Source organism: Helianthus annuus, chromosome 4, assembly GCF_002127325.2.
Source record: "Helianthus annuus cultivar XRQ/B chromosome 4, HanXRQr2.0-SUNRISE, whole genome shotgun sequence".
Classification (NCBI taxonomy): Eukaryota; Viridiplantae; Streptophyta; class Magnoliopsida; order Asterales; family Asteraceae; genus Helianthus; species Helianthus annuus.
The window spans coordinates 200,025,498-200,097,586 of record NC_035436.2 but is presented as its reverse complement, the minus strand read 5'-3'; the positions used below and the strand labels follow the sequence as shown (position 1 = coordinate 200,097,586).

At 38.0% G+C, this 72,089-nt stretch overlaps 2 protein-coding genes and 3 long non-coding RNA genes across 9 annotated transcripts; all 5 read right to left on the bottom strand.

The window, feature by feature from the left end:
- Positions 1–7,685: 7,685 nt before the first annotated feature.
- On the bottom strand, positions 7,686–12,437 carry LOC110937891 (beta-amylase 2, chloroplastic). Of its 2 annotated transcripts, XM_022180350.2 has the most exons (11): positions 12,277–12,437; positions 12,127–12,172; positions 11,368–11,430; positions 10,453–10,503; positions 10,157–10,360; positions 9,895–10,080; positions 9,639–9,803; positions 9,307–9,567; positions 9,008–9,226; positions 8,249–8,468; positions 7,686–7,971 (listed from the first exon to the last, which is right to left on the bottom strand). In XM_022180350.2, the coding sequence occupies exons 1-11, from the start codon at positions 12,297–12,299 to the stop codon at positions 7,949–7,951; spliced, it is 1,461 nt and encodes a 486-aa protein (XP_022036042.1). In that variant the 5' UTR covers positions 12,300–12,437; the 3' UTR covers positions 7,686–7,948. The 2 variants fall into 2 exon arrangements, with proteins under 2 accessions (XP_022036042.1, XP_022036043.1); XM_022180351.2 differs by lacking the exon at positions 7,686–7,971 and having other exon boundaries at positions 8,254–8,434.
- Positions 12,438–18,992: 6,555 nt separating this feature from the next.
- Positions 18,993–23,098, bottom strand: LOC110935270. Of its 2 annotated transcripts, XR_002588999.2 has the most exons (5): positions 22,367–23,098; positions 22,166–22,252; positions 19,907–20,532; positions 19,616–19,709; positions 18,993–19,264 (listed from the first exon to the last, which is right to left on the bottom strand). It is a non-coding gene; the product is annotated as an uncharacterized LOC110935270 (long non-coding RNA). The 2 variants fall into 2 exon arrangements; XR_002591100.2 differs by lacking the exons at positions 18,993–19,264; positions 19,616–19,709; positions 19,907–20,532 and having other exon boundaries at positions 22,011–22,252; positions 22,367–22,475; positions 22,884–23,082.
- Positions 23,099–30,703: 7,605 nt separating this feature from the next.
- LOC118491209 lies at positions 30,704–32,609 on the bottom strand. Of its 2 annotated transcripts, none has more exons than XR_004890831.1 (3): positions 32,534–32,609; positions 31,127–31,479; positions 30,704–31,015 (listed from the first exon to the last, which is right to left on the bottom strand). It is a non-coding gene; the product is annotated as an uncharacterized LOC118491209 (long non-coding RNA). The 2 variants fall into 2 exon arrangements; XR_004890830.1 differs by having other exon boundaries at positions 31,127–31,513; positions 32,534–32,596.
- Positions 32,610–32,750: 141 nt separating this feature from the next.
- LOC110935268 lies at positions 32,751–34,344 on the bottom strand. Of its 2 annotated transcripts, none has more exons than XR_002588998.2 (6): positions 34,079–34,344; positions 33,676–33,999; positions 33,536–33,577; positions 33,395–33,413; positions 33,293–33,317; positions 32,751–32,817 (listed from the first exon to the last, which is right to left on the bottom strand). It is a non-coding gene; the product is annotated as an uncharacterized LOC110935268 (long non-coding RNA). The 2 variants fall into 2 exon arrangements; XR_004890829.1 differs by having other exon boundaries at positions 32,771–32,825.
- A 5,319-nt stretch (positions 34,345–39,663) lies between these two features.
- LOC110937889 (CASP-like protein 1C2) lies at positions 39,664–41,114 on the bottom strand. The gene is made up of 3 exons (XM_022180349.2): positions 40,855–41,114; positions 40,065–40,164; positions 39,664–39,967 (listed from the first exon to the last, which is right to left on the bottom strand). Exons 1-3 carry the CDS (start codon positions 41,007–41,009, stop codon positions 39,737–39,739), a joined length of 486 nt encoding a protein of 161 aa, XP_022036041.1. The 5' UTR covers positions 41,010–41,114; the 3' UTR covers positions 39,664–39,736.
- Positions 41,115–72,089: the final 30,975 nt, after the last annotated feature.

The window sequence follows — 72,089 nt, the reverse complement described above, 5'->3', positions numbered from 1 at the left end:
ACACTTTATTTACAAGAAGAGTTCAAAAGATTAATTTTTGTAGAAAATGTTTACAAGTTGTAAACACTTAGTTCTTTTAAGAATGGGATTTTTAAAGAAGTACATACACTTTGGAAGGTAACTAAACCCACTAAACACTTTACCAAGTTACTACGCGTTTTTATGAAAACACAAGTTCATGTTACTATGTAAATTGCATAGTTTTTACACTTGGGAAGTGTAGTATGATTATTGATTGTTGGGTTGATTTTTAAAAAGAAAATGATATGCTTTAATAGCATGAACACCTCCGTTTTTAGGGGAAACTATGGTGAAATTTTCTAAAAATATAAACACTTGAAAATTATTTTCTAACAAGTGTTTACAAGTATGTTTTAAACTTTGTTTCTCCAAATAAACTTCGCCATAGGCTTTGTTACAAAATTTCGAAGTGTCGGAGGTTAGAAGTAAAAGAAGTGAAAATATATTATTTTTGGGAAAAATATATGTATTTTGGAATATGTTATTTTTGACAAATAAGTTGTCTATATTTTAAGTGAGACTTAAAAATATGACCTTTCGGAACTACCAAATACATGTATAAATACCCCCATCCTTGGGAAGGAAATACGGAAATTAAAATACTTGTGAAGTATTAATGCAAGAATATTGTTTACACAGTTATTCCAAAATTTAAAGTTAAAATAATTATTATTTTAACGAATAATTATAACTCGGGATAATATAAGAAACGTAACTCAAAACGCAAACACTAAGCAAAGACACGGCCCGTTCGCCTAATAGACATTAGTACGTTGTAGGTTGTCGTGTAGCTGACAGAGCTTGAGTTACGAGCAGGAGACGCACTACAGTGAGTTCATATCCCCATTTTCTTTAAACTGTTTTGTTTACTTACTTCGGGGGTGAAATACATGTTACAAAGGGATACTTACAATACTATTGGTATGATTAGCCTAGGAAAGAACCATAGATCATGTGATAGGGTAGGCGGATACTTGGGACCATCAATCCTCGTTATAGGACCGAGGGGCATGAGTGATAGATCTATTTGGGTGTAGCGAGCCCACACCCCCGAGGCCAGGGTGGCCCGTTGTGGTGACTATGTCTTCCAGCCGGGAGCCCGATACAACTTTGCTAGGTTTGAGTCTTCCTACACCGTCACACGTATCAGTGGCCTTGCAAACCATTGGTGATCTTTTCCTTGTTTGCAATCATACCGGGACATACATACATACATACATTGTAACAAAGGTTTATACATACTCACTTACACATGAACTCGCTCAACTTTTGTTGATTTTTCAAACTACATGTATTTCAGGGAATTGATCGGATCTGGCAAGTGATGCATGTTAAGTTACGTACCAAATAAAGATGTCATCCAGGGTTGTAGGGTTTGGGAGGTGTAACCCTTTCCTAGAAGGGTCACATGTCTCCAAACCTCAATTTATTGAAGGTCTTTTGTTAAGTCTTATGAACTCGTTTTAAACAAATTATGTTTTGTAACTTATTTTGGGTTGATGTTTCAAGACAAGCATGTTATGGTATTTTCTAAACTATTTTAATGGATGAACATCTCGTATTTTTATCATATAGCATTGTTATGATTATTGCTATGGTATTAAGAAGTCACACCAAAATAACCACGCTTCCGCAAAAGCCAGGGTGTGACACCCTTAATGAGGTGCGTCCACGTAATAAAATTGATGTTATTTACGAAAACGCCACCGCGCCAATCTAGTCCATAGATTGTTTTAATCGGACGATCCATAAGCGTTCTCACTGTTCTCACACTTCCTACCGTTTTCTCTAAATCCCGACCCTATATATATATATATATACATACATATATATATAACTAGGTTATTACCCGGGATTGCTTCCCGAGTAGGAAAAATTTAATTTTAAAACATAGAAGTGTATAATTAAAATAAACTTAAATAATGTGACGTATTAGATAAGTTAATGACAAAGTGCATACTTTGTTTTGGAGCATTCTATAAGCATAGAAGTGTTGCGGACTCGTGCCATGGATTCAAAAGTAGATAAACGTTAAACAATAATGTCAATATTGTATTAAGTAAATCAGTTAATTTAGATTTAAGATTCTCCAACGGATCTGCAACAATCTTTTTAGTGACAACTTCTGAATCATTTGAACATGCCAACTTCACCATCTCCAAGAAATCATCCATAAGCTCCAAACGGTTCGCACTATTAGATCTTTGAGGGCTCTTGATGTTATGAGATAATTTAGAGATTAGTGAAGTAGGCCGTGATCCAGCAACACTGACATCATCATCATTAGCTTCTTCTTCTTCTGAAAGTAATGTGACACTTGGACTACTTTTTAGTTAAGAGTTTAACTGTATTTGAGCTTCAAAACTCTGAAGTTTGTTGAACAAACGCTCTATCAGTGTAAAAAATACCGTCCTTCGTTGCAAATTATCTCATCAATACATGTCAATTAGTGTAAAAAATACCATAAATCAATAAAACATTTGTAAAACATTTTTTTATGTCATTTTACGACATAACTCTACTAATTAAAATTCATGCCTACGAAGTTCGCAGATGATAGCCTAGTATAATATTAAATAATTATTTGTGTTTTAAATTTACATTCAGATAAAATTCTAATATAATATTTAAACCATTTCTTAGTGATGAATTGATTTAAAATTTGTCTATCTAATCTTCTATTTCTTAGTTATGAATTAATTTGAAATTTAAAATTTATCAATGTAATCTTCTATATTTAATAAAAAGAATAATCTTCTATATAGGTATAAGATTACATCCATTTAACGCGTGTAATACATGAGTTCTAACCTAGTATACATTATATATTTGTTTTTCAAAACACTTATAATGTCATATATCATTCACTTTTTTAATTCAAATTCTTTCAACATATTTAGCAACCAAAAACACATTATAAATGTCAGAAATTTTCAATTAAATTCCAATTATTAAAAAAAAACACAATTCATGAAGGCCCGTATTACAAAAACTGGATAATTTTTGTTAGGAATAATGGATTTTAATAATCCAAACTATTAGCTGTTGGCAAGCAACGGTCCCAACTTCAAAAATAACTAGTGGTGGTCCCACATTTTCACATATTGTAAACTAATAGACCTTTATTAAGGCTACAGGGTGTGGTATAAAGCCCCAAGCCCCTAGGGGCTTTATCACGTCACCTTAGCGCCACGTCACACAGGGGGCTTTAAAGCCTTTTCCTTTAATTTGCAGGGTGTGGTTTAAAGCCCTCCTTTAAACTATAGCGAAATTCCAATTATTAAAAAAAAACACAATTCATGAAGGCCCGTATTACAAAAACCGGATAATTTTGTTAGGAATAATGGATTTTTATAATCCAAACTATTAGCTGTTGGCAAGCAACGGTCCCAACTTCAAAAATAACCAGTGGTGGTCACACCTTTTCACATATTGTAAACTAATAGACCTTTATTAAGGCTACAGGGTGTGGTATAAAGCCCCTAGGGGCTTTATCACGTCACCTTAGCGCCACGTCACACAGGGGGCTTTAAAGCCCCTTCCTTTAACTTGCAGGGTGTGGTTTAAAGCCCTCCTTTAAACTATAGCGCCCCCCTTTAAACCAAACTCACCTCGATTCCATCAAATTCTGCTCGTTAACGTGATGGCCGAAAGGCCATCCCCCCCCCCCCCCCCCAACCACCACGGTGTGGTCCATGGCGCCCCGGGGCGCTAAAATCGCTGAGGTGGCGGGGTGGCGTTAAGCCACACCCCTGGCCTAACAGAACATTAATTTCTTTTTGCCCTCTTATCCGTTTCGGCTTAGCAAAGGTTCATTAGTTTACAATATATAAAAAGGTGGGACCACTACTAATTATTTTTTAAGTTGAGACCGTTGTCGGCCAATGGCTAATAGTTAGGATTATTAAAATCCATTATTCCTTTTTGTTAACATTTACCCTTTCTAAAGATTCAAATAAATATTGATTATATGCAGGCCCGGTTATTGGGCTGGGCAGCCCGGACGAATGTCGAGGCCCAAAATTAAAAGGGGCCCAAGATTTGAAATTCTGTTTACATGTATTTTATTAGTGATTGGGGCCTGCGTTATTGGGTTAAGACTGCTGTAGTGGGGCGGCTACAAGAGGTAGTGATATCATTATCTGGGGATGAGAGCCTCTTCACGTGCTTTAATTATATATATGTTTTTAAATGAAAAAAAATGGTGGAATATATGCGGTCAAACCTTTTCTTAAAATCAAAGGACAAAACAAAATAAGAAGGTGAAGAAACACTGGATAAATGACCGGAATCAGATAATCTAGGGGGTTAGGTTCTGCATGAAAAGGGTTGGTTCTCTCTCGTTTGGTTCAAAGGGACAGATCTTCTCTTTTTCTCGATAGCTGCAAAACAAACACCATCAGCTTCGCCACGGGGAGAATGGGGGTTCTCTCCGTGACCACTCTCCGACGTGAGAATAAGTATCGGTATATGAAGAAGAAAAGTATAAGTGAAGTGAACGTGACTTGAAGTTTGTACCTAAATTACTCTTCTATTTATAGCCGGGAGTTTGGGCGGGAAAACCTGTTATTGAAATATTGACGGAATGTGCTAACTCCGTAAGCGGTTATCTTTCCCTCCATTAATTCTCTTAATCCGACGTGAGAGCACACGGATCGCTATTTAGATCAACGGCTGGGGTATTGCCACGTGAAAAGTGGGCAAGGGGAGATTTCTCTTTAATTCCATGCCATCATCGTGACTTTAAGGGAGCCCGGGATGATGACACGTGGCGTAGACGGTTATAACCGTCTGGTGGTGCACGATTGAGTCTTCTAGAAGATTACAGCCGTAATCCAGTGTGACTCCTTATCGTGTGGTAGCAATGAAGTAAATAATATCCAAGTCTGGGTATTATTTAAGCGGAAGTGCCAACTGGGATTTTTATCCCTGTTTGTTATGGAGAGAAGCGCAAGGATTTGTTACTTTCCCTTTGGCGCGCAGGTGTCGCTTGTTGTCTTTCTTCTGTGTCCTCTTTGTTGGACCAGTGCGCGGCCGCGCAAGGTCTAAAGAGGTTTAAAAGACAAGGTTGTGGTATGGTCTCAAGTACTTAAAGCGAGGTTTTTGGGACCTTACTTATGAAAAATACTTAATATATAGAAAATTCAAAAGAACAACCTATTTTAATATTTTTTAAGATAAAATAAATTATCCCTCAATGTATTCAATAATTTGTTAATTTAAAAGTTTAATAAATTTTGATTATTAAATAATCAAAATAAATAATTTTATCCTATCAATATTCTTTAGTGTATATTTGAAAACAAATAATTATTAATGGAGCTAGACTTTATATGATGAAAATGTAACATCGCACTAACTTATAAAAATATATATTTTTTTTAATTCTGGATTATTGGCACAAGAAAGAAACCCGAAAAAAAAAACAAATCAAAATCTTCTTTTATTTCACACAAACCAATGAACCGTACAAGATTAATATATAAATTGATTGTTGAATATTATCAACTTAGCTTCTAAAAACGCTAAAAGAGTCACATGATTCGCTCAAGTAAGTTTGATTATTTTGTTACACTACTTTTGTTTTGTTCATTTTACAACAATTATTGTTGTATTGTGGTTTCATATTATATAATTGATGAGTTTATATTATAAGTAGTGGGTCTAATTTTGTTGTCTCGTCCGAGGCCTAGTTTTTTTTTTTAATCTTTTTCGGAGACGGCCCTGATTATATGGTTCAAACTTATAAGACTCATATAACTTAATCATAAAATCCAAAAATGTGCTATTTTGTATTTATTTTGAGAATCACAATATTCTGGTTTTGAGGCAAAATAACCGGCATGAGATAAAACTTATCTGTTTACATGTAATCTCAATCCAATAATGAGATTTTGCTATATAAGTTGTGTTTTGTGATATGACAAATACTATTTTTTTAATGATGCACTTTTATTAAAAGCTAAAGTCGGGCCAGCAAGAAGCTGAAAATCCTAAACAAACATACAAATGTTACAATCACACCACCTATCCCTGTTTAGGGCATAAAATTTAGATTTACTTTTGATCCCTTCCTTTGTCAACTCCGTATATGAATGCATTTTTGGTTAAACTCTTAAACTTATGTGGTTAACCTAGCTTTACTTTGATATTAGTTTATCAGCATCACTTTGAAATTAACCTGATTAAAACTATGTGGTCAAAAGACAACATATGTAGGTCACTTTCATATTTAGTACTTTATTTTATTTCTTTACTAGATTAGTTCCCCGTGTGTTACACGGGTTGATTAACTTAAACTATATAGTATAGATATTTCCTGTAAATGCAAAACAAAGACAGAGACATTTACATACCATATTGACATAAATGAGTTAATACAAATGTAACCCATCAACTCGTACATATTAATTAATGTCGTAGAGTTCGATAAGACGGCTCTAATGTCGTTTGAATGAGGTCAATCAAAGTCTATTTGATACCCTTTGTACGCCTTCTTATTTTTTGAATCTTTGTATTTGATTCTAAACCTATTATTAATATTATTGATAATAATTTTAGTTATATATATCAATATTTAGTCTAACATATTAATATTATTATGAATTTCAAAACTTGTTTAGCTAGGATTTAAGATTCTATTGAAGTTTTAGTTTAACAATAGGTAATTGAATTAATAATAGGAATTTGTATTGAATTAGATTAAATATTATTATTATTTGTATTAGATTAAATTAAATATTACTATTAGTATTATTAATAATTTTAATCAATTAAATGAGAGAATGACAAGTGTCCCAAAACAGATTTCTTTTATTATATAGTATAGATGTTACTTTACTTTTGTAACGTTGTTCATATTTAGTACTTTATTTTATTTCTTTATGTTACTTTACTTTTGTAACGTTGTGGGCTGCTGTGTTCATGGGCCAAATAGAAGCCCGGGAATGCTACGAGTTAAAGTATGAAGATTAAAGCAGTCATATAAATGCTCATAAAAGAAAAGGGTAACAAAAAAAACTCATAGTCACAAAAAAAAAATTAAAAAAAAAAAAAAAAACCCTTATGAAGATCTTAACTAAGGGGAGGGGGGTGGTTCACTAGTGATAGAATTCTATCACTCACAAGCACCAATCAAGTTCCGCCATGTCATCGACCATTTTTCCATCACTCACAACCTTTTTGTAGTGGGGGTGGTCATCACTCACCACCACACCCAACAATTTCCCCCCAACCAACAATTACACTCACAAAACAAAAACAATAACGCGTTGAAAATATCACGAAAATGGAATTGCGTTATAGCATCACGCGTTATATGCAGGAGGCGGGGTGGGGGAGATGAAAGTTCCACGCGTTGTTCCGTTCCGTGATACTATCACGGACGAGCCCGCCACCTCTAAGATCGTGTCATATTTTAGCAAGGGTGGTTATACTAAATACTAATCAATATTACCTAAAATGATCAAAATGCGCCCACTTCACAACCTTATGGTATGTGAATTTAAATTTAATTTAATACAGTTCTCTCAGCCTTCTTTGCCCGAGAGGTATGCGAATATGATATACGACAATCAGTATCACTGCAAAGCACCCGATGCTACATATACAGTACACACCGAAAAAAGGGGAATTTAACAGAAAACATAACGCAAGGGCAAATAGATCGTTAAAAGCAAGATTTTCAAAAGATTTCAACTTAAATATGGCATATCACTGTATCATAACTTAAGTTCTGGTGCGTTCGTCGCATAGACACGACTAGGCATGTCCACCTTATCCGTTGAGACCGTCCCGGATAAAGTCCCGGACTAGCCAGTAACCCAAGTGTTCAAGCACAACCCATAACATTCCGACCTTCAAATATTTAGCCCGTGACACAAAGGTAAGTTGCAAAACAGCTTAAACGGTAAATATGGATTCAGTTTTAAAGATCCTCCTCATCCTCACCTGTTTATGGGAACAAAATAATTATTAGACAAGGCTCATCACCATATCAGGGATTTAAGTGAAACTTTAATGCATAGACACTGATACAAAAAAGATGTATTGTGGAACATCTGGCCTTAACATACATACATGTATTTACTACTTTGTAAATCAAAAGATTATACACAACACATGGTTTTATAAAACATTTAATTTGAACTTAAAAGCGTATTAGATCAATTAAATATGCACATTCAACAAAGTAACATAATATATCAGATGGACGGAGAGAAATTACCGTGCATTCTCTTGACAAACAGTTGAAATTCCTTTAAGTTGTCTTCTTCAAGGAGATCTTGATTGAGCCTATCGTAGGTAAAAGCAGACAAACGCATAAAACCTGGAACATTTCTTGGTTTTACATGTTCTAATATCTTGTCGTACTCTTCACTATCATAGCATGGAAGTGCATTTTCACCTGCAACTGGTATACCAGCATCCCATGCAGCATTCAGCACCTAAAATTTGTTTCAAAAATTGTTAAAAAAAGAGAAAATTACCAATCTAGCCAAGACTTTAATCAAATTACCAATCTAGCCACCTCATGCGTCCTTGGAAGGCCACTCACATGTATGGGATGAGTCTTTCAAGCATGGGATGAGTCCTTGGGGAGAAACCCAATAAAAAATAGACACGTGGCCACAGACGCATGGGATGAGCCTGCGGACGCATGGGATGAGTCTTTCAAACATGGGATGAGTCTTTCAAGCATGGGATGAGTCCGCGGACGCATGGGATGAGCCGCGGACGCATGGGATGAGTCTTTCATGTGAGTGGGATGGGATGAGTCTTTCCACGTGTCAGTTGGGGATTGGCGGACGCAATACTTGGCCATGCAGACGCATCAGAAGACTTGGGATCTGTGAGTGGCCTTCCAAGGACGCATGAGGTGGCTAGATTGGTAATTTGACTTTTTTCTTGGCTAATTTTGTAATTTTCTCTAAAAAAAATAACCCCAAAATTTCACCAGTTTAAAATTAACACCTATCTACACTACCTGGCAAACTAACCCTTCAGGATCAACCTTTGCTTCCGGAAAGTCTTTTTGTTCGTCTACTGTAGACAGATCAACACATGTGAAGTTTAAAGCAGCTTCATGCTTCTTTAACATTGAAGCAATTGGAGCATATCCATCACGGGTGACCGAGTTGTAATATCCAGCTGTCATTTCAGCTGCATGGCTGTTAGTTTCGTACCACCAATAAATGCCTGGTAACTGATCATCCATGAAAACTTTCAAATAAATAAATAGGAGATGTAAGAAAACAATTGACCAGTGTGGAACAACCGACTTACTTTCACAGAAACGGGAGTATCTCCAAAGGCCAATTTGGCCTTGGTTAGTACCCTGTCGCCATGATCAATGAGATACTGGGAGTACCAATTCAGAAAAAATCTGCCATACGGTCTATTGTAATCACCACATTTACAAAAGAAATCGGTATCCTCAGGTTCGTCATTATAAGAGCCCGCACCATCAGGTGGGCTACCCCACTTTGGAATTCCTATTGCTTCTGCGGCTTTCTTAAGACACTTACGTAGGTATTCATCATAGCACTGCAAGGTAAAACATGTATTGTAAAATAAAAGAAGATGATGATGATTCTTTATTATTTTTACGCAAGTACCTGGAATTCACCGATACCAGGATATTTCCAACCATTTTTTACATGGTTGGACGGGTAACGCAATTCTCCACGAGCCCCTAATCCAATTTGAATCCTGGAAATGCTTCTAGTGTTGAAGAATTCACTAAATTCATCCTGAAAGCTTTGCATATACTCAAAGTATACCTGCAAATACCATGCACAAAACGCAACATTTATCATTTTTATTTTGAATGTACGCATGCATACACCGTTTGTGATTAGCAAAACTTAATACCTCAACAGCAGTACGGCCTCGCAAAACAGGCTCCTCGTCAATTCCCCAAGTAAGGCATTCAGTGTTTACGCTTCCATCTCCGTCTGTGAAATAGATATTGTCGTTCTCTAGACCAATCTTTTTAATCCATTTAGGTAATGGAATACGAACGTCATCATCACGAGCTTCATGAAATGACATCACAACCTGAACTCAAATCATATTCGTCGTTCGTTGGGTTTACAAAACAGTTAAAAAATTAGATGCACTACGGAAAACAAACCTGTAACTTAAGACCCAACTCACGCACAATCGAAAAGAGTTGCTTGTAACCTTTCCAGTTGTACTGTTGGGGATTGTTGGCCTCAACAATTCCCCACCATGTATCAACCATTACCCCATCAACATCAACCGACTTGAGTGTTTCTAGTTGTTTCCTAAGGCCATCAGGATCAACCAGCTCACACTCCATGTTAATGATCCCCAACTGGAATTCAAATATAAAAAACAAAACAAGATCAAATACTGAGATTGTAAGCAAGTGTTTTAAGAGTAAAAGGAATACATTGACAGACTCACCGGTAGCTTAACATAAACAGGAACATACGGTGTGCCAGTGAAATCCCAAGCCTTTGAGACAATGTCAGCATAAACTCGTGATGATCAAAACCATGAAGATAATAATAATAATAATAATAATAATAATAATAATAATAATAATAATAATAATAATAATAATAATAATAATAATAATAATAATAATAATAATAACAACAACATTAATCTCATTCATCTTGCAAAAATCGAATCAATAATCTTGTAAAGATAGAGAATAAAACATTAATTATACTTTACTTCCTGTGTTATATATGAAAAGGTCTTTACCATAGTTGTCGATAGCGAATAGTGATGAATAGCGGACACTATTTCATGTTTAGCTAGGGCTGTAAACGAACCGAACGAACACGAACAAGGCCTTGTCTGTGTTCGTTCGTTAAGGAAATAAATGTGTTCACGAACGGTTCATGAACACTTACCGAACAAGATTTTATGTTCGTGTTCGTTCATTAAGGAAATGAGACCTCTGTTCATGTTCGTTCATTTAACTAATCGAACGAAATTTCTTGTTCATGTTCGTTCGTTTATTAAACGAGCGAACATAAACGAACTTCCCGCCGAACGGTTCACGAACTGTTCGCTGAACGTTCGGTTCGTTTACAGCCCTATGTTTAGCGATACACTAGAAGAAAATTTTAGAAATATTTTATATGTATATTTTACCAAAAAAATATTAAAAAACTACAAAATTACAAAAATCTCGCTATTTGTCGCTACCAGCTATATAGCGACACATGAGCGCTACACTATTCGCTATAGCGGGTGCTATGCTCGCTATTAACAGCTATAGTCGTTACAAGATTATCTCGATATTCACAAAAACTTGAATCTGGAATCCTTGTTTGATAAGTTATTTGATTGTTACTAGGTACTTACATCCTGATCAGACGAGGTATGACATCTTTGTTGTGTTAAACGCCTCTTTTTGGAACACGACCGCTAAACAAAAAATAACATACAATTAAACTCCTGGTCAGATTCATTATGCAATCAATAGGATATTCAAAAGACTGAAACATAGTACACCACAGGCTATATATAACTTGAATCGGAATTCCTTCATTGATAAAAGTTTATTTACTTGAAACAACTCTCTAATTGCAAAAACCATAATCAACCAAGTGGGGGATTTTTAAAATATAAGAAGTATAAAAAGTGGTTGTGAGTGGAGGAGAGAGAAAAAATGTTACTGTTCATCTGTATATTTGGGCCATTGGGGGGACACTGTTCACCCCCTATACTTTTTTAATATATATTGAAAGTGGTTGTGAGTGAAGGAGAGAGAAAATGTAATATATATTGAAAAGGAGAGAGAAAAAGTATTTGTTTTTAGTGAAAATATATTGATATAGGAGTTGTTTTTTAGTGGAATGTATGTATATTTTTAGTGGATTGGATGTGAATGCTCTAAGACTACTAACGTACAACGTACGTTATAAAACTCAAAAAACCCTAATCACGCATGTTGAAAAACCATAATCACGCATGGTTGGGATTTTTCAACATGCGTGATTAGGGTTTTGAGTTTTATAACATCAGTAAACTTTTACTATATATATACTTTAACAAACTACGTATGTGTTTAAAACAAAAGAAAAGATGATAAATGAAAGGTTTGATTAATAGTAATCTTACATCCACATGCAGCATCCGATTATTCAAAAGAGACTGTTTGGGATGTCTGTTCACCAACACGTACGAAACAAATATTGTGCGAAATCAATCAGTTGAACACATGATGTAAACGAAGAGTATAGTATTACTATAAGGTACGTACGTACGTACCTGGACCTTGCTTCACGAACCATGGCGGCGATTTGACAAACAAAACCAAAGAAAGAAGGGGGAAGAGTGGGTAGAATGGTAAGTAATTAATAATTATGATCGCTCTTCATTTAATTATTAGTTGCCTTTATAAGCCTGGTCAAAATCCAAAATATCTTGCCCTTTATTTATTTTAATTAATTAAAAATATAAATTAAATTAAATTTTGAAAATATATTGAGACCGATGAATTACAATATTACATATACTAGGTTAGAACCCCGTGTGTTATATGAGGTTGAATAAATATAATTTTATATATTAAATAATAAAAAGTTATATCATTATAAACCATATATATTATACGGGTTAAATAAATGTAATTTTATATATTAACTAATAAAAAAAGTTATATCTTTAGAAACATGTGTATTACACAGATTAAATAAATGTAATTTTGTATTCTAAATACTAAAAACGCCGTATCTTTAAAAAACTCGTGTATAATCGGGTTGAATAACTCTACCAAATAATAAAAAGTTATATCCTTAAAAAGCTCGTATATCACACGTGTTGAATAGATCTAAAAAAGAGTTATATCTTTAAAAACCATGTGTATTACACAGATTAAATAAATATATTTTGTATATTAAATACTAAAAACGTCGTATCTTTAAAAAAACCCGTGTATAGTCGGGTTGAAAAATCTACCAAATAATAAAAAAATTACATCCTTAGAAAACCTCGTGTATTACACGTGTTGAATAAATCTAATTTTACATAGCAAATGATAAAAAGTTATATCTTTAAAAACTCCGTGTATTACACGGGTTATATAAATGTAACTTTGTATAGTAAATAATAAAAAATAATATTTTTAAAAACCCCGCGTTTTACACGAGTTGAATAAATATAATTTTGTATACCAAATAATAAAAAAAGTTATATTTTTAATAAATTAGGATAACATTTAATATTAATTTATTATTTATATATTTAATATAAGATAAGTAGGAAAGAGAGGTATTTGTTTTAAAAATATATTAAATTAACAATTTAGATTTGAGGATAATATTTTATTAAAGTATGATAAGATTTAATATTAATTTATTATTTATTTAGTTAATATAATAATTTGTTATTTATTTAGTTAATATAAGTGTATAGATTTGAAGATATCTTCAATGAATGACATGTGTTCAAAAATTGGATTCTTATATTATAGTAGATATCCGGATCTTTAAATTTTGAAAAAAATTCGGCTGACCCGAAAAAAAACTGAGAACCGAACCGATACCATGCAAATAGGTCCTCTTTCGGTTCATATTTTCTCCAAAACTCGGGTTCGGGTCGGTCCTCGGGTCTGGACCGAAAGTACCCGACAAATCCAAAACCGACCCGACCTATAAGAATAATGAAAGTTGAAGGTGATGGCAGCGACCATACAGGAACAATCAAAGTAGTGATCTCGGTAGTAGGATGATGAAGATGAATAATGGAGAAACAAGCTCAGAGGAAGTTTACACCTCTCTGCTATGAGCATGTTCATGGCTTTTTTGTGGTTAAAATGATAAGAACCAGGGAATATTTTGTCGTGAAGCAAATAAAGAACAATATTTTAACAGTAAATGACAAGTTGTAGAATGAAAAAAGAAAATTAAATAAAAAAAAAAGAATTGAGTTAAAACCATGCAAACGTAAAGTCAAAAAATATTTAACATGTGTTGGAACTTGGAAACATAAAACCATTATTACTTTTATGAAAAAAATGCATATATAGACATGTCATAAGTTATTAGCCCCTCCTTACTGGACGGTATATAACGTCAGAATCCACCATGATGCCCATAGCGTCCGGCCACACCACTGCGGCTGTCGCTATGGGTTGGTTTTGTACTTTCCTCGCGAAATACATAGCGGCGTGACTATTCTTTCCAACTCACACACACGTATATATACATACATATGTATGTATAACTAAAGGGTTATATAATCTCCTTAGACCATGTGTAGTGGTTTAGCAAAATAATGCCCCCATCATGGGGCATTATTCGACACGTGACAGTCCAGTTAGCATGGGGCGTTATTGCAAAAGTGGCGTAGTGGGAATAATGCCCAAATAATGCCCCTTCCAATTATTAAACAATTATTTTTGAGGTTTAAAAAAAAGGAAACTACAAGTACCCCAAACCCATTGGCTAGTCAACATGGTTGGCCGGATCTTGAGCGTTGTTTTAAAAACGCTAAACAAAATTTTTTTCAAAAATAATGCCCCAAAACGACCCATGTAATGGGTTGGGGGCGTTTTTAGGCGTTTTTTTTTTTTCAATTTTTTTTTAAAAACCACGCCCCACTACGGGTGGTCTTACCACTACACCCTCTTGTGATATAAAGCCTCATAAAGCCCACCTCTTATACGTTTCGCCACTTGTCGCATAACGGCCCACATGGAGCTTTATGACTACACATGACCTTAGGGCTTTGGTTCCCGAGAAAAAAAAAATAGGGGTTTTTCTCTCTACACCCTAGTCTATTTTCTTTGAGCATCCTTATCTATCATAATTAATTATAGTTTGACTCTATGCCCAATAAAATTTGGTCTAATATTGACATTTGACCATTTCTCTCTCCTCCTTTAAAATCTCATTCTTTCAACTCCTTTTTTTAACGGCCAACAAAATCATACTTTATTAAAAAACGACAACTAAAAAGAGGCTAGCACATACAACCTGAGGGAAATAAAAAAAACAGACAAAACCCGACACATTACAACCCGACAACATTGAAACGTTTCCAGTTTTCCCACGTCAAACCTAGCGTCTTCGATCGGTTTTTTATCCACAAGTAACTCAAAGTTTTGACTTCCTCTACAACCTTCGAAACTGATGGCGCTTTCTCGTTAAAGATGGCTTCATTTCTCGACCTCCAGATGCTCCAAAGAACCATGTAGATGACCGCTTGAACCACTTTCTTCCTAGCTCTTGACCCGCCCAAAGCTGAATGCAGTCCAAGAATATCTTCTACATGGAACAGGAAGGATGCAGGAACTTTCCACCATTGGAATATTGAGCTCCAGACTGTTTGTGTGAATTGACATACAGTGAAGACATGTTCCGCAGTTTCGGGATACACGCCACACAAACGACAAAACGGGTCTGGAACATGAATGTTACGGGAAGCCAAAGCGTCATACGTAAGGAGGCGGTTAAGAGCAGCTCTCCAAGCCACGAAACACACTTTCTTTGGAACCCAAGAGTTCCAGGAAAACACCAGTCGGCTGCAGATGATTCTGCTCCACCAGGTGCTGTTTCAAGCTTCTAACTGAAAAATTCCCGGACCCATCCGAAGTCCACCTCCAAAAGTCAGGCCCTAAGCCCAAAGTCACCGAGCCCAACCGGCTTATTACCCACTCTAACCGTTAATTTTACTTCGAATTTTAAAATGTTATTAATAGTTTACATTCAACAACTTTATTAAATACATACTCTTTTTAATTAAAACGATAAACAAGAGTATGTATATATATTCCACCATTCTTAATTAAAAAAACAGATAGCACAAAAACTCTCTTGCCATGAAGATTTTCCAGTAAGTTTCCCTTTATCTAATCTTTTAGTTAGTCTCTTTTTATACAATAGTATTTTAATATATCCAACATTAATTCTGTAGTTAATGTTTTTCTATTAGATATATTTTTTTTATTAGTTCACGGATTATATCCAACATTAATTCCGTTGTTAATATTTTTTTATTAGATATAATTTTTTTATTGGTTCACGTATTATTAGTTCAATATGCCCATCAATATCTATATCTATATCTATATCTATATCTATATCTATATCTATATCTATATCTATATCTATATCCTATATAAAAGAAACCATTGGGGGACACATGCACCATGTGGTTTCACCTCAGCTAATTTTCCCGCCAAAACTTATCACCAATTCGGACAATCCGATGGATGACCCGGATGGCCCAACCGAGAATGCCAAGTCTCACGAGAGACAGAAGGGAAAGCAGCAAGTGAATATATCCAACGTGGACTACCACGCGTGTGGTGGAGAAGTTGCCCGTCTAGCGTCTGAATAAATAGACCAAGATGGAAGAAAATGATAGTTGTAGAATGATCAATCATTAACCGAGTGATCGATAAAAGGTTCTTAGCTAAGCCAGAAACCATAAGAACATGTCTAAGAACTAGACTACCATCAGATAAGTAAATTAAAGCGGTACCAACATGTGATATAGTGAGGGACATACCATTTCCGACAAGGACTTTTTCAGAAACAGTATATGGAACCGAGTAAAAAACGAGTTAAGAGTCAGCAGTCATATGAGCAGTGGCACTTGAGTCGGGAATCCATGAATCAACCTTCTCGCTAAAACAAGATAAACCAGCCATTAACCCAAAATGATAATAACCATGTTGTGGACCAAAACCATATATACCATGCCCAAAAACAAAAGATCTAGATGGCCCAATATGACTAGTAACTCAAACATTTGAAGACTTGGCCCAAGTTGATAAAACCCATTGACTGGATCTAAAAATACGATTGTGAATCAAAAAACAAGCCCACTCTGTTATAGTGAATACCAAGCTGATCCCACATTGCTTGTGATAGAGGTAGAAGAATAGCCACCACAAGAATAACCAATACCGTCATGAAACAATCAAGTTTCGCCATCGTGATCACCACAAGTATAACCAACATCTCTAGCATCGTTACGACCATAAGATGACTCACCGAAATTACATCGATGATAACAATGATCTGCAGAATGATTAGTATGTTGTTGTGGTTGTTTTCCTTGATGCGGTGGTGTTATGTGAAGAGCTGCCATGGTGGTAATTAGTGAAGAAGTCGAAAAAAGAAAAACAGTATTCATGCTTCAAAAAATCAGCAATTTATCACATAATTGGTGATGAGTAGTCTTTGAACTTTTGTATTCAATATTTGGAACAAAGATATTGTAATCATGAATAATTTGTGAGGTTGATTCATTCTTGTAAACACATTACGAATACTTTAATTACGGTTAATAATCTTGGTTTTAACAATAGTTTTCACGGAAATATGATTGTCGGTCCGACCCTAAACTGTAGATTAATATGCATACACGGACCAACTGTATAAACCAATATCATGGCTTAACTAAATACTAATCGAGTTACATGTGTATAACATGTTAAACAGTTTATATGTGTTAGAGTGTAGAGAACTAAACGGTTCAATAGGCGAAACATGTCAAATGAGTTTACTACAAAGAATCTTTAAAGTATAATAATGTCAAATCTATAAAAATGAAATGGATAATAAAAAGGACCATTGGATTTGGTGAAATGTTCAATGGTTCAATGAGCTGAACAAAAAATAACTAGAAAAACAAAATAGTAGATGGTCGAATATACATGACATGTAAAATGCGTCAAGTTGTGTCAATTATATAAAAAACTAAACAAATAAACTAGTTTCATATAAACTATAATGGGTCTAAGGTGTCAGGAAAATATATGAGAACGAAACAAGTAACGGATTAATTTTAGAAACGAGACATATCTTATCTAATGGAAAAATGCTCCAAACCAATAATATAACTTGTGTAACCAAAACTGACTGATCCCTTACCGGTCCAATCTTCAACTTTGATATCAAATAACCGTCTTATGTATACTTTTTAAGTAATATGTACATGTATTGAACAACCTATCTACTCTAGGTATATTCATGAAAGATCATTGTGAGTCCGATCGTAGGGATCCCCCCACCTATTTTTTCGCTTCGTAGTATTAGTTTTACAAAAAAAAAAAGTGTAGTATAAAATGCTGGTTTTTGTAGTGTAAAATATTGGATTTTGAAATAATAAAACCTAAAAATTTTATAACATGTGTTAAAAGAGACAAGAACTCAAAAAAGTATGAAGCTTTCATTTTTGTTTTGGGTTGTCATCACTTTCTCATACGTTATGTGATGGGCTGGATTTTGGTTGGACCGCTTTGGGCTCCTAGGTTGATAGGCAATAAAGAGACCGAAGGATGGGTGAGGGATGATCAGTACCGAGTAACGTTTTCGGTATCAGTTGGTTTGTGAGTTTAAGTGGTTGGACCAGAAATTGGTGCGGTTGACTCTATTTGAATATCTTGATTTGAAGCGGTCTTATATCAATGAGGTGGTGGTCCATTGATATAGACAACATGGTTTACATCATTTGTGAAACTAGTAATTTTTAAAGTTCTAACTGATTCGTTTACCGGGTAAAGTATGGTTGAATTGTTAAGGAAAATAGATTTAAAAGATGTAATTAGATTGTTTTATAATAGTGAGAACTAGCCTAAGATCCCGCGAGTTTCGCGGGTGGCTTAACATAAACATATAATATCTAATGTTATTGAAGCCCATGTAGATCATCATTTTTGTTCTAGTCCTTTCCAAACTTAGGCTTCACGTCTAAGGGTCCAGTGACTAACTTTGAATTTTTTAAGAAATTGGAAAAAATGGACCAGAATCCGAACCTTCTTTGGAATTAGTACTTCTATTTAAGCAAATTCAAGAAATAACATGTAGACCCATCATTGATCTATCAATAAACACTTCGATTCATATGAGCGAAAACCTAAATATTACATAACTGAAGTCGTCACGAAAGTGTAATTTTAGAAAAATAGAACACTTTAAACATCTCATAGAGCTTATAATCTGAAACAATGAGCAAATTATATTATTCTAAAATTAAACATCAAATAGTAATTGTTCATTGAACATGTAACCATAAGTTTCTTTTTCTAAAGATTAGCACAATTGTAATTTATTTTTATTTGTCTATTCAAAACCAAATACCACCTTTATACACAGCGCCATGTTGCGCTTAACCGAATCATTCTTGGTATGATAACATTGCAAACTCCGAAACTCACACGTTGCCGTGGAGATCCGGTGGGGATCCGATTAGCACCAAACTCCATTATGCGTGCAAAACGTAGATACGTTGACGGTGTTAAAACCTGTAACATTTAGTTTAGACGACTTACAATTAATATTGAGGTTTAGTGAGGATGAGAAGTAAGGTATCTCGATGTAAGATTTAAAACCTATATACAACACTCTTAAGAGTAATGAAAAACTTTTGATAATAGAGAAGCTAAGCTACTGCAAAATCATAATCAAACTTAAAAACATCTATTGCATGTAAACATGAATGATGTGTACATTCCCAAATGTTGCTTCAGAACATGCAATCAAAGCAACAATAATAATTTTCTACTTCATTTCAAGTTCAGGTAAACTATTTTAATTATAACTCAGAAGTCGTATATATTCAGATCAACATTAATGGTAATAAAATAAAAACTTACAATTGTTGATCAAATGACGTTTGAACTGTATTGTAACAATCGTAAACTACAGAATCTGCTAGGTTGCTTCGATTTGAACATCAGACGGCTCGATCTAATAATTGACCAAGAATGAAAATAAAAACAAACACAATAAGTTATATATTTATAACCATAACGAACACCAACAGTTAAATTGTAAAATATACAAATAAAAAGTTGATAATCACTTCATAAACATCGGTTATAAGTGCATTATCCCATAATAAGATCATTTGACCTCCCGAAACCAAATGAATATTAAAAAGATACCTATTTTCGAACCGAGATCCATCCACCACAACTACATTGTCCTTTGATTTCAGCCACTTCCTTATATGCGTGCCCACAGACATCGAAGCTGTAAGTTTAATCTCTAGTAATAAAAAGCGGCAACTACTACCCTTTTACTTATAAATGGATCGATTTGGGTTTTATTTTATATCAAACGGGTCAAATTAAAAAAATGGCTAAAAAGTAAAAATGGAACAAATGGATTGAAACTTGAAAGTATACCAAAGGCTACATTCTTAAGCATAGAACCTCCTAGATGAACTGTGTAAAAAGTTTAGATTATTATTGTAATGATAAACAAAGTAATTATTGTAAACCATAGACTAAAAGGTGTTTTCGGGTTGATTCAACATAACCTGACCCGTACTACAAAATTGGCCTAGAATGCCCATCTTGCCACCTCTAATCTTTATTAAAATTTGGATGACATAGCAACCAAATGTAATTCTTAAGAAGTACACTCAATAAAAAAGTTGAGAAAAGCATTAGGTTACCTATTTAACTGGCCCATAGTATTCCCCACTCGTCTCTGGTCCAAATCAAACTGCCATATTCGTAGGCTTTAACCATATTATAAAATTCAGATTCTCATTTTCCCAAATTACCTATTATATCAGTATAAACACAAAATAGGGCTTCAATGATTCAAATTGCTATCCAAATATACACTCATCTACCCAGTTATCCAACATCTAACTTCAAATTGTTTATGTCCGTTTATGTTGGTGAACTGTTCGTTTAGGTTTTAAACGAACAAACATAAACGAACACACACATGCTCATTTTCTAAATAAATGAACACGAACAAAAAAATGTGTTTGATTATATGTTCGTGTTTGTGTTCGGTTAAAGTTAAATGAACAAACACGAACATGCCTCATAACACCACATCTAAGAACTCATAATGCTTCCATTCATCAAACATTACTCATGTTTTGACTCACTAACATACCCACCAATCTAAATACCCATCACAGTAAAAAAAAATACCATTTCCCTTGATAACTTGTTTTGAAATCTTTTCATTCAACCCATTTAAGATAATATACACACACATTGACCTAGTCCTAAGTAAACGGGCCACAATTACCAGCTCTATTACTTCTTACATTAGTTGTCCAAGCAGACCCACCCCCTGCATATGAAATAAGTAAACATTCCATAGTAACAGAAATTATAAAACTTGTGTTAAATATAACAAAGCAACTTTTACCAAAATATAAATCAAGTCCTCAAAGTTTGAAATATACAGTTAGTTCCCCTTCTTAAATAAAAACAACAAATTTTGAAACTGAAACCTACTTAATCAATTAGGTGTGTTGCTTCGATCATCTATTCTTTTATTGATTGTTGTCCCATGATACATCTCTAATTGTGTTTGTCAAATTTGTAAGATAACTTACTCTAATAAACATTTTCGATTTAATATCTTGATCTTTTCCATTTATGGAACTTTTGTTTATTAATCTATCTGTTAATTCCCCCTCCCCCAAAAAGAGTTGAATATAGTACCAACAATTAACCATATAGGACCAAATAGACAGTTAAATCGACTTACTTCTATCGGTCTGTGGAAGTGGTTTAGGATCAAGTTGACCCATATATAATTTAATACCAAAAGTGTTTAGGATCAGGTTGACCAACACCAAAATTTACACGCTTTCAATATTATCTCATACGCTAATACTTCAAGAGGTCGTGGTGGCATTTTTGCCTTTGTATACATGCTCCCATGCAAAAAATAGAAGTATTTGGAAAAAAATGTATCAATAAAAAAAACATTTGAACAATAGCATGGAATGGTTATTAAGATGTTTAAAAGTTGTACCTTTCCCATACTATGGTCATAGCAAAACCTGGAGGTAAAGTCTATATATTGTTTAAAAAAACGTTTTTTAAATAAAAACTATGATGTAATGGTTATTAAGATGCAAAACCTAGAGTCAAAGTCTATATTACTATATACTGTTGTTTAATATGAAAGATCAAATTTGGATATTATATTTATATAAAAAACAATGTAGAAAGTTGTAAGCATTAAATACATTTTTGGGAGCTTTTCGACCCGTTTAACACATTTCATTGTTTGCTAAGATTTCTTAATCCGGCCCATTGGTGATTAAACACAACCAAAGTCAGCCCGTTTCAAGTACTTCGGTTGAAGCTTGCCACATCTAATCACCTACATGAGTTTAGACCACAACTATTTATTAAGAAAGGAAAGAACATAATATGAACCTCATCATTTTCAGGCAAGCGTGAATGTTTGGCTTTGTTCTTTTCAACCGGCGTCCAAGCCCCACAAATATGGCTTAACTATACCCTCTTTCGCATAGAAAAACCACAAACTAAAAACTATAATGTTGATTAAAAGAAGTTTACCAGTTAAATATACATAAATGCCAAACATAAAGAAAAATAATATAGTATATCTCAGACCTGCATCCTTTAAATGGGAGATAATTTATGTGCACCTACTCGTTAAACTCCTCTTTTCATTTTCTTGAGAGTTTGATTCATTTCTAACAGCAGAACTACCCTTGATAGCCTTTGGAAGTATGTAGTGACAATATGAATCTAAAAAAAAACATGAGAAGATGAGCTCACAATGCCAGCATAACTAAAAGTCAAGGTACAATGTAAAGTGGGTCAGGTAGGTTGGGTAACTCGCTAAAATCGTTTAAATTGAAATGGTTATTTTTTGGTACCAGGCAATATAGGCCAGCAGGGCTTGAGTCATGAATAACCCACCCACTTTTTTTATCCATTTACAACAACAATAATAAATAGTTATTGAATTAGAACATGATTAATTTAAATCATTAAATGAAAGGATTAGTGTGACATTTTGTATGTGTTCAGAATAAAACACATTCTAAACTAACTGATTCATGTGTAAATGGGTCAATATGGACATCCATAACCAAAGAAATTTAAAAAGGGGATGATATAGTACCTATTCTGGCTACCTGGTTGACCCATTTGGGGATTTTGTTCCCTTTTATAACTTGTAACACATATCTTCACAAACTTCTATCCTTCTTAACTTGTAACACATAACTTGTAATATATTTAATTAAAGCAACACACCGAAATCTATTATAGCGACTTATACCCATAAAAAAAGAGATACCAACAGCAGAAAAAGGAGACAATTTACATGGGGTTGGCGCACATTATGTGACAACCCGTGATCTCGAGGTATCACCTTTATAAATCAATTCATATACTTATCTTATTTACGTAAGTACATGAACTTGTGTGACAAATTAATTATAGGTACCTAATTAATTTTATACAAATGAATACTAGAAGCGAAATCCTTAATGTGTGGAACCGACCTAAACCGTTTGAACCAAAACAATTGTCTTGCTTTCGATCCAACCCACTCATGTAACTCGAAATCCATGGGGTTCGAACCATAGCAAATCTTATGCTTATGCATTTATAGTGTTAATTTATTATTCATTAGATTGTTTAAAAGAAACTAACAATAGTAATAATAATATATAACAGATATAATGTAACTACAACAAATAAATTTGCAGCCGACAATAATAAGTTTGGCCCAATCCCCAAGCTCCAATTTCCTTTTCTTTTTTTTTTTTTTTTTTTTTGTGATCTGTGGCCCAAGCTAAACGAGAAACCGTCCAAACCCTTGCTTTTGCGTAGTGCATGATTTTTTATAAACACCCAAACCCTAAATGCATACATCAAAAACCTCCTCTACCTCTATTACTGTCGACATCAACAAGAGTCCAAGAGGACTTCTAGTTTCGGCTTCAAGATCTTATCTAATCCCCGTAATCAATAGGTAACGCCTTTGATAGGGCTTGAGGATTTGAGAAAGAATCTAAGAGAGAAAGAAGTTCCAATCAACAAGCTGATCTCTTGTCATCAGCTCAACTACCTTTATTAACGGCTACTAACTGCCAGTAACAACTTTACAAACTTTTACAATATGACACATTTAGTCCCTAGACTTACAATTATTACATTTTTAGCTACAACATATATCAATACTCCCCCCCTATTGAGAACCTTGTCCTCAAGGTGTACCCTATTATTAAAAAACAAAATCAGGGAATCTCAACACAAAAACATGACGATCTTCCCAAGTAGCCTCTAACACAGATTGGCCTTCCCACTGAATCAGCACTTGAGCAACACCTCTTTTTCCCTTCCTGATCAGTCTATGATCCAAGACCTTTAGTGGTTTAAGAGAAAACCTTGCAGCCTTAGGTATAGGAGTGATAGTGGATGGAGGACCATGAGCAGGTTTCAACAAAGAAACATGAAATACAGGATGTAGTTGTGACTCTTCTGGCAAGTCCAGCTTGTAAGCCACTTCCCCAATCCTTTGAGTGATCAAATAAGGCCCATAATACTTTGGAGACATTTTTGAAAAATTGGTACCCCTTAATGAAGTCTGCACATATGATCTTAATTTCAAATATACCCAAGAACCCAAAGCAAAACTCCTATCAGTTCTATGCTTATTGGCTTGCTGTCTTAACCTGTTTTGGGCCATCTGCAGAGTTGATCTTAAGACTGTTATAGCCTCCTCTCTTGAACACATCTCAGAATCAATGCTGGCCACTGCTGTGTCTCGATGAACATAAGGAACATGGATTGGAGGGGCATAGCCATATAGAGCTTGAAAAGGAGTGGTCTTGATAGATGTATGGTAATTGGTGTTGTACCACCACTCTGCCAATGAAAGCCAATGGTACCATGAATGGGAATAGTGTAGAATCATACATCTCAGGTATGTCTCCAGACACCTGTTGACCACTTCAGTCTGACCATCACTTTGAGGGTGATAGGCAGTAGACATAGCTAAGGAAATGCCTTGAAGTCTGGTAAATTCCTGCCAGAACTTACTCAAAAAGATGGAATCCCTGTCAGAGACTATGGTGGATGGCCAACCATGCAGTTTGTAAACATTGTCAATAAATGCCTGGGCCACAGAAGTTGCAGAAATTGGATGTGTCATTCCAATAAAATGGCCATACTTGGTGAGTCTGTCTACCACAACAAAGATAACATTTTTTCCTTTAGAAGTGGGTAGCCCAGTGATAAAGTCCATACTTATATCAGAGAAAATGCAAGTTGGAATAGGCAATGGCTGTATGAGACCAGGATAAGCTGTTGTCTCATACTTAGCTTGTAAGCAAATGTCACACCTTCTAACATAATCCCTCACATTCTTGGACTGCCCCTTCCAATAAAACAGACCCTTGAGTCTTTGTAGAGTAGCCTGAATCCCTGAATGGCCCCCGACAGATGATTCATGACAATATTGAATTAACTCTTTTTTGACACTTTCATCATTTCCCACTACCAGCTTGTTCTTCCTTTTTAAAAGGCCTTCCTTCCAACTGTAATGACCATTTTGCCCTTCTGTGTCAATATTCTGAATAATGTTTTGTAAATTGAGATCACCTTGCCAAGTTTGCTTAATCTTCTCAATAAACAAGGGTTCAAAGGATGAGACTGCCAACTCAAATAAGGACACAGCTTGCAATCTGGATAATGCATCAGCAGCTACATTATCAACCCCTTTCTTGTACTGGATTTCAAAATCATAGTTCATGAGTTTGACCATCCAGGAGTGTTGCAGTGGTGTAGTTATCTTTTGATCCAGCAGATGCTTTAAACTTTTTTGATCAGTCTTGATAACAAAATGACCACTTATCAAGTAGTAATGCCATTGCTTAATTGCAAATAAAATGGCAAGTAATTCTCTATCATAGACAGACCATACTTGTTGTCTTGGACACAAGGCCTTACTAATAAAAGCCAAAGGGTGATGGTCCTGCATCAGCACAGCTCCAATTCCTAATGCAGATGCATCAGTTTCAACCACAAAGGTCTTGGAAAGATTAGGTAGAGTCAAGACTGGTGCAGTGCATAGGGCAGTTTTTAACTGTTGGAAAGCATGATCAGCTTCCTGGGACCATTTGAAGGCATCCTTTTTGAGCAAGTCTGTCAGTGGTTTGGCAATCACCCCATAGGATCTAATAAACCTTCTATAATACCCTGAAAGGCCCAAAAATCCCCTTAACTGCTTCACATTAATAGGAACAGGCCAAGACATCACTGCTTCAATCTTAGTAGGGTCAGTTGATACACCCTCCTTTGTGATGATATGCCCAAGGTACTCTACCTTCTGCCCCCCAAAGCTGCACTTAGACAACTTGGCAAACAGTTGCTGATTTCTCATAGTCTCTAACACTTGTCTTAGATGTTCAACATGTTGATCCTGATCTTTGCTGTACACCAGAATGTCATCAAAAAAAACAAGCACAAACTTCCTCAACTGGGCCTTAAATGTTTGATTCATCAAAGCTTGAAAGGTGGCAGGAGCATTGGTTAGCCTAAAGGGCATTACCAAAAACTCAAACAACCCCTGATGTGTTCTAAAGGCTGTTTTATGTATGTCAGGCTCATACATTCTGATTTGATGGTAGCCAGACCTCAAATCCAACTTAGAAAAAATAGTGGCCCCTCCTAACTCTTCAAGCAACTCATCAATAAGAGGTATAGGAAATCTTTTCTTGATGGTTGCCTCATTGAGCTGTCTGTAATCAATACATAGCCTCCATGACCCATCTTTCTTCTTCACCAACACCACAGGTGCTGCAAAGGAGCTTTGACTACTCCTGATTACCCCTGAATCCAACATTTCTTGTGTCATCTTCTCTATCACATCCTTTTGCAGGGCTTGATATCTATAAGACCTTAAGTTCACAGGTTTGTCCCCATTATTAAGAGTTATTTTGTGATCAAAAGACCTCTTTGGAGGTAATGCAGTTGGAACCTCAAAAACATCTTTATATTCTTCCAATAATGTCTGCAATTTGACACAAGTGATGGTGTTAGTGACCCTGGACCCAAATGGATCAGTCTGCACATCACTCTTCAATTGCAGCCCAAATATGTGTGACTGAATTGCCCCTGCTCCTCCATTAAGCAAATTACTCATTGTTTCAGTAGAACACAACTTGATTCCATTTGTTTCAGTTCCTTTCAATGTGTACACCTTATCTTGGACCTTGAATTGCATGGTCATCTCAGCAAAATTCCATACAATATCTCCCAATTTAGACAGCCATTCTATACCCAGCACCATGTCATAGCTGTCTAATGGAATCACAAGCATATCAGCTTGAAACCACATACCCTGCATCTTCCATTTGAACCCCACACACCTCTGGCCACATTCCAATTGGTTACCATTGGCTACAGTAACCCTCATAGATGAAACAGATTGTACCCCATACTGCAGCTTCTTTACCAGTTTTAAACTAATAAAGTTGTGGGTTGACCCTGAGTCAACCAGTATGTACAATCTTCTAGTTCCCATATAGCCTTCAATTTTCATGGTGGAATAAGAGGGTACCCCTGTGATGGCATGAATAGAGATTTGAGGCTCCTCAGACCCAATTACCACTTCCTCCTCATCTAAATGATCATCTTCTTCATATACCAGTTCAATGTTGAATAGTTTTTTATTTCTGCAGTCATGAGTGGGTGTGAACTTCTCATTACACCAGAAACACTCTCCCTTTTCCCTCTTTTCAGCCATTTCTTTTGTAGATAATTTTCTAGTGGTTCTTGGTAGGTTAGCTTGGGTAGGTTTGGGTAACAAAGGAAGAGAGTTAGCATTCATGGTTGAAGGGGGTTTAAAAGTTGAGGTTGAAGACTTATAGGATGATGGGGTATTGAATTGGTTTGAGTTTCTCTTAAAAGAGTTTGTTCCAAATAGAGTGTTATGTATATTTTCTTGCTGTTTTGCAACTGCATAAGCTTCTCGCAGGTTTCTTGGTTTAAAAGCCTTAACCAAGCATCTAATTTCCATTTTCAATCCTCCCACAAATAAACTGACAGCTTGATCTTGGGAAAGATTTACCTTGTTTAAGAGAGCATCAAACGCATCACAGTACTCTTGCAAACTTCCAGTCTGATGCAGGTTCTTTAATTCTTCTAAGGCATCTTCAAACAATTCATTAGAGAACCTTGCCACTGCTGATCTTCTATAATCATCCCAGCTTATGGAATCAATAGTCAAGTTGTTGCTCTTTAAGTACCCTTGATGCCATTGCAATGCTTTGCCTTCCAAATTAACCACCGCATATCTCAGCTTCAAATTTTCCGGTGTATGATCCACTTCAAAGAAATGGTTACACTTATAAATCCATCCTTCTACATCTTCTCCATTGAACTTAGGAAAATCCAGTCTTCCCAGCCTTGCTAATCTTGTTTCAGGGTTTCCTCCATTGACAACCAATCCCCTATTATTTTCTAAGGCTGTTATCTTCTCCACCATTAATTGCATTTGAAGCTGAATCTGTGCCACCGCTGCCTTATTTTCTTCTACACTCATAACCACCGTTTGCATGCTATTGCTCACCAATTGGGAATTTGCTTGGAGATCCTGTACAATGATCTCCATCTTACCAATCGCCAATTGACTATCCTTCAGTTGTTTCTCCATTTCTTGTTGACGAGTGTTCGCCATCAATCACTGTTACAGACAATTGAAATCGGAACAATCGATTTCGTTGAATCGCAAATGAATCGGACCACAATTGAAGGTGAATCAACCGATACAATGATCGATTCACAGAGATGAATTGAACGTATGTTAATAACGGATTGTGATGGACAGGTCACCGGAGCTTGATCGGAACAAGCTCTGATACCAATGATAGGGCTTGAGGATTTGAGAAAGAATCTAAGAGAGAAAGAAGTTCCAATCAACAAGCTGATCTCTTGTCATCAGCTCAACTACCTTTATTAACGGCTACTAACTGCCAGTAACAACTTTACAAACTTTTACAATATGACACATTTAGTCCCTAGACTTACAATTATTACATTTTTAGCTACAACATATATCAGCCTTTTGATTCTCTTGTCATAAACTCTAGATGTTTATTTGTATGTGATCAGTATTCCTTGTAATCTGGCTGCGTTTTCTTTTATATTCACAGCATGGTTTCGTTGTTGATGATAATAATCTGGTAGTCTAGTGTCCTAAAGATCCGCTATGATGCGTAGTATTATTGTTTATGTATGTGTAGACATATATGTATGAATTAGGGTTATACTCTTGATGATGAGCATGTTAGATCTGATATAAGTGTTCAATAACTTGCTGTAATTAATAGTGATGTGTCGCGGGTTCACTAGATAATTGTTTGCGGGATCGGAAACGTAAACAGTAATTTGTCTGAAATTTACAACCAACTTCCGTTGGCTGTAACTGGGTCATAACATACCGAAAACTGAGTTTTCTGAAGTCCACAAAGTAGAGTTTAGAAATACAATTCAAACGGCACTGGAATCATAAATTTTCGACGTCGTTTACTATTTTAAATGGAATTTTTCGTTACAGTGCACTGGGCTGTCCATTTTCTGCAGAAATTGCAGGTCACGATTTCTGTCATATCTAAGGGTGTATTTGGGATATAAGTTACGAAATTTAAACTGTAGGAAATATGCGAGGGAACTGAAATTCTCCAACTAGATTCACCTCGTTCGGAGACTCGGTGATTTTTAAATAAAATAAACGGTGGGCAGGGGTCAGAATTGTAACAATTCAGATCACTGTTCATTGCTCGATTTTTAAGAAAAATCTATAAACAAGTAGACTTTGAAAATTTTACAGGAACACGCCGAGACCTTTTCACATGTCATATATTTTTTTGGGAATTAATTGTGACCTGTAACTATTTTATAAAAATACCCAAAAACAGTCAGTTTTGAGTATTGAAGCTGAAACGTATTAAGTCGCAATGTGTGCATCTGATTGTCAGTTATGTTATTTGATAACGATCCAACTTGTTATATGTCAATGAAAGTGTTATGTGCAATATCGTATGTTTGCTTTTGAATGATTATAGATGGGATGTTTATATGGGCGTAAACTATTAACGTGAGTGCGTGTTATGTGATAGATGCGTGTAGGAACTTTGTGTTTTATTTAAAACCATTAACAAACTAAATGGTAATCATATTAGGACGTGATTGACCAACCCTGACCGTTAGCTATTTTAAGAGTTCAACCGAGCAACCAAAGGTGAGTTCACACTCTTACCAAGGCATGGGATTCCCGGTGGGTTGGGAATGCGATTGAATGATTACTCGTACTTTCATCGCCACTGGAATACGTACCACTGTCCTCGTTTGGGGTAGGACACCTATAGATACAACTAGACTAGAACACATGGGAAGCCCCCACTAATCTTTGCAAACATGTCTGGGAGGCCGCGATACGAATACAGATACAACTAGTCTAGAACACATGGGAAGCCCCCACTAATCTTCGCACACATGTCTGGGAGACCGCGATACGAATTAATACGATACATGGTTTACAAAACGAACATATGCTTTACGAAACGAATATTATAACTAAACAACCAACTGTGAACTCGCTCAACTTTGTTGTTGACTCGTTGTTACATGCCTTGCAGGTCGTTAGGTACTTTTGGAGCTTGCACGGGGAGGCGTGATCGTTGTGGGATATGGACTGTTATGTCCTATGCTTAACACTTGAATTTAAACTATGTTTTGGTTATTTACACATTACTATGCTTCCGCTGATTTCTTAAACATGTTTGGTTTATTTTGAAACACCAATTATATTGGGTTTGGTTTTTATTTACTTAATGGTATTGTTCAATATGATTGGTGGCTTGATCCTGGTCAGTCACACGCCTCGCGGTAATACTCCGCTTGTGGATTTTGAGGGTGTGACACATTACTACGGTAACGCGAAGACATTAAGTAATCTGCAACATACCCTAAGTCGTTTTGCATATGAATACCTTATATGCAATCATTAATATGGTAAAATACAACCGGAAAAGCCACCCCGAAGACCATTTATCTTACCTGTGTCGCTGGAACCTAACATAGAACCCTAGCTTCCGGCCGAAATATCAAAGATTCTGAGCGGAACCCTAATTCAGCCATTGTTGCCGCCATCGTTCATCTTCAGCCATTATCATCATCATCATCAATATTGTATCTTCTTCATCTATGTTTATCTTTTTACCATCATGCACATTCTCTTCTCTTTAAAGGAGACATAAAAACATAAAAAGAGAGAAAACATGCACTTGCTCTTCTCTTTAAACACTAATAAATTCAGTGGCAAAGTCATAAATACAAATGAGGTTGGCTTACCACATTGTTGCTAACTTTCTTTCGGGATCCAAGGAATGGCAATCTTCTAACAAAATCCCTGAGGGGCTATTGACGAATGAGTGACATTATTCGGTATGAGCCTTGAGAGACCAAAATCTTTACAGGAGTGTTTTAGGTCAGAATAGAACACAGCCGAAACGCCTGGGTTGAAATCACTACCGCTTCCTTCATTAATCAAGGATTGTCCTCATGCATCGTTGATCGGAATTGAAGGAAGGCTGGATTACGGTTGAGTAAAAGGTTGGATTCCTTCATGAATCAAGGATAGTCCTCATGTACCGTTGATCGGAATTGAAGGAAGGCTGGATCGCGGTTGAGTAAAAGGCAGCTTTCTGTACCAAAGATTGGGTGACTTATATCAATGTTCTGTACCAAAGATTGTTCAAAAAAAATAAGAATAGAAAATATCGACAATACGAAAATGAAAAATGAATAGTAAATAATATTGTCTACCCAATTCGTACAGTGTGATTCAGTTCTATGCATTCACGAACATAATAGTTTTTTAGTAATTTTGTAACTCCATGATCTTTTCATATTTTTAATTATCTTCGAATTGAAGGTTTTATGCAATCAATGCACAAATCCATGTTTGGCCTGTTTTTTAAAAAGTTAAAACAGGTGGGTCATGTAACGGGCCAGAACTTGGCGATTTAAAACATGTCCGATTTGGCTGGGGCAAAGCGGTTTCTAATCACAATAGGTTCGGGACAAAATGGGTTCAGTTTAAAAGTTACTATTACTTCATGTACCCTTATGCCTTTTGACTCGAAACAAAATGATATTTAGCCAAAATGGTCACCATAACCATTTCGACTTGAATTTGTTTTGTTACCCTTACCCCTTTTGACCAAACCAATCTATTACTTTTTCAAAACGGCCACCTTAAATAGTTAAACGTGTAAGCAGGTTCTATCCACCCAAACCCGTGTTGGGCAAAACATGTATATAGATGCAACTTTAACAACATTTAAAGACACCCTAGCCATTTCAGCTTCATTTTATTGAACATACATCAAACACAATATATGTGAAAAAATGATTTGAAAGAAAATTAGAATATGGATACCACTATCGCCGGTAGCAGGTGGATCTATTTTGTTACTTTTTTATAGGCCAATTCCATATTGCCCTTGCCCGTTCAGACTTGAAACAACTTGATATTTTTTTTTCAAAACAGTCACCCTAATTCAGTTATCTCCTAACCTGTTTTGACCTGAACCTGTTTTGTTACCCTAAACCCTTACCCATAACACATTTCATTCATAACCATTATGACCCGAATCTGTTTTGTTACCAAAAATGCTTACCCCCTAACTCATTTATTTCATAACTCGTTTTGACCAGAACTTGTTTTGTTCAGAAACGGGTTGGACAGTTTCTGACCTGAACACATTTTGAGCTGCCAACCGAAGCAGCCGACCACCCCACCAGCTATGCGGATATCAATCAACGAAAAGATCTACGAAGAAAGATAACAAACTTAGACTAAGAAATCATATTTCTTTAAAAAGATATGAGAACGTAGTGACAAAAATGACAACGAATGAAAATTTTACCTTTGTATTTGTTGTACAATTCCTCTAAAAGTCGCATATCTATGAACGATTTAGCATGAGCTGTATATAGAAGATATCAAATGCCAATCACTGGTCTTCAAGCAAGTGCAACTTTTTCACTGTGTTTGGAAATAAAGGGAAACTATTAACAAAAAATACCTAAGTAATACACCTTTTCAATAAATCATCTTTGTCTAATAATATCCGTAAACCATTCAAATCGACAATTTTTATATTCAATGAAACTTTTCTTTTAGCTCTACATTATGAGCAAGAAGCTTTAGTAGATTTTAATTTTTTATACAACATAACCGAATGATGAAAATTTATAAAAAGTTAAAAAAGAAGAGTTGATCAACCTATTCCAGTTATTGTCATGTATTGATGAAATTTGTCCGCATGCCTTCTGCCCTATTTGTTCCATCATTAATAATGAAAATAATCAGAAATAAAAAAAAACAATTATAAACTTCAAAGCCAGCCTAATTTAAGCTGATTTTTAGCCAAAATCAGAGCATACGTATCTAACTTCAACTATGATAATTCATAAACCATAATTAGAGAACGAAATTGGACACATTTTTACCTGCTGATTTGAGATCGATTAAAACCTACATATGCGGATTTAAGGATGATGAATTAGCAAAGAACCAAAAAATGTAGGGATTGAAAGCATATATTAACTAACCTGGATTGATCTTTCTCTTCTGTTAAGTTAAAAAAAGAACTTATTGTGAAAACACACGAAAGATGAACATAAATACTTTGCGAAATCAAAGAATACATATATGAAATCTGATAGAACTCTAAGTTGGAAGAATACACAAACCGTGAATCTCTTGTTGATATCTTGATTGCAAAGTTTTGATACCTAGGGTTTAAAAAAAAAGAGAGTGTGATCAGCCACATGATTATTATGGTTGGAAGCACATAACAAAAAACATAAAAGATCAGAAGGAATAAAAATACCTATGTTATTGATTGATGAATATGAGAATGAAGAACAGGAACTTGCACTCATTTGATCTAGGGTTTTGAGAGAGAAAGGAAAGAGAGAAACTGAAAGCAATAATTGAATCAAAACATAAAAGGTACAGAAACATTACCTATTTCTTCTTCCGGCGGTCAAGATATCAGTGGAGGGAAGCAGCGTTTTTGAGTCCCCATGTCACCATTGATTTGCTTTGAACATAAAACATTGATTTGGATCGAACAACATGTATGAACTTTCCTAGTCACAAGATTTACCAAAATCCTCTGTCCCCATCGCATTCCAATCATTTAAAAAAAAACCTAATTTGAACAAAAAAAATGATGGAGAAGAAGATAATTGAACAAAAATTGGGGAAACACCTTACACTAATTGACATACCTTGATTTCATGAGCCAGAGAGAGCGATGACCTTCAAATCGACAACTTTGATGGTGCGATGACATCAGTGCTTCAACTTTCAGAGAGGTATTGGGAGATTTGAATACGAAAACAAAATAATTGTGAAAGATTGTAACCTTGAAATTACCTATACCAAGAATAAAGCCGCAAAGGAAGAAGCAAAGGAAGAAACCTAGGGTTTCTGTACTATGAAAAGGGAAACAATAAGGAAAAAGGAAAGATTTATTTGATTGAAGAGAGAGACAGGGTGAAGAAACGTACGTGAGAAGAAGAAGAGAGCATTGAATACGAATTGAAGAGGAAGGAGAATAAAGAAAATTAGATTGGCGCTCATTCTCAATTACCAGCCTTTAGAGCATGTCCACATCATCAAAATGATTGGCTAAGAATAGCCCTTGTGGCCTAAGAGAATTCATTTAGTATAATAGATAGATTAGAAATACAACCAGTTGAAATAGACTGGTAACATGTTTGGGTCAAAGAAACATGAACAAAAATGTCTAAGGGAGTAATGGTTATGCTAAACTATGTTATAAGCTCGTTGTAGATTTCATTAAACACATTGGTGCATATATGTGGCGTCAGATTTAGAGAAGGAAGTATTGTTATAAGTGATACTAGTTTAGTCCCAATGTCAAATGTGTAATAGATAAGGGACCCGTTATGTAAATCGGACTAGCTAAATTGTATACAATCTTAAAAGGAAAAGTCGGTGGATTTTCCACCGGCTTTGCCTTCCTGCCCCTGTATTTTAACGATATTGCAATTTAGCCCTATGACTTTGTACCTTTAAAGTTTTATAAAATGACAAATTTAGTCCCTAAACCTTCTACTTTGAATTTCCAAAACCACAACCTCATCTTTTAAACTTTGCCAGTACCAACCCTCTACTTTGGTTTTCCACCATCACTCCCTTAGCTCTTACACAGTTACGCCACCAACCCTCTTCTTTTATATTTCCACCAACACCCCCTCATCTTTTATACAATTCCGCCACCACCCCTATACCCACCAACACCCCCTCATCTTTTACACATTTCCGCCACCACCCCTATATGTTTACACTATCTTTTTTAGACTTTGTTTTTTTACCCCTTGCACTATCACTCTATTTTTACGCCCAACTTTAAAAAAATTTCAATTGTAACCCCCTAGACTACAACTCCTACTTTTGCAAATGCCAATGCATTGTGTTTTACGAAATGTCTTAGGCATTGTGTTTTACACTTTGTGTCTACCTTAAGTCGGTGGATTTTCCACCGGCTTTGCCTTCCTGCCCCTGTATTTTAATGATATTGCAATTTAGCCCTTGACTTTGTACCTTTAAAGTTTCATAAAATGACAAATTTAGTCCCTAAACCTTCTACTTTGAATTTCCAAAACCACAACCTCATCTTTTAAACTTTGCCAGTACCAACCCTCTACTTTGGTTTTCCACCATCACCCCCTTAACTCTTACACAATTACGCCACCAACCCTCTTCTTTTATATTTCCACCAACACCCCCTCATCTTTTACACATTTCCGCCACCACCCCTATACTTTTACACTGTCTTTTTTAGACTTTGTTTTTTTTACCCCTTGCACTATCACTCTATTTTTACGCCCAACTTTAAAAAAATTTCAATTGTAACCCCTAGACTACAACTCCTACTTTTGCAAATGCCAATGCATTGTGTTTTACGAAATGTCTTAGGCATTGTGTTTTACACTTTGTGTCTACCTTTGTGTTTACATTTTTTTGTAATTGTCTTTTACGCACTGCGTTTTACGAATCGTGTTTTGTCTTACTATATGTTTCCACCTGTCGCACGCCGCCGCAACGCGCGGCGGCCAAAATACTAGTTATGATTAAAGGGTAGTTAAGTTGTTAACCTCATTCGGACTAGCTAAATTACGATTAAAGGGTAGTTAGGTTGTTAACCTCATTCACTTAAGCAAAATGGGTAGTAATGAGATAATGAGTTGTAAATATGATGAATTAGCCATTAGCTTCTCTCTTTATATTTCCTTAATTTCTAAATCTCTCTTACAAGGGGCGAATTTTAAACCTTTAAATAGGAGCCCCGGAACTTTAAAAAAAAATACATATAAAATTTTCAGTAAAGTTTACTTAAAGAAAAAAGGGAGGGCGGGACTCCTCCTAGCCATACTAAGATCCTTAGAGCATTCACATTCTAACCATCAAATTATGTGAGGAGGGGTTTTTATATTATAAAGGGTATAAAAAGTGGTTGTGAGTAGAGGAGAGAGAAAATGTTACTGTTCATTTGTATATTTGGGGGGACACTGTTCACCCGTTATAATTTTTTTAATATATTTTGAAAGTGGTTGTGAGTGGAAGTGAGAGAAAAATGTAATGATAATATTATTTAATTGAAAGTAGAGAGAAAAAGTATTTGTTTTTAGTGGAAATATATTGATATAGGAGTTGTTTTTTAGTGGAATGTATGTATAATTTGATGGATTGGATGTGAATGCTCTTACTGTCCCATAAATAGCCTAGAGCTAGAGCCTAGAGGGGCCAACTTCAGAAAAAGTTGCGTTATCCTGTTGTGTTGGGCTGAATCAAATGAGCCCAGAGGGGCCAACTTCAGTAAAAATTGCCTCATCTTATTGTGTTGGGCTGAATCAAATGAGCCCAATCGTGCCAAAGACCGCTACAAGTTTGTTTTTAATTAATATTTAGACATTATAAATAAAAACTAGATTAAAATCTTAATATTTTTGTTAAGGACTTTTGTTTGTGGTATTCAACAATTGATGTCACGTCTCTTAAAGCAAGCCTGATCAAAATTAATCGATATGCGCGTGGATACCCAACATATATTTTTTACTATTTAACTAGTAACTCTTTATCTTTTTTGTTGCATATTTCATTATCGGCTGTAGCTTCAGGCTGAAAGTGATGCTTGTTGACCCTCAACACTTATTTTATTATTTTTTAAAAATATAATAATTCGTTTGTTACGGCTGCCGAAACTATAACTTTATAATAATCGACCATTCAAGTAAAATAGTTAGAGAATTACATGTAAATTAATTTAGAAGGGTGGTTTGTTGCAATGGAGGGCCAAGGTTTGAAAAGTCAACCAGTCAATGATGACAACTTGTAGTTGTCGATAGTGTTTCATATAATTTGTTGGATTTCCACTTCCGGAAAGTTTTAAGTTTTCACCTTTTTTTAAAATAACCACGAGTCAAGCCCGCACTCGATGACAGTGTCTTAGACGAACTTATGAATGAAGATATGTATTGGAGACTAAAACATGATTTCGTTGAGCATCTCGGAAGAATGGGTTTACCACACCTATTGGTGGATTCCGATGAAAAGTAGTTAATTTATTTAATTATTGTAATGTTTTTTTTTATTACTAATTTAGTGTAATGTTTTTTTATTTTTAATTTAATGCGAGTTTAAAAAAAATTGGTTTGCCTAATCTCATATAGGCATGTATCCCTAGTGATTTTTGGGTAATAGGCAAAAAGTTTAGGCAAATTACATGACACAATTTAATTGGGTGGGGAAAAACTTTGCTTAAGACTATGGGGTATGGGATGGGGGTTGGGGCGTGGGTTGGAGAGAAACGCCCAAGTCACCACCCCGGGTGGGCTTGGGTTTGGGCGTGTCCCCTTGGGCGGGAGTTTAAGGCCGGGCGTTTGGCGGGCTATCAAGGTGACATGGCGGGATCTGATTGGCCAAGATAACTAGCCGTTGGGCTAGCTGTTGGCCAACGACTATGTGTAAAAAAAATTGAATTTTTTCACTATAAAAACTCACATTTCTATTCATTTTTTTACCACAACTACTCCACCTCTTCTATAATCATCTCTATCTTTAAAAAAAAATACTCATTCAACCACAATACGAAAAATGAATCCTTATAATCGTGTTTTTTACCCGAACAACCTGTGGGCATTACAAGAAAATCCTAGCCCACCACCCAATCGTCCAATTGCTCCCTTTGTAATACACTCCACTATGCCCGATATGGTGGGTTACGCATCCTTTCTCTCAAATCGTGTGTATGCTAACTTCCCTCACACCGGCGATTCTATACCTAGCCCGTTTCCACAAACGCCCATCAACCTTTCACAAATGTCCATCAACCTTTCCCAAACCGAAACCGTCTCCGAAACTCAACCCCCCATCGATGGTCCTTCCGCATCCAAACCCATCAAGAAGAGAAGTCACAAGAAAAAAAAAACCAAGGCCGAGAAAGCACTTGAAAGCCCCAAACGAAAACAACAAAGATGGGTCGTTAATGAAGAAGTTACATTGGCGAGGGCTTGGCTTCAACAATCTCAACATCCAACTTTAGGTATTTTTAAATTTTTTGTAGCCCTTATTTTAATATTTATGTTTTTTTATATAACTTTGTAATATATTAAATTTTGTTTTGATTAAAATAGGAAATTCTCAACATAGAAACCAGTTGTGGATGATTCGCCAAACCGGCCTGAATACGGAAGAGATGCCGAAAAAAGGCGCGCTCAAAAATCAAGATCGGGTACGGCATCGCCTTCAGTTGGGAGTTCGGGCTCGCGTAGGGGAGTATACAGCGATCAGTTGGATGACATTGCAAGCAAGTTAGATACATTCAACGTATTCCAACAACAAATGTTGGAGACGAGAGAAGAGATAAAAAAAAGTATTACAAGCACTAGGAATTTTTTTATGTAATTTTCTTTATTAAAAAACATTATTAAAAAATTTAACTTTTTTGTTTTAAAAATAAATAGCAGTTTGGGCTGGCCACGCCCCAAACCCCCACCCCACCATACCGTCTTTAATGTGGGTCACCCCAGCGAAGCCCACCCAAGCCACGTGTCAACCCATGCCTCAAATCCACGTCCCACCATACCCCACAATCTAAAGAGATTACGCATTCATCCCTCTCACTCTTAGGAGTTTAATTGCATAATTGTCTTTTATGGGCAAAACATACCATTCTTTAAATTTGATCTTTAACATAAGAAAAAAATCATCTATAGGGTAGCTAGTCCAAACTCATGTCTAGTTACTAGTTAGTATGCCACATCAGGTCATCATCTATTTTTTCTTTTATTTAAAGTATTTATACTCTGTATAATCTATTTTTAATTTATTTACTTAATGATATAATTTGATTTTTTAATATAAAATAATAAAATACATAACAAGATAATTTATATATTTTCTCAAATTGATATGCAATACAAAAAAAACATTTAAAAACAAGTTAATATTTTTTCTTATAATTGAAAACCAAATTAATATTTTGTTTATAAATTTGTAACTGTCAAAAAGTGTTGCGGGGCCCACTCATCCACAAATCAAACCAGTCCGCTGCAACGGACTTGGGTCCCTCCGGACTGCCCCGTCATCAATCTCCAACGCCACTGATCCGTTTCTTGCTCATTCTATCAGCAAACCACACCCATCGTACATTGTATTGTGGATGCTCTTATTGCAACTAACATGGTTGATCCAAAACAATGTATGGCTTTCATTGCATAAGGTACAAATCATTATAGCATAACTCTTGTGGTCAACGTAACATGATAAGATACAAAATAAGTAGTAAAATGAAACTTGTAAATCTCAACTTCATATATATTGTAATAAGAATTTATGAGTGTATAGGAGTGACATAACTAAGCTTTAAAAGCAACTAAGTTAAGAACATTATTAAGGTTGTAAATGATGAGCAAAAAGTATATAATGACCGCTACAAAACCGGCGATTAAAGCTGCCGTAACATGGTGGCAAAATTTAGGAACTTGGCCACAAATCGGTAACCAACCGGCGTGTGAGTTCCCTTCCTTCCCCAATTGCCCGACTCCAACTGCAGCCGAGAAGCTCGATATCAAAAACGACAATACAATCTACAAAAAGTGAAAAAAAAAAAAAAAAGATGAACTTTATGCATGGCGCTATTAAATAGTGGCTTGAAACACAAGAAAGTAAAAGGTTTTGAGATACCAAATCAAGAACAAGAACATGACGCCCCAACTTCTTTGGAGGGACAAAGAGTGCTCCCAAACTATAAATTGTCGTGATAATGCTAACGACCACAAAGTACCTACACGAAACCCGAAACATGTGCAAGTCAACATTATACTATGGCGTAGAAAAATACATTTAAGCATTTGCCACGTGACTGTAAACATTGACGAAACCAGAAAATTTTATATGAAGGATATTCATAGTATATGTTTTTTCATAAGGTTATTGAATTTTCATAATCCTAAGTTTCACCTGTTGGCTGATAATAATCACAACTTTAAAAGTTTTCTCCAACGATCCCAATTTATAAGAAGTTGGCCCCCATTGATCCTTTTATAACATATAAGAATTTGGCATCCTCAATAGATTCATGTGCACCTGCAGCCTCCTTAATTGAATTAAGTGCACATACAGTTTGAAAAGTATCGATGGAGGTCAATTTCTTACAAGTTGTGATCGTTGGAAGGAATTTTTAAAGTTGAGATTATTATCGGCCAACGGGTGACACTTAGGATTATTGAAGTCCAATAACCCTTTTTCATACTATTTTACCGGTGACAATATTAGATGTGTATAAAATTTGATTAGTCGAAGGTGAACAGACCCAGACCCCGAACCCCCCTCTAGTTCCACCCATGCGTGTAAATTGCTCTACATAGCAAATAAGTTTAAGATGTTATCCAACTCATTTGGGCTACCCTTTATGAGCACCCATAAAAAAAAACTATGTTGATTGTTGGAACTTGGATGGTTGGAATTGACATACCTGAGTGTGGGTGAGTTGTTGTACTTGGCTTGAAAGGTCATGCCCAAGACTTTGGCTGAGTCATGGCTAGTGACCATAACAACAGTGGCTACAAAAGTTGAAACCATGGCTATGACCCTTAGGCAAACAATTGGGATCCATTGAGTCTTGTTCATGGAGATCAAAACACCCCAACTAAAGCAACAGGATTTGAGAGAGAGAGAGAGAGAGAGAGATAAGGAAAGAGTACTAGAGAGAGAAGATTAAAATTTGGCAAAGATTTATAAAATATGCATACATGTCTACTGATCTTTATAATAAACTTTGGTTAGTGCACTTTCTAGAGTCAAAACTGCAAAATACAGATTAAGGTACAACTTGTTAGGCTTCATACACAAGTTGTTAAAACAATATGATTCTGACTGTTGGTGAACTTTTATGATATTGTGAACCGAACAAGGTAGATGACAGGTAGGCAAGGTTGGTACGTGTGTTGCTCTTTGGTGACCTAATAACTTATATTGTATACACACAATATGATGCGGCTACCATGTGTTTTATGAGAGAGATTAAAAGAATCTTACTAAGTTACTATATAAAATTTGTTGTCATTATATTAGTGTACCTTTTTCATTATTTGTTGTCATTATATTAGTGTACCGTTTTCATTAAATCGTATTAAAATAAACGAGTTATATATTATTTACCGCAATATAGATATTTCTTTGTCAACGATATTGTTTTAGTTGATATGTTTTAAGATAAATTTTCTTCCGACTTTTTTGTATTATAATCGATAAAATTGTCTATTCCAATCAATTTTTAAAAACCGGTTTAAACCGGCCGGTTGTATCGGTTCAAATCAGCCGGTAGAACCGTAAACCGTCTTGTACACCCGGTTAAGCCGTCCGATACACACGGTTGAATTGTTTCTAAGTCAAATCTGGTACGGTATAAAATTCGGATTTTAAAATATTGATTCGGATACATATGAAGGAGAATAGAAAATTTAAAGGATTTTGATGTAAAAGAAATAAATCATGCGTGTCATAGAAAAAAGTGATGAGAAACAAATAGTATCTTTTCAATATCCTAAAAGGCTAAAAGTTTTCAACGTTTGGGTAAATGATAGGAAGTAAAAACTATATAAAAAAAATATTTCACTAGTGAGACATTTTGTTGCAACTTGTGTTAATTTTGTTTTACAGTTATATGCAAACATATAACCTTAAACTACAAGATGGTATGTAGTAAATCTAATAAATATTGTGTCGAATACCCAAATCCCGGATGATGTTAAATGGATCTTCGCTGACGTTAAGAGGCCTTTGTCTCCGTCACTGCAAAAGAATAAACCGTTAGCCTCGTCACGGAGGACCCCGGGAGGGGGATCCGTGACCAAGCTCCGGCGTGAGAATAAGTAAACTTGCCGGAAGAGCTGAGGAGTTTATCCCGATGAGTATGATCACCGGATGTTTCCTTTAAGGTGTGAATCTAATAAATGTGGTATGTGTGGTGAGTATGTGGGAATGTTGGTCGGAAGTAAATACGAGAGTAGTTAATGTGGGTGTAGTAAATGAGATGGTTTTTTGATTATACCCCTGATGCCTCTGATGGTTGTTCTTATATATAATACCGAGCTCTTATCTTGTATACGAGATATTTCACATAGGTGATCCAACGGATTCTGTGAGTTCTCGAGGGGTGCAGACACGTGTCTGACCCCTAACGGTGAGATGACCATCTTATTTAATGCTCTAGCCGGAGAAGTACAATTGCCAGCCGAGATCCTCTTCTTGTCAAACATTAAATGAGGCATGCTTCCTCTGATCATAGTTTTCCCGCCTCTTACAAAGAAAGGAAGCCTTAGTGGCAAGGTAGCTTTATCATTTGGGCTTGTTCATAATTGGGCCTGCATAAGGGTAACTCAAAGCGGGTAAAATGGGCTTTCCCATTGGCCCGTCATCAAGTCATCTTTAGTCCCCGGTTCTGAGTCCCAAGGCTCATGATCCGGGGCTGAACCATATCTGTATTTTCAAAAAGTTGTTTTCTATCCTAGAAAATGTGGGCCCGGGCCCCAAGTGGTTACCATTAACCCTCTACTAACCTGCCAAATATTAATGGCGGGGTGTAATCCCCTTGATGCACGTGTACCTTTTTTGAATTTCGAAAATACCCTGACGTGACGGTTATCACCGCTAGTCATCTCTTTAAATGCACTCCTTGCCTCTTTGATTTCTTGTTCTGTTTCCACCATCATCTTTCCTGTCACACCCCAACCGATGGCGGAATCATCGGGGCGCGGCACTGAGCGAAACAGATTGTCCAGAAGTTTCCACAACAACTACTATATAAATTCAGTTTAAATGACACGTCCCATACCGTGTCCCAAATAAATAACAAGTTATCATAGAAAGCAACAAGACAAGTAATTCCGTTCCGACAACTCAGGTTTAACTATTACAGACAAGTGTTTATTATTTCTAGAATCCCTAGCCTCGATTTCATCACTATGCGCCTAAGCATCCTAGCAACTTAAGCACCTGTCACATACGTTAAAATAAAGTCAATACATAAAATGTAAAGGTGAGCACACAAGTTTGATAATAGCATATAGAGTTTGAATAGTTTACGCATAACCAGGCACGTACACAGAGGAAAACGATGCATGTTAATTATCGACATGGGACCATTGATACCAACGACTGCAGGTTGACCGTCCGAGACGGTTCGCAATACATGATTACCACCGTAATCCATGCAAGTAATTGTCCTTAACAACCCCCGTGTGAACGGGTGCTGAGTCCAAACTATAGTACTATGTTGCTAAGGCAGGTAGATAGCACTCCACGTGTAAACATAATAAACAACATTCATTTAGTCAAATAGCACATGCATTCGGTTAGCGTTCAAATAGTTTGTGTTTGATTGTGATTTTGATAAGTAACGTATGTAACACCCAAAAGTGCTAAAAGCAAAAAGGGATCGAGTATACTCACAGTGATTGATTGTGGATTGAAGGGAGCGCTGAGAGTAAGATTAGCCTGAATGGTTCGATAGCATAACGATAAGTAACAAGGAAAAGTAAACAAGCTTGGATGGATCGAATGGGCTGGTCGATCGAACGGCGGGTTCGATCGAACGGCCCGTTCGATCGGCTGGTATATCCGATTGGACAGTCCCGTTCGATCGGCCGGTAGGCTCGATCGGCTGGACCATTCAAGTGGATTGTTCCTTCCTCTGGTGTGTTTGTGTTTGAGGATTTGAACTTTTGAAGTTTTCGTTGCAGCATTTGAGAACACTGAAGTGTTCCTACCTTTCAAGTCGATCGATCGAACGGTTCGTTCGATCGGCTAGCTCACTCGATCGGCTAGGAGCTTCAAGGTTAGTCCCCAACTGAATGTCGCTCGATCGAACAGTCTGTTCGATCGGCTGGCATTCCCTACTACGAACGAGTCGTGAAAACGATTAAGTGTTAAAGCATAGTATCTCATGATCCGAACAGTAATGTTCACCAATCGAGTGCCATACTCGATCGAACACCACTTCGTCAATACTATACCTCAAAAGGTTGAAAAAGTGAGACGTCATGTGCTAGCCGATCGGCTGGCCCGGTCGATCGGCTGGTGTGTCCGATCGGCTGGGCTGTTCGAACAGCCTAGCCGTTCGGCCAGCATTTCTGACCTGGTCAGCTTTTCGTCTAACACTTGGCTGTTTGTTTATTTGTCATTCTTTGAAGTTATCTTGACAACGTGTTGAACTAGGATAACCTCCGTCCCTACTTGTTTCCTTGGCTCGAACAGGAATCACCCAAGTCCGGCCGGTGAACGGTTCGGAATGTCCGTTTAGAGTTTAACCCGAAATCGGTAAACCTTGTTCATAGAACCCGAATCTTGAACCCTTTAACTGTTTGAATGATTAGTTAACCGGTTCAAGCTTCGTTTCTATTGATTTGAAGGCATTGAGTGTAAAAGAGTTGAAAGAAAGTTGGAATTCCTTCTTTCAATTCTTCATAACTTGTGGATGTTTAGATCTTTGATAGATTTTAGCTTGTTTATGTGGAAATCGGTTAGATCTAAGCTAATCATAGTGGAATGAGGCCAAAACATGATGTTCTTCAAGAACACCATCTGACATCACCCAAGAACACCTAGATCTTGGTGATTTCACGGTTAGAATCCAAGTTTTGAAAGATAGAAAGGTGTAGAATCAAGTAATGATAAAAAACGTACAAGAATTAGAGTGAAAACTTACCGGGATTGGGAGAAATTTGAGAAAAGGTGAAGAAGATGGCTGGTTCGGTCAGAGCTTTCCAAAAATGGAAAGTATGACAATGACAACCCTATTTATAGGCTCCAAAAGAGGAAAGTGGCAGCCGATCGGCCAGGAGCTCCGATCGAGTGGGCTGCTCGATCGGCTGGCAAGATGCTAGCCGATCGGCTGGCCTGTTCGATCAGGTTGCCTCCTGTTCGATCCGCGACACGCTTTGAGTATTTTGCGATGATTTTTCGACGTTTCGATTCTGATGGACGATGATACGAATACGATAGAGTTTCCTAGTCAAATTACTTTTAATCCCAACCACTATATCTAACATACAATCTTCTATAAGTCACGTTTCGATGTCGGTTTCGATTGAGTTCGATTGCTTTTCGAGTTTCGATTCGATTTTCGATTGATTTGCTTGAATACCACACCAAACATAAAGTAAACATGCACAAGTAACACATAAGGCACACACACACGTATATCAATACCATAATTCGCATAATTCGAGTCTCGAGTTCGATTGGTTGTTAGAGTGGTTTGATTGCTGGTTAGTTAACTTTATCGCATTGTTACTTCCTATTATTCACAGTCGCAGATCGGTTCGCTTCTAAACACATTCGATTACTTCGATTCTTGCTGATTACAACACTTACTCCACATAATACAACTAAAACATAAAATCGACTATCTACAGTCAAAGAAAGTCAAAGTTGACTTGGACTTTGACTTTGACTTTGACATTCGAAAACACGGGGTGTTACAGCCTCCCCTTGTTTAGGGAATTTCGTCCCGAAATTAGGTCGAAGGCTACGCAACGCCATGATTTTCCAATTTGATGCTTCAGATCTATTTATTTAAACAACTGTGGGTACTTGGCCTTCATGTCGCTTTCGAGTTCCCAAGTGAACTCCGCGCCTCGTTTGCCTTCCCATCGAACCTTCACGATCGGGATGCGAGAGCGCCTGAGCTGCTTGGTTTGGCGGTCCATGATTTCGACAGGCTTTTCCACGAAGTGTAATGTTTCGTTGACCTGAAGATCGTCGAGCGGTACGATTAGATCATGATCAGCAAGGCATTTTCGGAGGTTAGAAACGTGGAAAGTCGGGTGGACGTTACTGAGTTCCTCCGGTAATTCGAGTCTGTAGGCGACTTTTCCGATTCTTTCCAGAATCCTAAAAGGTCCAACATATCGAGGCGCTAGTTTCCCTTTCTTGCCGAATCGGACTACACCCTTCCAAGGTGATACCTTTAGGAGTACGTAGTCACCAACTTCAAATTCAAGGGGCTTGCGTCTTTTATCGGCGTAACTTTTCTGTCTGTTCCGAGCTTTTACCAAGTTGTCTCGAATCTGGTGGATTTTGTCAGTCGTTTCTTGTAGAATCTCGGGACAGGTTAGTTGCGGCACAATTGTAACACCTCGAAAAATTTCGTCCAATAATGTCTTGACACGTGTCATAAGGTTCCGGAATGTGAAAACAAACTTTAGAGGGACTAAAAGTGACAAACAGTGAAAACTATGGAACGTAAGGGTCCAAAGTGTCAACAATGGATAAATAGACTCTATGATAACCCTACATAATGTTCATAACCTTAAACGGATGGTTCATGGATCATACGAAGCGGAAAATGCCCAAAAGTGAGGAATTACAAACTATAGGGGCCAAAAGTGTCAACATGTTGAATTTATACCTCTGAGTGAACTTTTGGCAGACCCGAAGCATTGTAATGCTAAAATATACTCACTAGATTATGTGGTAAAAATTTCATGAAGTTTCGATAACGTATGAGAAAGTTATGGCCAAAACCGTACTTGAGGGACTAAAAGCGTCAACGTCGAATTTCATGGCTTTTCGGTTGAGCGCAAAGTTATCCGAGGACATTACCATGTTGGTAAATGTCCCAAGGTTCTTAGAAACCAAGTTTGGGGGTTTACGAGTCAAGATAACTAGCCGAAACATCGCGTACAAGAACAGGGACCAAAGCTGCCAAGGTTTGAAAGTTGTTTGGCTGTTAAGCAGGTCAGGCGACCCGCCTGGACAGGCCCAAGCGGGCCGCGACCCAAGCCCAGATGCAGTAACTCGCGAATTCAGCCATTTGGGTCCGAATTTTGTGTGCATTCCAGCTGTTACCACCTCCAAAATGCTCCAATGGGTGGTCTTGCATGCCTAGCCTACTGAGAACTCACTATAACATCTGAATTTCACCTTAAATCAGATCATTCATTCACATTCTTGAGCACTTGTGATAGTAACAAGAACTCTCAACTTGCAAGAACACTCTCAAGACTTTCTGGAGCAATTCTGAACGACAAGGCAGCATCCTAGTGTTAACTAAGCTTCATTAGGACCTTTGTAAGCTTCTATATCAGTCTCTAATTCGTTCTTGCTTTGATTATTAGTAAAAGTCAAAACTGTTGTTCTTGTAGTTTGACTTTTCGATTAAACGAGTTTTACTCAGTCACTTCTCAAATTGAAACCACTGATATGTTGGTATTTATGTGGGAAACAAACCCTCAAAAGGGTATTCTCTGATTTCCACTTTATGCATGCTAATTGTCGAGTCAAAGTTATTTCTAAAAAGTCAACAGAAATCATTTTTGCGAAAAATAGCTTAAATGGTAATGTAGAGGACATGCAATCTGTTTGATCATCATAAATAACTTATAATATATGTAAGAATGTGTTTTATCATAATCAACTCGACAATCTTTAGTATAAATACGAATCGGAACCGAAAGTCTTGTAAAACGACTTTTTCGTAGACTATCGATTCGGATCCGTGCATGCATGTTTGAGATCTGTATTAGAGCATATTTTGAACCATTTTTATTTTGGTAAAACTTTCTGGAATTTTTGATACTTGAGTCTATGCTTAGCCGATTCATTTGCATGTTTCCGATTTATGCTTAAAGTTGACTATTTTGCCCTTTTTGATATAAAACGTGATTTTTGGAAAAGTGAAAGAGTAGAAATCTTTATTTCTAATATATAAACTTGCACCGAAAATTTGAGATCAGTTAGTGGTCCAGATTTTGAGTTATGGCCGATATCGTAAAACTATATCTTAGAGTTACATAAACGGCGCATTTCGCGTATAACCCATTTCAGGCCACGTTTTGATACAAAACTTTTTACCCCCTGATGTTATATATTATTTTGGGAATTTTGATGATTTTTATTTAATTTTTGGCTGATCGTATCATAGATCGCTTAGTCGATTCGGTTAATGCCGGTTTTGACCGTTTAAGCCATAAAATGAGTTTTATACATTCTTTTGACCCGAAACCTTTTTCTACTAATTATATATGTTAAATCAATTATTTTGAGCATTCTGGAAATATAAAAATCTCAGCTTTCTTTTGAAAACCCGGAAACGGCTCTAAATCGTATTTTAAGCGTTTTTAGCACATAGTGAGCGTTATACTCATTTTAAACATATAAGACTCATACCTACTGATGTATTTAGTATATTTTCATATAATAACAGTAAGTATAAATGTTTTAACTCAGATTTCCAGTTTGGCATTTTTAGCCCTTGTGAAATTACTAAAATACCCCTACGGTGCATAGTTTGATTTTAAATGTTAAGTTTGGTATATGGGTCATACCCTACTGTTATAATATGTTAAATGAAGTATATTTACTGTATAAACCAGACCTGAAACTCAGATTTCTAATATGACTCTTTTATAATCTTTTAAATGACCAAAATGCCCTTCTAAGGCATAAATTGAGTTTAAAATTATTCCGGGCAATATAGAACATAACTTACTGATGTTATATCATATTTAAAGCATATTATCTCAGGGAACTTGCATTTGACTCTTTTGGCTACCCGTAACGCCCTTTTAGCGTTCGGTTCGGTTTACGTAACTAGTTTGCGTAAATTGACCGAAACGGGTCAAACGTTATCATTTTTATCTCAAAATCCAGAATGTATTTAGTATACCCATATTATACAAGTATTCAAACTTGTCGGGTCTAAATCACATTCTACCCGGTCCTTCACTTAATCGTGCGCTTGTACCGTATCGTCCTTAAAACTAACCGGTCAAAGCTTAGGCTTAAATAAAATACCCGTTAGGAATCTAATAGGTTATTATAAACCTTTGTTCCAGATTAGGAGGCCCAGTAAAAGCTACCTACACTTACCGTTTGTGATTCATACTTGCTCAGGTAAATACATTTTGACTTATTTTCCCTATACGGGCTTGGGGTACAGTATTTTAAATACCGCTTGATCGAGCGCACAAATCCTGCACCCTATGGGTGTACAGTCTTGAATAGTTTGTGCGACTCGTTTAAACAGTCTTGTTCTTACTTTAGGCTTTGGGGGGTTATTGACCGTGTCCCGGATATCCTTGGCATTATCTTACGAGATGGCCACGACCAGAGCACGGGGTGTAGGCGTACACCCGGCGTGTATAACTCTTTAATGTGGTGTGTCATTTAATCTTTAGCCCGGACAGCAGATCCCGGGCCACCAAATGTACGAGTAACATGTAATTCGTTCACAAGTTTATATTGCATAATTATCCCAAGTTAATAAAAATATTTATGCCTTGTGCATTTAAATCAATTTTCAATCATTTTCAAAATGAGTCAGTCGATTTGTATTTACCAGTGTAAACTGACGTATTTTCCCAAAAGGTTAAGTGCAGGTACTATACGAACTAGGCTGGCTGTTTCCTAAGAGCGTCCACTATAGTCTCGCAAGCTCGGACGACAAATAAACTGTTGAACAATTTATCTTATTTTATTGATCCGCCTGTGGATCCGTTTCAACTACTTATGATGTTATTATTACATTTAATTAAAGTTGAAATGTATCTATTCTGCTTCCGCTGTGCATTATTATATTGTGTTGTTTGTCTATGACGATGCCAACCACGTCACTGTACCCCACACCGGGCCCACCGGTGACACGTGGAGATCGGGGTGTGACAGGTTGGTATCAGAGCCAACGCTGAGTGAATTAAACACTAGACCTTTGTGTTTAATCTCAGTTACACAATTGCACAATCCTCGATTTTCGAGTCTAGACAAAGAACTTAGGAAATGTTCGACATTTCGTTTATTTTATCTTTATTTTCATTATTAACTTTGCCTTATATATTTTGTTGTGCAACTTGTTTAATTTTTGACAGGTTCATCATGCCGCCACGTATGCGAGGACGAGGAGGATTCGCCACATCACATGACCACGAGGCAGGACCCTCACACAGGCGAGCCCCATCAGCTTCGCACAACACTGCAGCCCATGATCTTTGGAGATCATTCGCCGAGCCAGCCAGGCACTCGGTATCTTTGAGCACCTCGCCACCCCTACCCCACTCATTTGGGCCCCATTCTGAAAATGGGCCCCATGACTCCCATGGATCTTTCATACCTCTTCACCAGTCACCTCACCACTACCCAGCACCAGTTTATCAGGGCCTGTATAACCCTGATGCCTATTTGGATGAACCAGTGGGTCATAACCCACTAGGACCTGAAGACCACTTCTCTGGTGGTAACGAGATGGAAGTCGACGAGGACACTGACCCTTCCCTGCCACCGTCCGGCACGCCTAACCATCCCATTGAGATATCGGATGGGTCACCATACAGGGGATCACCATTCAATGGTGTTGACAGCTACGAGGAGAGGTTTAAGCAGCACGATTGGTTTTACACCCCCAGCCATCACAACTCTCCCATGCACCAGTCTTACCACGGTTCTCCCGTGCATTCGCAGCACCACTCTCAGCAGCAGCAGCTTCAGCAGCCGCCTTTGCAGCAGGACCCATCTGAGGCCTTTTGGCGCGACGTGGTCACTCCGTCGCCACCACCACCACCGGTTTTGCCTCCTCCTCCTCAGAGGCCAAGGAGGAACGCGCGTATGTCTACGCGAGGAGGGATTCGCATTGCCACCCCTCGACATTCAGGTAGCGGCCGCTACTCGCCGCTCCACGAGGAGTCAGAGATGGGAGAGTCTCAGCATCCCGTCTCAGAGGTTACTTCTGCGACTATTGCGCCACTACCGCCGCAAAACTTTGGAGAGCCCATCCCTGCGTATGCTAGCGCAGCACAGTTCAACCCTTTCGAGCCGACCTTTCCTCCCGGTTATGATTATACGGGAGATCCCTACTGGTTAGCCTCAGGCTACAACCCTCTCAACCAGGAGAGTGCTTTTGGAGGTCCCTGGGTTACGGGACAATCAGCTTTTGGATTCCCACCGCAGGGATACCAGCAGCCGCAGCCACCGCAGTATCAGCCACCGCCGCCGGCGCCGATGATGTCGCCACCGCAAGTCCAAGAAATCCTGCAAGGGATACACGACGTGCGACGAGAATTGCAAAATGATCGCCGACACAACCGCGGTATGTTCAAGAAGATGGTTGACTTGATTAAGGGTAAGAGTAAGAAGGATTATTAAATCATTTGTTGTTAGCTCTTTTACTCATGTCCCTGCGTGGACATTTATTCCTGTATTCTACCCCTGCGTGGGTATGTTGTTCTGTTAACCCCTGCGTGGGTTTGTTTTGTTTTATTTGTTGTTGTTGTTATTGGTTTAGCCCCTGCGCGGGCATGTTATTCATGTTATTGGAATTAAAGTCCCGTTTAGGGCAAAGATGTACTAGTTACTTTATTTAAAATTTGAAATGGTTAATTTGAATTTTTCATTTTATCTATGTGCATGAATTTAATATTCAAATAAATGGAAAATATCAATTTTTATTTGATTTGCCATTTAATAAGAATCTTAGTAAGGTAGAACCTAGCTTGAATGCCTTATTTACAGGCCTAGCCAATATGGTAAAACCTGGTTGAAAAGATTCAAATCTCTGTTAACATCTGAAAACATGTTAACATTCCTGGCCAAGCGTGATCTGTAAAATCACACAAGCCACCCTTTTTAATAAATTATCTACAGATTATATCTGTACACAAGTCTGTTTATGACTTGATACCTACGGGTTATGACTATGTCATATAGTGGCAGTTGTGGTTTATGACTCCCTGCCTAGTAAAGGATTATTTGTTTAATTATACAATGCTAATCCTATAAAAATCTAAATTTATAATTTAGAAGTTGTCCGAAGTGACTAGGCCTATTGTGCCAATATATATATTTCATTCCATAATATAGTTGCTAATAAAAGCCCTGAATGAAATTAAATAAATTAACTATTATGGTTCTTAATACCATGGTTAATAAATCGTCTAGAACGATAATACTGTTAGGTTTCTAAATAAGACCTTATCCTTTTATGTAGCTTAAAGCTACATGGCTAAATCGGAGGAGACCAACAGTCATTCTGGAGAACACCCAGATGATACAAAGATTCACGTCACTGGTGCGGAACAGCAAGCACTGGTTGAAAACGCTGTTGCCAAAGCTATGGATAGGCAATTCAGAGAATCTAGCGGGACTCGGAGTAGGACCCGAACTGTAACGCATGTCAAGCCCAAGACTCATTCTGAGGCTCATAGTAAGCCACCTTCTAAAAAGAGTGAGCCAAAGAAGGATGAGGGGGATAATCACTCCTCCAACCACAGCAGTATTCCTAAGCAAGAAATCAAGCTGAATCATGATACGCACAGCAAGTCCTGTACGTACAAGTATTTCGTTTCATGCAAACCCAGAGATTTTACTGGGGAAAAAGGGGCAGTTGATTGCATGACGTGGATTGATGAGATGGATACAGTTGTTGACATCAGCGGGTGTGCTGATAGGGACGTTGTGAAGTACGTGTCCCAGTCGTTCAAGGGAGATGCTCTAGCATGGTGGAAGTCTCTTCTACAAGCTGCCGGTAAGGCCGCTCTGTATAGCATGACATGGGATCAGTTTGTAGCACTGATCAAAGAGAATTTCTGCCCGCAGCATGAGGTCGAAAGAATTGAGTCGGATTTTGTATCCCTAATGATGAAAAACCTCGATTGTCAAGCGTATCTTACTACGTTCAACACTTTATCTCGGTTAGTGCCTTATCTGGTGACCCCAGAACCGCGAAGGATTGCTCGATTTATTGGGGGTCTGGCACCGGAGATAAAGGCAAGCGTCAAGGCTTCAAGGCCTACGACATTTAGATCCGTAGCTGATCTATCCCTCTCCCTCACTCAAGATGTAGTCAGATTGAGAGCTATGAAGAGCTTAGAGGAAAACAAAAGGAAACGTGAGGATGACACCTCACGAAGATCTGAGAAACGACACAGAGGAAACAACGACCATAGGAAAGGGTCGAGATCTAAGAAAGGAGATCATCAATCGGGTGAGAGACCCAGATGCAAGACCTGCAAGAGACACCATTTTGGGAAATGTCGTTTGGAGACGAAATCCCAGTCTCAAGAAAAGCGATGTGGAATCTGCAAGTCCACATACCATAAAGCTTTAGATTGCAAGAAAATGAAGGATGCAACTTGTTTTGGTTGCAACGAGAAAGGGCATATCCGGCCAAATTGCCCAAAGAATGCGAGGAAGGCAGATGAAGGAAAGAAGACTAATGCGAGAGTCTTCAGAATGGACGCCAAGGAGGCAGTTCTTGACGACAACGTCATTACAGGTACGTTTCTTGTAAATGATGTTTTTGCTAGAATCTTGTTTGATTCAGGAGCTGATAAGTCGTTTGTAGACGATAAGTTTTGTAAATTGTTAAACCTTCCTGTTAAAACCTTAAGTGTGAAATATGAGGTGGAATTAGCCGATGGAACCATAGAAACCGCCTCGACTGTTCTAGATGGATGTGTTATATCCATTAGGAATCATTCATTCCCGTTATCCTTGCTTCCCTTTAAGCTAGCTGGATTCGACATAGTGATAGGCATGGATTGGTTATCGCATAACCAAGCCCAGATTCTGTGCAATAGAAAGCAAGTAGTAGTGAAGACTCCGTCTGGTGAGTCACTTACTATCCAAGGAGATACTCAGCATGGATTGCCGGAGCAAGTGTCCATGCTCAAGGCATCCAGATGCATGCAGAAGGGATGTGTCATCTATATGGCACAAGTTACCATTGATGAGCCGAAGCCGAAGATTGAAGATATCCCTGTTATCTCAGAATACCCTGAAGTATTCCCTGAAGAACTACCCGGTTTGCCACCAGATAGGCAAGTGGAGTTTCGGATAGACATCATTCCAGGCGCTGCGCCTGTAGCAAGAGCACCATACAGATTGGCACCAACGGAGATGAAGGAGTTGAGGACGCAGTTGGATGATTTGTTAGCTAAAGGTTTTATTAGACCTAGCTCGTCTCCTTGGGGAGCGCCAATCTTGTTCGTTAAAAAGAAGGATGGATCGATGCGTCTGTGCATCGATTACCGTGAGCTTAACAAGGTCACTATCAAGAATAATATCCGTTACCCAGGATCGACGATCTGTTCGATCAGTTGCAAGGAGCAAGCTATTTCTCCAAGATCGACCTGAGGTCAGGTTATCATCAGCTGAAGGTCAAAGACGAAGATGTGCACAAGACAGCGTTTAGGACTCGTTATGGACATTACGAGTTCCTAGTGATGCCGTTTGGGCTCACTAACGCACCAGCCGCGTTCATGGATCTCATGAATCGTGTCTGCAAGCCCTATCTAGATAAATTCGTTATCGTCTTTATTGACGACATCCTTATCTACTCGAAGAGCCAAGCTGACCATGAGAAACACCTTCGTTGTATTCTCAAACTTCTGCATCAAGAGAAGCTTTATGCCAAATTTTCGAAGTGTGAATTTTGGCTTCGAGAAGTCCAATTCCTTGGACATGTAGTAAGCGAGCGTGGTATCCAAGTAGATCCCGCTAAAGTAGAAGCAGTCATGAATTGGCAGGAGCCAAGGACGCCTACTGAGATTCGCAGTTTCCTCGGATTGGCAGGATATTATAGGCGATTTATCGAGAACTTTTCAAGAATTGTTGCGCCCCTAACTTCGTTGACTCGTAAGAAGATTAAGTTCGATTGGGGCCCTAAGCAGCAGGAATCCTTCGATATTTTGAAGAAGAAGTTGAGCAATGCTCCAGTGTTGACATTGCCCGATGGCGTAGAAGAATTTGTGGTGTACTGTGATGCGTCACACACTGGCATGGGCTGTGTACTCATGCAGAAAGGCAAAGTCATTGCCTACGCTTCTCGACAGCTAAAGGTGCACGAGAAGAACTACACCACCCACGATTTGGAATTGGGTGCAGTTGTATTTGCTTTGAAGCTATGGAGACATTACTTGTATGGAACCAAGTGTATAATATATTCAGATCACAAGAGTCTTCAGCATCTGTTCAATCAGAAGGAATTGAACATGCGTCAAAGGCGATGGATGGAAACTTTAAATGATTATGACTGCGAGATAAGATACCATCCAGGCAAGGCCAATGTAGTTGCCGACGCCTTAAGCAGAAAAGAAAGGGTGAAACCAATCAGAATCAATGCCAAGCGCATTGAAATAAGAAATAATTTGAATGAAAGGGTGTTAGCTGCACAGAAGGAAGCTGTGTTGGAAGCTAACTATCCTGCAGAGAAGTTAGGAGTAACTGAGGAGCAGTTATCCTACGACAAAGATGGAATGCTACGACTAAACGGACGAATATGGGTTCCAGTTTATGGAGGACTTCGGGATGTTATCCTCCAGGAAGCCCACAGCTCTAAATATTCCGTTCATCCTGGAGCTGACAAGATGTACCAGGATTTGAAAGCAAACTACTGGTGGATTGGTTTGAAAAAGTCAGTAGCTGAGCATGTAGCTAAATGTTTGACTTGTGCGCAAGTCAAGGCTGAGCATCAGAAGCCGTCAGGTTTGCTTCAACAACCTGAAATTCCCAAGTGGAAATGGGAAATGGTGACAATGGATTTCATCACCAAGTTGCCGAAGACGAAAAAGGGAAATGATACCATATGGGTCATTGTAGATAGACTGACTAAGTCAGCTCATTTTCTACCCATCAAGGAGACGTATAGCTCCGATATGTTAGCTCAATTATACGTCGATAAGATTGTAGCGTTACATGGTATACCTATATCTATTATCTCCGATAGAGATACTAGATATACGTCGCATTTTTGGAAAAGCTTCCAGCAATCGTTGGGCACTCGTTTGAATTTTAGTACGGCTTATCATCCTCAGACCAATGGTCAGAGTGAGCGTACTATCCAAACTTTGGAAGACATGCTTCGTGCATGTGCGATCGATTTGGGTGGTAGTTGGGATAAGAACCTACCACTGATTGAATTCTCCTACAACAATAGCTACCATTCCAGCATAAAAGCTGCGCCTTTTGAGGCCTTATACGGTAGAAAGTGTAGATCGCCCATTTGTTGGGCAGAAGTTGGAGAAGTCCAACTGTCAGGACCAGATATCGTCTTTGAGACGACAGACAAGATCGTTCAGATTCGCGATCGTTTGAAAGCTGCCAGGGATAGGCAGAAAAGTTATGCGGATCCTAAGCGCAAAGATTTTCACTTTGATGTAGGTGATAAAGTATTGCTTAAAGTATCGCCCTGGAAGGGTGGGATGCGATTTGGAAAGAAAGGCAACCTAAGCCCGAGATATATAGGACCTTTCGAGATTATCGAACGTGTCGGGTCAGTTGCTTACAAGTTAAACTTGCCTGAAGAGCTTAGCGCTATTCATAATGTGTTCCACATCTGTAATTTGAAGAAGTGTTTCGCTGACGAATCACTGGTTATACCGCATACAGATATACACATAGATGAGAGTTTGAAGTTCGTGGAAAAACCTTTGTCGATTGAGGATCGACAGGTGAAAAAGCTTCGAAGGAAGCACGTGCCTATTGTTAAGGTCAAATGGGATGCCCGTAGAGGTCCCGAATACACGTGGGAAGTGGAATCCACGATGCAAGAGAAATATCCTCATTTGTTTCAGTAAATCTCGAGGTCGAGATTTCTTTTAAGGGGGTGAGGATGTAACACCTCGAAAAATTTCGCCCAATAATGTCTTGACACGTGTCATAAGGTTCCGGAATGTGAAAACAAACTTTAGAGGGACTAAAAGTGACAAACAGTGAAAACTATGGAACGTAAGGGTCCAAAGTGTCAACAATGGATAAATAGACTCTATGATAACCCTACATAATGTTCATAACCTTAAACGGATGGTTCATGGATCATACGAAGCGGAAAATGCCCAAAAGTGAGGAATTACAAACTATAGGGGCCAAAATTGTCAACATGTTGAATTTATACCTCTGAGTGAACTTTTGGCAGACCCGAAGCATTGTAATGCTAAAATATACTCACTAGATTATGTGGTAAAAATTTCATGAAGTTTCGATAACGTATGAGAAAGTTATGGCTAAAACCGTACTTGAGGGACTAAAAGCGTCAACGTCGAATTTCATGGCTTTTCGGTTGAGCGCAAAGTTATCCGAGGACATTACCATGTTGGTAAATGTCCCAAGGTTCTTAGAAACCAAGTTTGGGGGTTTACGAGTCAAGATAACTAGCCGAAACATCGCGTACAAGAACAGGGACCAAAGCTGCCAAGGTTTGAAAGTTGTTTGGCTGTTAAGCAGGTCAGGCGACCCGCCTGGACAGGCCCAAGCGGGCCGCGACCCAAGCCCAGATGCAGTAACTCGCGAATTCAGCCATTTGGGTCCGAATTTTGTGTGCATTCCAGCTGTTACCACCTCCAAAATGCTCCAATGGGTGGTCTTGCATGCCTAGCCTACTGAGAGCTCACTATAACATCTGAATTTCACCTTAAATCAGATCATTCATTCACATTCTTGAGCACTTGTGATAGTAACAAGAACTCTCAACTTGCAAGAACACTCTCAAGACTTTCTGGAGCAATTCTGAACGACAAGGCAGCATCCTAGTGTTAACTAAGCTTCATTAGGACCTTTGTAAGCTTCTATATCAGTCTCTAATTCGTTCTTGCTTTGATTATTAGTAAAAGTCAAAACTGTTGTTCTTGTAGTTTGACTTTTCGATTAAACGAGTTTTACTCAGTCACTTCTCAAGTTGAAACCACTGATATGTTGGTATTTATGTGGGAAACAAACCCTCAAAAGGGTATTCTATGATTTCCACTTTATGCATGCTAATTGTCGAGTCAAAGTTATTTCTAAAAAGTCAACAGAAATCATTTTTGCGAAAAATAGCTTAAATGGTAATGTAGAGGACATGCAATCTGTTTGATCATCATAAATAACTTATAATATATGTAAGAATGTGTTTTATCATAATCAACTCGACAATCTTTAGTATAAATACGAATCGGAACCGAAAGTCTTGTAAAACGACTTTTTCGTAGACTATCGATTCGGATCCGTGCATGCATGTTTGAGATCTGTATTAGAGCATATTTTGAACCATTTTTATTTTGGTAAAACTTTCTGGAATTTTTGATACTTGAGTCTATGCTTAGCCGATTCATTTGCATGTTTCCGATTTATGCTTAAAGTTGACTATTTTGCCCTTTTTGATATAAAACGTGATTTTTGGAAAAGTGAAAGAGTAGAAATCTTTATTTCTAATATATAAACTTGCACCGAAAATTTGAGATCAGTTAGTGGTCCAGATTTTGAGTTATGGCCGATATCGTAAAACTATATCTTAGAGTTACATAAACGGCGCATTTCGCGTATAACCCATTTTAGGCCACGTTTTGATACAAAACTTTTTACCCCCTGATGTTATATATTATTTTGGGAATTTTGATGATTTTTATTTAATTTTTGGCTGATCGTATCATAGATCGCTTAGTCGATTCGGTTAATGTCGGTTTTGACCGTTTAAGCCATAAAATGAGTTTTATACATTCTTTTGACCCGAAACCTTTTTCTACTAATTATATATGTTAAATAAATTATTTTGAGCATTCTGGAAATATAAAAATCTCAGCTTTCTTTTGAAAACCCGGAAACGGCTCTAAATCGTATTTTAAGCGTTTTTAGCACATAGTGAGCGTTATACTCATTTTAAACATATAAGACTCATACCTACTGATGTATTTAGTATATTTTCATATAATAACAGTAAGTATAAATGTTTTAATTCAGATTTCCAGTTTGGCATTTTTAGCCCTTGTGAAATTACTAAAATACCCCTACGGTGCATAGTTTGATTTTAAATGTTAAGTTTGGTATATGGGTCATACCCTACTGTTATAATATGTTAAATGAAGTATATTTACTGTATAAACCAGACCTGAAACTCAGATTTCTAATATGACTCTTTTATAATCTTTTAAATGACCAAAATGCCCTTCTAAGGCATAAATTGAGTTTAAAATTATTCCGGGCAATATAGAACATAACTTACTGATGTTATATCATATTTAAAGCATATTATCTCAGGGAACTTGCATTTGACTCTTTTGGCTACCCGTAACGCCCTTTTAGCGTTCGGTTCGGTTTACGTAACTAGTTTGCGTAAATTGACCGAAACGGGTCAAACGTTATCATTTTTATCTCAAAATCCAGAATGTATTTAGTATACCCATATTATACAAGTATTCAAACTTGTCGGGTCTAAATCACATTCTACCCGGTCCTTCGCTTAATCGTGCGCTTGTACCGTATCGTCCTTAAAACTAACCGGTCAAAGCTTAGGCTTAAATAAAAGACCCGTTAGGAATCTAATAGGTTATTATAAACCTTTGTTCCAGATTAGGAGGCCCAGTAAAAGCTACCTACACTTACCGTTTGTGATTCATACTTGCTCAGGTAAATACATTTTGACTTATTTTCCCTATACGGGCTTGGGGTACGGTATTTTAAATACCGCTTGATCGAGCGCACAAATCCTGCACCCTATGGGTGTACAGTCTTGTAAGTCCCGTGAAACCGGATCTTTCAATGATATCAAACAACACCAAGTTTGTGCGGAATCCAAACTTGATGTGATTCAAGAACGAATCGAAAAATATGAAACTACGAACCGAAAATATGGAAACGAAGAACAAACCGAATCACCTTTAAACTTGCACACGATTCTATTACTTTGACAAGCAAAATCGTCTGGTACAAGTTCACCACCAATTGCCTCTCTCTCTAACTAGAGAAATTGTAACTATGAATGTCCAACCCTAAAACAAGTAGAAATCTTGTTTATATACCTAGGCAAGCCCACTTCCCACATGGGCTCCCCTTGGGCCTGCTTGGCCCACATGGCCTAAAGCTTGGCCCAAGTGACCTGTAAAGGTCCAAAACCTAATACTGACTAACCCTGTAAAGCCCAGTTCGTAACCATAGTCCGTTGTATTAATTTGATGCGTCAGTCTCACACTTTAGGGCCTAACAATCTCCCCCTAGACTGATGCCATCAAATTGTCTTCATAACTTGAATTCAGCAACGTCTTCAACGAAATCTATGGTTGTCTCTAAGCTGTAGATGTTGTGGAAGTTCTTGACTTCTGAACTCTCAGCACTGGGTCTCTTTCTTCAGCTTTTGTGGTTAGCCTCATATCAGGATCACGATCAGCATTTGCTTGAAAATATCTTTGTCAAAAAGAATGTGAAAGGAGGATTCTCAGCAGCTCTTTTCTTCTTCAGTCTTTGTCTTTCAAGCAGGTTCACGGTACGTCTTCAAATGTACTTTCACTGTCAGACGGCGTCTCGTATCCGGTTCTTCTGACTCAGGTACATCTTGTTGTTGTGATTCTGTAGGCTTCTTCAGCAACTAACAGCATCTCAGTCTTCATCAACCCCTGTTCTTGATTGAAATCAAGTTCTGCACATGCTCACACACTCATAAGCAAACATTTCTTATGCAACAGGGAGAGTACCACATGAACACTAGGTACATCAAATTTCACAATTTAAATTCTTTCAATTTTTGATGATCAGTCAAATCTTCAAGAACGGTTATAATTTTTTAATTTTAAGAGAAACAAATAAACACACTATTTTTTGGATTTTTGAATTTTTCTATTTTTTAATTTTTAATTTTTAAGAACTAAACAAATAAAAACTCAAAATATAAACAACTACCATAATATACAATTACAATTGCAAATGGGATCAAAATTCGTTTTCAGACAGACTAAGGAACACTTTTCAGTACGAGCCTAATCAAACTGGTCTATGCGATTGCCAATATGTTTGTCCACTTAAACTTTAACGCTCAACTTTCAATTTTTCAACTTCGTGATATGATTAAGGTAATATTATACTACTATACCCGTGTGTCCCATTCCAAGGCATACCCCCGCGATCAAGGTAAGCACAACGATTCATCGTAGCAGGTGAGTATACTGATATCATCCTTTAAGATATCCTGACTGTGCCTAGGTCTGCATATAATCTGTTTTATCATGTTTTGATTTCTTAACAATGAACACCCAAATAAATACTAATCAAATCCCGGAAATATAAACAGCACACACTATCATGCAAGTATCTTCCCTACCACATATTTCACAAGTCCAATCCAGATTTCTGAAATCTTAACTGGGAGTAGGTTGAGAAAAGAATAGAATAGATCTTTTGCAGAGATGGTATAATATACAGATCAAATGAGTTTTTCTCAATTTGATATAGGTTTATTGGGGTTTCTTTTGGGCACTAGAGGGCCTCTTTCGGGTGTATTAGATCTATAGCGCGACAACGTACAGCTAGGTCAGCATGTATCTGGATGCAGCAGAAGCTGTCGTTGCCTAGCACCTCCAGGTCAGCATATATCTGGATGCAGCAGAGGAGGTACACGACTTTTTCAGAGAAGATTTCAGAATTAGATCAAAATTGTGTGTATCGGGAAACATACAGACATTCAAATAGATATGAGCTAATTCCAAGTGACTTTCTTTCCTGGGGTCATGTACAATTTTAGTTCTAAGCAGAAGGACAACCAAGATATCCCCGGATGATTCAACAATATAAAGACCCGAAACCTCAGATGTTGGCTATCTATCAATGCAAGATTTAAGACCATAAAATCATACGCCGTTGGTATGTTACCCACATGGTACATAGTTCATTATGTTTATATCACTTAGTATCTTTTATCATGTTGAGCGTCAAGCCTATCGACATATCGCAGTAGATCCTAGTCTTTTCAGCTATGGCACCTTACATGTGTTAGTCAAACCCTTTAACACGAACGATTATTTCACTTCCCATATCATGCAATTTTTCTTTTTGGCTTTTTCATTTTTCTTTTGTGAGTTTTCTCCCCCTAAACTCTATATATGTCTCTCTCTCCCCCTAAATTTGTGCATAAATCTTGTATTTTTGCGCAAATTTACTATTTACTAGAGAAAGGACACTTTATGTACAAAGTTATAAACTAAGAAAAAGAGAGAAAAATATTTTTGCTTAACCGTTCTATCATCAGATTGAAGACTAATCAAATTCAAATCAAAGTACTGAATTTAAACGGTACCTTTTGCTGATCATTTCTTACTTCTTTTATCTCCTCCAAAGGAAACACATCATCTGTAAAAAAAAATTTGAACTTTTTGCAACAGTGAAATGTTACCCGTTTTTATCTCTGGAACAACCGCTATCAACATTCCAGAGATTGTCAACAGCTCCTCCTTAGTTGTTCCTGAAAGGTAAGGAGATTAGTAAGACATGGGTACCCAGGCCATCGTGGTCCTGGGATTTCCTGAAGCATCAAAGTAAGACACTTCCTTCAAACACAAGTCCCCTTTTGTTTCAAGGATTGGAGACATTGCTGCTTTGGATTTGGGTTTCCAAATATGTTTCGGTCTAGCAAACGCATTTGTTGCCTTCGATTGAGCAACTTTAGCTGTTTCAGGTTTGTTAGTTTTAGAAAAACATTTTTGTTCCTGAGAAGCTTTGCGTTTGTTTTTGGCAGCGTTCCAATCCCCATCAGAAGGTTTAACCTTGGGATTCACATTCTTCATTGCCTTAGGTGAAGATACCTTCATCGGCTTAGAATGGTAGTTATCCTTTGGTGTAACCCTCCGATTTTGCATATAATATGGTACATATGGACGATTTGTGCAGTTTCTAGCAATGTGACCAGCAATGCCGCAATTGAAGCATGTTTGTCTCTTTATGTAGAAAGTATTCTGATCAGCTGGATTTGTTCTTGAATACCCTGAAGGACGAACCGGTCCTTTCTGTGCTTGATTTCCTTGCACATTTCTTGCAAATGATGATGAATTGGGATGTCTGTACTTGTTGTTTGCAGAAGCCGTCTGTGGTGGAGATTTCTTTTGATTCTTCTTGTTTTGATGAGACTGCAAGTCTTGTTCAGAAATCTCACGAGTCTTTCCGAAAGCTTTGTTAGCACAGTCAAATGCATATTTTTCACATTTGCCATTACTGACTGGCTTAACAAAGGTATTTTTCACAACACGGGCCTTTTGTGGACTATTGCTGCCCGTTGAGGACTGTGGAGAGCCTGCTTGTCTTTGATGTTTAGGCTTCTTCTTTCCGCGTCCTTTACTTGCTTGCTTCGGCTCTTGTTGCTTGATTTGAGCCTTTTCATCACTAACAGAAGGTTCAGACTGTTCAGCTTGCGCACTTGGAGCCTTGGTCACGTCAATCTTCACTTCTTCCTTCATGTCGCCAGCTTTGACAAAATCGGAGAATTCTGGTTTATCAGATGAAACACCAGAAACTTTAGTAGAAACTTCAGCTGAATCATTAGACGAATTATCAGCACAAGACGGTTCTGCACATGACACCCTTGAGCTGAATTCACTAGAATCAACTGATTCCAATTTCTCAGAAACAGCTGCTTCAGGTGATTCGCATTTGGAATCTGATGGTTCAGCTGGTTCATTCGCTCTATTTCCCGATTCATTTTCCGTTACACAAGCATCAACGTTTTCGCCCAAATCATCAGGCCTGAGATTAATCACAGAGCGAAAAACTGAGTTAAGAATATCACATGTCGTAATAGAGTCTAGATTAGCTTTATTTATTAAATTTTCAGAAGCATTAGACTCTGATGCTTGTTCCTCCCCAGCTACTTTTTCAATCGTTACTTCAACTGCTTCATCTGCACATGTAGAAGAAGCATTAGGATCAATTGTACCCTTAGCAACAAAATTTATTGGAGGAGTCGCTCGTTTATCAACAGGTCTGCTGTTGATTGATGACTTATCAGTTTTAGGACCGTAAGTCATTTTACTTTCATTCATCAGCTCCTCCTCAGTCATAGGTAAGTAAGTATAATTGTCATTATAAGGAGGAGGAGCCTGATTAAAACCCAATCCCAACCCTTTCCTTTTCTGATATGCTAGCTGTTGATCACACAGGTTTTTGACTAATTTGCTGGAAGAATCAAATTTTTTAATATTTAGCTCATTTATTTGATATCTATCTCTGATATCCTCCAGTTCCTTAGTCACATCGCATAGTTTTTCTTGAACCATGAAGAGTTGGGCTGTTTTTACACTAACATCATCCTTAAGTTTAATGATGTCTTTTCGCTGAGCTTCAATTTTATCTTTATAAAGCTTTTCATTCTTTGATAAAGTAAAATTTTTATTTTTTATGTCGTTGTAGTCTTGAATCAACTCAGCGTTGTGTAATCGATATTCCTCATTTCTTTTTCTACACTCAGGAGTGCAAAATACAGAAAGTATCTCTTCACGATCATGAGTAACTTCTTGAGCCATGGGTTTGTTAAACATAAATGCTGAATTTGTGATGAGTCAGCACTGCCATAGGATTTGATGAGGGAGATCAGCTCATCTGACTTCATTTTGTAACAGTTGCCGTCGGTTGTCACTATTATCTGATTAACATTCATAAACCAACTACAGTTCGCCTGATTTGGAATCCCTTTTATAGCCTCCAGAAGCTTTCTGTTGCTTATGCGAGTAGACACCACCATTTCTGCCTTCTCCATTTCAGAAAGCAGTTCAACAAACCGGCCAATCACTGCATCTATAGATTCACCGTATGAGTAACTGAATCCTTCGAATTTCTGCTGAAGCATCTCTCTTTTTGAAGACATTTTTTTTTTAAATTTGATCCCCCAAAATGTGATCCTTTTTAACAATTTCCTCAACACACGCTCAAAGCGAGAACCCGTGTACTCGCTAACTCAAACCCGTTGAACGTGAAGGAACGAACCCGCTTTCGAAATCACACCTCAAAAACCTTTCAAAAACGAATTCACCACCAAACAAACCTTTTTTTTTAATATTCTCAAAATATGATATATGTTTTTATTTTATTTATTTATTTTTTTTAATATAATAAATATAACTAGTATTATGATTAATATTATTATTAATTTAATAAAAAGAAAACAGTGATTAAGTAATGATTAGCTTTTGATTATTGTTTTAATTATTATTATTATTATTAAAAGAAAAACCTAACAACGTGTATAACCCTTCTTCTTCCTCGATTTAGAACAGCCGCAAACAAAAATTATGACACGGAAGGAGATCGGTTGCAGGTTTGATGAAGGCGAACAACGGTTGAACGGAGAAGACGGTTGAACTGATGGCCCGGAGTTGATGATCGATGGAGACGACAAGATGATGTTGTTTGAGGTAGAAGATGATGATAGAACGATCAGACGTTGACGGTTAAATGATATGAGTATGAAGTTAAACGAACAAATGTTGAACGATGACTGTGAAGGTGGTTGATGGTGATTACGATGGTGAAGGAAGCAAGATGTAATGGCGGTGAAGTCGGAGAAGAAGGTGAGGTCGGAGAAGAAGACCGGAGTCGATGTTTGGATGGGTTTCGATTGAAGAGTGACCGGAGATGATGACAGTTATACGATGATCGGTGATGGCGGTTGCCGGTAATGACAGTGAAGATGATAGCCGGAGGTCGATAACAAGTAACGGAGGTGGCCGGAGGTTGTCAACAGGTGACTGAACGGCGATAGTGATCGGAATAAGCAAACAGGTGGACGGTGTTGTGAGAAGGGAAGATGATCGGAGTTCGAACGGAGATGGTCGGCGAATAACGTGTTAAAGGGTGTGGTGCTCCGGCGAAGGGTGACTTGTGACCGAGAAAGATGATGGTGTAGGTTGTAATGGTGACAAGAGGTGATTATGGGACTGTATGATGGTGATTATCGCGGAGATGTTGCAGGTTGTGATTCGGAGGTCCGATGAAGATAGAGACAGTCGGTAGTCGGAGATGGTTGATTGCGACTGAACAGTGACTCGAGATCTGTAGAGATTGCGACTCGAAAACAAAGAACGATGAGTCGAGATATCGGTTGCGAGTCGGAACAAAACCGTGAAGAGCCGAAACCTTGATTGCGACTTGATGAAGATGATCAGGAGGTTGCGACTCGTAACCAGAAACGTGATCAGTCGAGACCGTGTGAGGGTTGCGACTCGTAATCGTGGTTGCGAGTCGGAGGTTGCGACAATGGAGGTTGCGACTCGGTGAAGGTGGAGGTGATTGCGACTCGGTGAACTGAAGATGACAGGTGAAAGTGATCTTGTGGTTGCGAGTCAAAACGTGATGACTCGAAATCTCGAGACTGAAGAAGCGGTGTGATGGACTGAAGCAGTGTGATGGACTGAAGAAGTGGAAACCGTTTGTAGATGGAAATTCCTTTTTTTTTAAAATTTGGAAACAAAAATTTCAAAAAGGAATAACAACCAGAATTTTCGAGATTTTAGGAATTTGATAACTTGAAAAGATAATAATGAAAACCTTTTAAAAATTTCAAAAGATTTCCATTTATCTTGTAACAACTTTCAAAAGATCAAACACCATCAAAATATACTAACTTTTGATAAAATTTCGATGAACAAACGAAGAACACGAAGAACACCGAACCCAAAAATAACGAAAATCTTGAATCTTTGATATCTAACCGAGCCTAGAAATAGGTTCTAAAGGCTCTGATACCACTTGTAAGTCCCGTGAAACCGGATCTTTCAATGATATCAAACAACACCAAGTTTGTGCGGAATCCAAACTTGATGTGATTCAAGAACGAATCGAAAAATATGAAACTACGAACCGAAAATATGGAAACGAAGAACAAACCGAATCACCTTTAAACTTGCACACGATTCTATTACTTTGACAAGCAAAATCGTCTGGTACAAGTTCACCACCAATTGCCTCTCTCTCTAACTAGAGAAATTGTAACTATGAATGTCCAACCCTAAAACAAGTAGAAATCTTGTTTATATACCTAGGCAAGCCCACTTCCCACATGGGCTCCCCTTGGGCCTGCTTGGCCCACATGGCCTAAAGCTTGGCCCAAGTGACCTGTAAAGGTCCAAAACCTAATACTGACCAACCCTGTAAAGCCCAGTTCGTAACCATAGTCCGTTGTATTAATTTGATGCGTCAGTCTCACACTTTAGGGCCTAACAAGTCTTGAATAGTTTGTGCGACTCGTTTAAACAGTCTTGTTCTTACTTTAGGCTTTGGGGGGTTATTGACCGTGTCCCGGATATCCTTGGCATTATCTTACGAGATGGCCACGACCAGAGCACGGGGTGTAGGCGTACACCCGGCGTGTATAACTCTTTAATGTGGTGTGTCATTTTATCTTTAGCTCGGACAGCAGATCCCGGGCCACCAAATGTACGAGTAACATGTAATTCGTTCACAAGTTTATATTGCATAATTATCCCAAGTTAATAAAAATATTTATGCCTTGTGCATTTAAATCAATTTTCAATCATTTTCAAAATGAGTCAGTCGATTTGTATTTACCAGTGTAAACTGACGTATTTTCCCAAAAGGTTAAGTGCAGGTACTATACGAACTAGGCTGGCTGTTTCCTAAGAGCGTCCACTATAGTCTCGCAAGCTCGGACGACAAATAAACTGTTGAACAATTTATCTTATTTTATTGATCCGCCTGTGGATCCGTTTCAACTACTTATGATGTTATTATTACATTTAATTAAAGTTGAAATGTATCTATTCTGCTTCCGCTGTGCATTATTATATTGTGTTGTTTGTCTATGACGATGCCAACCACGTCACTGTACCCCACACCGGGCCCACCGGTGACACGTGGAGATCGGGGTGTGACAACAATGATCTTGGAGAATTCTTCAATGAATCGTCGATAATAGCCCGCTAGTCCGAGAAAAGAACGGACTTCAGACGGGTTCTTAGGCGTAATCCAGCTTTTGACAGCTTCAATCTTCGCAGGATCGACATGGATACCTCGACTATGCACTATGTGACCCAGAAATTGAACCTCCTCCAACCGGAATTCGCACTTGGAGAACTTGGCATAGAGTTGGTTTCCCTGAAGTATCTCGAGGACCAAACGTAGATGTTGCGCGTGTTCGGCTTTCGATTTGGAATAGAGCAAGACATCGTCGATGAACACGATGACAAAACGGTCAAGATAAGGCTTACACACGCGATTCATTAGATCCATAAAAACCGCGGGTGCGTTGGTTAGACCAAAGGGCATGACAACAAATTCGTAGTGGCCATAACGGGTTCGAAAAGCAGTTTTGGGAATGTCTTCCTCTTGAATCCGTAGCTGATGATATCCTGAACGCAAATCGATCTTAGAGAAGCAGGCTGCGCCTTGTAGCTGATCAAACAAATCGTCAATTCGTGGCAAGGGGTATCGGTTCTTAATGGTTAGCTTATTCAATTCCCGATAGTCGATGCACATCCGGAACGATCCGTCCTTCTTTTTGACGAAAAGGACTGGTGCGCCCCAAGGAGAGGTGCTTGGGCGAATAAAGCCTTTTTCAAGTAATTCCTGGAGTTGATTCGAGAGTTCCTGCATTTCGGATGGAGCGAGTCGATAAGGGGCTTTGGCAACGGGGTTAGCTCCAGGAATGAGGTCGATACGAAAGTCGATATCACGACTTGGTGGTAGTCCGGGAAGATCATCAGGGAACACCTGAGGAAATTCACGAACCACTGGAACATCTTTGACTTCAACTTTCTTTTTCTTTCCCTTCTCCGCTACTACAATGTTGGCCAAGAAGGCTCGGTATTCCTTGCGGAGATACTTGCTGGCTTGAATACACGACATAAGCTTGAGGCCTTTCGATGTTGTTTCACCGTATACACATAGAAGATCACCATTCGCGGGTGAGAATCGAATCATCTTTTCGAAGCACACAACTTCAGCATGGTTTTCGTGAAGAAAGTCCATGCCTATTATGACGTCAAAACTTCCGAGTTGCATCGGAATAAGGTCGATTGGGAAGATGTGATTGTTGAGTTCGAGAGTACAATCACGGAGTACTGAATTAACGGCAATGGTTCTTCCTGTAGCAACTTCGACTTCGAATGACGAGGACAGATAAGAGCGCTTACGACTAAGGAGCTTCTCGAATTCAAATGACACAAAGCAGTTATCGGCTCCAGTATCAAACAAACGTGATGCATAAATACCATTCACAAGGAACGTACCATTAACCACGTTGTTATCCGCCTGAGCCTGACGGGCATTGATGTTGAAGGTTCGGGCATGGGCTGCTTGCTGCTGTTGCTGAGGCTGCTGCTGTTGTTGCTGCTGGGGCTCTTGCTTAACCACCCTGTTCGGGCACCTGTTTGCAAAGTGGTTAGGGTCACCACGTGCAAAGCAGACTCGAGCATTGACTGCTGGTGTTGGAGCTGCTGGTTGGCCTTGAGGAGCATGGAGTAGAGCTTGGTTGGCAGTGGCTTGAACTGGGGCTTGACGAGGACCATAGCGACAGTTCGCAGTGAAATGACCGTACAGATTGCAGTGAGCGCAAAAACGACAAGCTAGACCCACTGGATGATGATACGAACATGTCGGGCAGAGTGGGTGAGGGCCTGTGTATGCACGCTTTGTTGGCGGTGCATTGATCACTGGGGCTGAGCGCTGGTGCTGCTGCTGTTGAGCTGGTACAGCTTGGAGTGGAGTAGCAGTGGTTGCGGCAGCACAGCTCTTGTTGCTGGAGTTGTTGTTGTTGTACTTCTTCTTCCTTATTGAAGACTTGGAGGATTGAGCAGATGAGTCGGTGGGTGTTGCAGTGGCTTGATGCAGAGACTTGGTTTGCTTATCCCAGAACCCAGACTTGACTCGCTTATCGTTGATCTCAGCGGCGAGTAGGTAGGTTTCCTTGATCGTTGCTGGCATGGCGGCATGAACAAAGTCGGCTACACAGTCAGGTAAGGCTCGGATGTACTTCTTGATGGCCTGATCTGAGGTCTTGACTTGATCAGGACAGATAATGCTAAGCTGCTTGAAGCGAGCAGTGAGAGCAGCGTTGTCTCCATTCTTCTGCTTGATTCCCCAGAACTCGTCCTCCAGCCTTTAGCGTTCATGAGGAGGGCAGAATTCTTCGATCATAATTGCTTTCAACTCCTTCCATGATAGCCCGTAAGCTGCATCATTCCCGCGCTTGTTTCGTTCGGCCGTCCACCAGTCTAGAGCACGGGACTGGAAGACGCCTGTTGCATTGAGTGTGCGGAGATGCTTGGGACATCCACTCTGGCACAGAGTGACTTCGACTGAGTCGAACCAGTGAAACATGGCTGTCGGACCATCTTCGCCAGTAAACTCCTTTGGTCCGCATGCTTTGAACTGCTTGAAGCTGAAAGCAGCCTTGCTTGAATCCTTAGGGATTTCGGCTCGGGGTTCTTCAGACGACTTGCTAGCATTTTCGTACACCTCACTCACAGCTTTCGCCACCATTTTGGAGATGATGGCAGCGAGACGTCTGTCCCTCTTTTCCTGGCGGGTGAGTGGGGCTCGGGGTCGGGATCCAGACGACGACATGATCTGCATTAGACATCGTCACGAGTCTCAACACAACGAGATTGAATCTTACCTCACACGTCTAGACTACTAAAGCTTAGAATTACGTCGAATCACATATCACATAGACACATAAGCACATAACCACAGATATACGTAAGCACAGAAGCGCATAGATCACAGAAGCACAAAAGCACATGAGTGCTTAGAGCACAAAACACAGACGTACGTAAATTTCCTAGGCACTTAATCACTGAGGCAGTTAGAAAACAGAAACCTATCCTTCAAAGTTCGCGTGTCGTTCGAATAGTATGTTGGATAGCATCGTATAGTATAGTCTAACTTAGTCTTACAGCATAGCATAGTATGACATCGTCTTAGAGTTGTGATAATTGGATGTCGAATTGAGATAGAATCGGCAAATGCGAGTCGTGTGTGTTGATCATAGTGGTAGTAAAATCGAATATCACCTCAAATAAAGCAGAGAAAGCAGACATAGACACAAAACACACAAAACACACGAAAATCAACAAGTCATCAGAGTACACGGTTGCGGTTCTCAGAATTGAAACACATAAAATCGAGAGATAGATTGTCTGCGGCTACTAGACATCGACTACCCAAGGCAACTCGACTATTCACAGTAGACTTGTCATCACTTTCGACCCTAGAGGTTGTGTTTCTGCCTCGATTCTCGGGCATTCCACACGCGTTCTCTAGGCCATACTTGTGAGTTCAGGTCGTTGGAGTCCATCGAAGCCTTGGTGAGATGAATAAAATACAGAATAAACTGCTAAGGTTAGGGTTTCACCCCTTGGCTTAGCAATTTCTTCCTTGTTCTTAGTAAAATCGAGAAGAATTTTCGTCAAAATGGGGGTTTCACACCTGCTTTGGTATAATTCTCCTCGTTTATTGGTAAAAATGTCGAGATGAAGGAGTAGAATCCTCATAAGTCAGGAAATTTAGTCGGGAGTTTGCGGTTTTCACACCTATTCCTGACTGAATCGCCTGACGTTAGTTGAAAAATTGAGTGCGGTGATAGTGATGAATTACAGAATAAGGCACATAAACTGGGTCTGATGGTTTCCTAACTATAGTCTAGGTCTCTAAGACAGCGACCCAGACTAGGTCGTGTCTGCCTAATTCCCTATAGTTATGGCTCTGATACCAATCTGTCACACCCCAACCGATGGCGGAATCATCTGGGCGCGACACTGAACGAAACAGATTGTCCAGAAGTTTCCACAACAACTACTATATAAATTCAGTTTAAATGACACGTCCCATACCGTGTCCCAAATAAATAACAAGTTATCATAGAAAGCAACAAGACAAGTAATTCCGTTCCGACAACTCGGGTTTAACTATTATAGACAAGTGTTTATTATTTCTAGAATCCCTAGCCTCGATTTCATCACCATGCGCCTAAGCATC

Excerpts from the sequence above, each read along its gene's own strand:
- LOC110937889 (XM_022180349.2), bottom strand. The coding sequence starts at position 41,009 with ATGAACAAGACTCAATGGATCCCAATTGTTTGCCTAAGGGTCATAGCC. Across the intron at positions 40,165-40,854 it reads AACAACTCACCCACACTCAG|GTACTTTGTGGTCGTTAGCA; the intron begins GTATGTCAATTC and ends GGTTTCGTGTAG. Across the intron at positions 39,968-40,064 it reads ATGTTCTTGTTCTTGATTTG|ATTGTATTGTCGTTTTTGAT; the intron begins GTATCTCAAAAC and ends CACTTTTTGTAG.
- LOC110937891 (XM_022180350.2), bottom strand. The coding sequence starts at position 12,299 with ATGGTTCGTGAAGCAAGGTCCAG. Across the intron at positions 8,469-9,007 it reads CTGAAGGGTTAGTTTGCCAG|GTGCTGAATGCTGCATGGGA; the intron begins GTAGTGTAGATA and ends AACAAATTTTAG. Across the intron at positions 7,972-8,248 it reads GTTTGTCAAGAGAATGCACG|GTGAGGATGAGGAGGATCTT; the intron begins GTAATTTCTCTC and ends TCCCATAAACAG.